The sequence below is a fragment of the Pelobates fuscus genome, chromosome 2, assembly GCF_036172605.1.
Source record: "Pelobates fuscus isolate aPelFus1 chromosome 2, aPelFus1.pri, whole genome shotgun sequence".
In the NCBI taxonomy this organism is placed as follows: Eukaryota; Metazoa; Chordata; class Amphibia; order Anura; family Pelobatidae; genus Pelobates; species Pelobates fuscus.
In genome coordinates, this window is record NC_086318.1 from 313,539,949 (window position 1) to 313,612,037 (window position 72,089).

General features: G+C 43.4%; 1 long non-coding RNA gene across 1 annotated transcript; it reads left to right on the forward strand.

Annotated features, from left to right (window-relative positions):
- The first annotated feature begins 16,041 nt into the window (after positions 1 to 16,041).
- On the forward strand, positions 16,042 to 37,990 carry LOC134587253 (uncharacterized). The gene is made up of 5 exons (XR_010086621.1): positions 16,042 to 16,295; positions 30,945 to 31,046; positions 34,000 to 34,132; positions 36,330 to 36,529; positions 37,730 to 37,990. It is a non-coding gene; the product is annotated as an uncharacterized LOC134587253 (long non-coding RNA).
- Positions 37,991 to 72,089: the final 34,099 nt, after the last annotated feature.

Here is a 72,089-nt window from a genome sequence, read left to right on the forward strand (position 1 = left end):
AGCAAAGGAGTTTTGGCAATACTCTCTGGATCGCAATATATCAGTACAAGCAGAATACATTCCAGGTTTGTCCAATACAGTAGCGGACTGGAATTCCAGACATCTGAGAGACACCAGCGATTGGTGGCTGGACTGCGAATGTTTTCTACAACTACAAACTCTCTGGGGCCCGATGCATATTGACCTCTTCGCATCTCGATTTAATTCCCAACTCCAAGTGTTCTGGACCCAGACGCCCTAGCATCGGATGCCTTCCTCCAACCATGACTGAACAGACGGCTTTGTGCCTTTTCTCCTTTCTCCCTACTGGCTTGGACATTATTACACCTTAGACGTTCTCGGACATCTTTGGTTCTTAAAGCCCCATTCTGGACTGTACATCCTTGGTTCCCTTCACTCATGGAGATGTTCATAGATCTTTCCAGACTACTTCCTGGATCCACGGACCTGTTACTGGATCCTGACAGGAACCCGCATCCCACAACAGTCTTGACTGTTTTACGAGTGGGTTATTAGTTTGTCTCATGACTTGGTTACCTGCTATATGCTTAACTTAAACATGAATTATATTATTCAGTTTAGTCACCACTATTGTAACATGGGTGATATTCTATTGGAGCATATTTTACCCTTTGTTCTCTCTGTTCATTACAGCTTGAAACTTTACGTTGGCTCTCATCAGGACCGATTTCTTTCACGGTTACAACAGATGTGTTCACAAGGATTCGTTCCCACGGAAGATGTCGCCTCGCAGACAACGACTGTTCGCCTGCCTGGGTGGATTTACTTATTTCGTTTTAGTTCTGTTTCGTTAATTATTGGCTTCGGCATCACCAAGAAAGAGGAGTGGCTTAGGGTCACATGGGAGTATATGGAATGTGGACTGCTCTCATTGGCTAAGATGTTATGGTTAACCCTCTGAGGGTATTCGTTTAGTTTTTTTCTATGAATATCTTAATATCCTTTCTTTGCTGCTGAGGAATAAAGAAAGAGATAAAGCAATAATAATATTTGCCTCCGTGTCCTTAATAAAATCATGACTTTACGTTATATAAATAGTAAAATCTGGTAATTATATGTGACTAGTGTATGCATGTGCTTCTATGTGACAGAGAGTCTGCGTGTGCTGTTACTATCATGACTGTGTGATTATGTTTCTGTGTATGTGATTGCGCACGACCATGTTTGTATGTATGTATGCAATGCATGTCACTGCGTATGTTTGTGTGGGCACAAAAAAGGGTAAGACGTAAGAAGGTTTAGAAGATGCACGAGAAGTTAGGTCAGTTAAGAAACACTTGAGGGTGAAAGGATTAAAGCAGGGATTAGGAGAAACACACGAGAAGGGTCAGGAGATATCTGACATTTTCAAATGTGGACACTATGGGGCCTCTAACATGATATATTTTGAGCTCTCTTGAGGTGCAACTTTTTTTATCCATTTTTTTCGCAAAGTTTGTGGAATTTATCATTTTTACATACATATTGCATTTTTGCTGCATATTTTTGTACATGTGTGCTACTGTAATAAACTTCACTAAATTGTACTCGGGTACATCTCCCGAGTGCAATGATACCCTGTATGTATACCTATGCAAAGTATATGCAAAGATACAGGGCCAAGAGTTACCTGTAGATTTTATGAAAGACATGAAGGCTCATATTATGCTACACTCTTTCTTTATTTCTCTCAGCAGCAAAGAAAGAAATTATTAAAACAGTATAATAAGACATATAACAATCACATGCAGGGCTGGTTTAACATAGGGGCTGATGACTGCGGCTTCAGGCCAATGCCCATGGAATAGGCCCATTGTTTAAAAAAAACAAACCAAAAAAAAAAAAAAAAGATATGGCACTTTTTTTTTTTACTACTTTTCACATGCTCTTGCTTAAGTATGGAAACTTAAGAGGGATGTAGGGGAACACAACTTGTGTGGACTGGCTGACAATGAAATTAGTTAAGGTAAAGCTGACTTTGCACACTATGCAAATGCTCTTGCTGCTTCTAGCATTGTGACATGTTACATTTCTTCTACACTCACTATATACACCTTTCCTCTTTCCCAGACTGTATAACAGGAGCTTCTGCCTGCTAGTAAGAAGGTAAGGAGGGGAGTGGACAAGTGAGTGCTAGGGGACAGTCCTTAGAAAGCGTGGAGCGAGCACATCATTAGATGCATCCATGCCAAGCTCAGGGTGCCGTCTGCACAGTATACCCTTTGTTGGCCAGTCTGCATAATTGGCAGGCAGCCTGTCATGCATTTACACCAGGCTGACTTTCAAATTCTTCAGGCAGATATGCCCCTTTTTCGTTCTGGTTACGTGATTGGCATCAGTGGCCCACCCTTTTACCCTGCCCACTGATATTCTGCTTCACCTGACCTGCTGTTAGGGGTTATGGATTTACTTGAAAGATGAAAGTGAGAGATTACCATAGGGTATATGTTTTTTTTTTTTAATTCTTTATTTTTGTTGTGCATGTTGTTACATAGCATCGACATACGCCACAACAGCGTGTTCATAGATATATTCAAGTTATACAGTGGCGTGATGAGTTGCACATTTTTATATAGTTATAACAAAAACAAGCTTGGCAACGCAATAAAGTCATTAGAACAAGGTGAAATAATCAACGCTTAACAGTGCTAGGTTAGGTACATTAGTTATGCTGACATAATAGTAATATGGTATTATGATTAATACTATAAAGGTAACAGGCGTGTGTGATATGTGGCTGCTTGCGCTGTACTTGTGTAGGCTGTTGTGTCGTGAGAAGCAAATAACAGTGCAGTATTGTGTAAAAACAAAACAAGTGCACACTCTTACAGCTAGGTGTAATCAGGCTCTACACTTAAGTGGAGGATTCCCTTAACCTTCACAAATGATTACATGCAAAGGACAAATATAAGTGGAGCACTGAAATACCTGTACAAACGATAATAAGATATATGTTGATGGGACCGTATTTACAATGTCCTGTAAGTAATAAACAACCAAATCATAGTGCAGACATATGTAATAAAAATGAAAAATAGCACAGAAATTATATGAATTTCCAACTCACAAATATAGAGCCAAAAGTATTGTGCCTACAATGTGTGGTGACTTCGCTACACAAGCTAAGCGTAGATACAGCCTCTTTTTTTTTTATTTTTTATCGTAAGTAACCAAACATAATATTATGCTTTGCCGTTAATTAGCTGGGCAAATAACCTTCAAGAGCATTGTGCAGTGTGTCCTGCGTTACCATGGGGTTATAGTCCACATGGGGCCTGTGTTATATTTATGAGAATTCATATCAGTCCAGGCTAAGATTACCCCTGTGAGGCAGCATTGTAGGCTTTTCAGCCTATACCCAGTGATGGTAAGTCCTGTGCTTTGTGTCTGCTGGGCTCGTCTTTCCTGCCACAGGGCCCGGAGTCTCCGCCTTGGGGTTCTGCTCTGGTAGTTTCCCCCACGTGGTGCAGTCGCGCGGTCCCTTGCGGTTTAGGGAGGTGCGTGTCGAGTTGCGTTTATCGCAGGGGTTTCGGTCAGGTTGGGTATGTGTGGGCGTCGCTTGGTTCATAGCTCCAATGTTTCTTGTGTGCTGGTGGGTTCATGTGCACGAGGGGTTTGGTGCCCCATCCCGCCTCAAGGCCCGGCAGTATCTGTTATGCCGGACGGCCATCTTGGAGGCTCGGGTTATCTGCATATAGTAGCTGCGCCTCGCTGCAGGACGTATCCATGAGGCCACCGTTAATTCAGCTTGGCGGTGAGTTACTCCCCGGCTGTGTAAAGCCTCCCTGAGGCCTGCGCAGAGCCAATCAAAGGTTTCCAGTGAGGACCTGTGTGTCTTGAGGCTGGTGCTCCGCATTTCAGGAATAGGCTGGGTGGCCATTTTGGACAGGCTGTGTGGGTTTGTTGCCCTGCTGTGCAACGCCTCCATCTTGCTTGTTTTTCCAGCAGCTCTGTTTGCCCTGTGGGGACCGGGATGTCCCCCACCAGTCCAGGGGGGCGGGGCGTGCGCTGGGGTGAGATCGCTTGTGGGCTTTTGCACCGAGGGGAGCGCCCGTCTCCCCTCCGCTTCAGCTCCAGTAGGCCGCATTTAGATCTCCGCGGTCCCGGTTCTGATAGGTCCCGGGGTGGTGTTGTTAGGTTCAGTGGGGCTCCCTCGACTCGGTGATGCACACTTGGGTGATTATTAGCTTGACCGCCGTTTTTTTCACCCCGTTGTCTGCCTTCCCGGCCGGAGCTCGTGTCGGTTGCGGCTCTACTGCAGGCTTTTTGCAGTAAACACTCTGTTTTTTTTTTTTTTTAAATAAAGTTTTTATTGATCTAAAGTAAAGCATCAGATGCAACATTCACGGACATGCAGGTCCAAATCAGCACCATTCATTGGTCACGCTGGACCGCCATAATAAACTTGTCAGGACGCGCAGGTCCATTGTGATCTATTAAAGTATTTATAGTGTAATGCTACACTGTTTAATACAACAATTCCATCCACTCATGTTTCAAGAGCACTGGGAAGAGATTAGCTTAGATAACTCGAGAGCACCTCCCTCCATCCCCCCGCCAGTCTGTCTTGGCCAGAGAGGAGCATTTCTCCATAACCACCTTGGACACGCCTTAAGGAAGTCCAAGAATCGCACTGCAGTCGTCTTCTATACCATCTCAAACAAGGTGTAGTATATGTTTTCTTATAACTGCAGCCTGTGAGTTTCCCTCCAGCACCACCTCCACCAGATATATGACGCTTGGGAGGTATAACTGTTTTAGTGTTTTCTGTCGATACTATTCTGTAATTAGGCCCATGATAATTGTCAGCACCAGGCCCAATGGGCTCTTAATCTGGCTCTGATCCCATGTCATAGTAACAAGGTAAGCCAATCAGTAACTCTTCTGTGGTATAACGGGCAGAGCCAAACCAACTACTTCCTCTTTCTTTGCTGCTCCCTCAGTTAAGTAGAACCTGGGTCCTATGGTTCTTATATTGTGGGATCTATTTTTATATATTTGGTTTATATTCCTAAATTCCAACTCCCTCCTCGATCCTCTTCAATCTGGCTTCCGCCCCCTCCATTCTACTGAGACTGCTCTTATTAAAGTTACAAATGACCTAATCACAGCTAAATCCAAAGGCCACTACCCCGTACTTATTCTTCTTGACCTCTCTTGCCACCTCTGACACTGTCCTCCTTCTCCAAACACTCCAATCCATCGGTCTGTGTGACACTCTCCTCTCATGATTCTCCTCTTATCTCTCCCAACGTTCGTTTCGTGCCTCCTCCTCTCGTCCTGTCTTGGTTGGAGTCCCCCAAGGATCAGTTCTTGGTCCCCTTCTGTTCTCTTTTTCTACTCTTGGCAATCTCATTAACTCCTTTGGATTCCGCTACCATTTGTATTATGATGGCACTCAGATATATGTCTCCTCCCATGATCTCTCCCCCCACGGTCCTACAACGTGTCACTGCTTGCCTTTCTTCAATCTCTGTTTGGATGTCCTCTTGCTTTCTGAAACTGAATCTATCTAAAACTGAGCTTCTTATTTTTCGTCCTCATAATGCTGATCCTCCTCCTTTGCTTTCCCTACAAGTTGATGGTACTTGCATCAGTCCATCCTTGCAAGCTCATTGTCTTGGTGTTATCTTTGATCCTGGCCTCACCTTTGCGCCTCATACCCAGTATGTTGCTAAAACCTATCGATTCCAAGTTAAAAACATCGCCAGCATCAACCCCTTTCTCACGCAAGATACTGCCAAGGAGCTTGTTCATGCTCTGGTAATCTCTTGCATGGATTACTGTAATTCTCTCCTCGTTGGTCTCCCCAGAAGCCAAACAGCCCAGCTATAAGCTGCAAAGAATGTTGCCGCCAGGCTGATTGTCCCTCCCATGCCTCACCCCTCTGTCGATCCTTACACTGACTTCCTGTATCCTATAGGTGTCAATTCAAAATAATAACCCTTACCTATAAAGCTTTAAACAACTCTAGCCCCTGTTACATTTCTTCACTGATTCATTGCTGTGCCCCTTCTCGGTCCCTCCATTCTGGCAGTGACCTTCTCCTGTTCGCTGCTCGCATTCTTACTGCTAATTTGCGCTTGCAGAGCTTCTTGCAGGCTGCTCCCTTCCTTTGGTACAGCCTGCCTAACCCCTTCAGTCTCTGCCCCAGTCTACAATTGTTTAAGAAGTCTCTCAAAACACATCTGTTCAGAAATGCTTATGGTCTCTCAGAGTAACTTATCTATACTTATCCATATTTGTCTCTTGCTCTCATCTCCAGTTCTGCTACTTTTCCACCTTGTTTGATGGCTGTCACCCTTGCTGCCCTGTTGTGTATTTGTACCCCACCTACTCTAGACTGTAAACTAATTTGAACAGGGCCCTCATCTACCTATTGTTCCTGTGTAATTGTCTCATTTATTGTAAATCCCCCCCTCTTTTATAATATTGTAAAGTGCTGCGGAATTAGTTGTTGCTATATAAATACCGATAATAATATCTTTGATATAATTATATTACTGTGTTATCTAGTGTTATCTATTATTAATATTGATTTTGTTTAGTTTATCTACCCTTATTTGGTGTATTTGTGCCTGTTTACCCACTGTTACTGCTACTGTTCTAGGGGCAGTCCCAGGGTCTATCTGAAGTTGGGGCTCTTTGTTGCTCTGTTTATTTTCTTTTCCTTTGCATTCTTTGCACTGTCAGGCCTTCCTGACCGGTATTAAGCAGTTTTTCCAGGCCTTCCCCACTCCCTCCCTCCATTTAAGAGGTTTGTTCAATTTGTTTGTTTGTTTGGAGCGCACGCATTTGCGCACAGCTCCTTGACATCCATTCGCCATACGAATGTGCACGACTAGCACATTCGCCTCTACTGCTCATGTGTATCTTCATGAATGCGCTATGTTCGGTAGAAAAAATGGGCCAAACGATTTTTGCATGATACAAATTATTTTTTCCACCAAGCGCATGTTCGTTTCTTTACTGTGGAGCGGTCCATTTTTGGCTGGCCCTTCCACAGACTGCACTTCACTCTCTGTGAGTGTTTAGTTGTACTGGCATTCAGACTGCTCCTTGTCTCTGCTACTCTGTGAGTTTTTTCCAAATCCTTTAATTTATTCCATTTACCCCCTTTGCTTTTATTGCTCCTTGTGGGTTATTCAGCCCTGGGAAGTTTTTAGATTGCTCATTTACACTTTAATAAAATTAGTGGCCTGTGTTTTACTGTAACGTGATCTGCAATGCAGTCTAATAGGGACCTTCCTACTCCTACTGGATCACAGGCTGCCCTTAGATTCCTGAGGGTATCTCCCCTATGGCCTCTGCAGATGAGGCAGATTACACTATCTCAGAAGAGATGCAATCTATTTTGGACACTTTTATGTCCATGTTATGTCGATGTCTTTATCCAAGACGTTTTCACAGGGTTTATTGCAAGCCCAAATGTCGGTTCCTCTGACCTTTCAGACGTTCGCGATACCCCCTGCCTCTCAGCCTTTCCGACCATGCTGTAAAGCACTGGCTAAGACAAAGCATACCTCCAAAATTCCTAAGATGGGCAGTTTTAAACGTGTTACAGATGGCGTGCAAGTGAATCTACCGCACAAAAGAACCACTGGCTGGGCAAGTTGGAACTCAGTGATCAGGAGGAGTATGATCAGGAGTCTGTTCTGGTCCCGTTTGATGACCTGTCTGACCTGGAGTCAGATTATGCAGTAGGTGAAGGTGAAGTCCCCTCTCTATTTCTGCCGCTGATGGGGCTTCAGGCACTGAGATGAGTCGCCCATTTATCAGCTGAGGCAGGAGAAATTATCCTGATGACCTACGTCATCCAAGGTTGGAAAAGCAGACCTGGTGGGTCAGAGAGAGTAGGGCGCCCCCTAGTGAATATCTATACATATGTACAAGGAATAAAATATAACTTTTAATAGTTAATGCATAAAAATGCTTGAGATAAGGACCCAGAAACAGAAATAAAATAAAAGTGAAAACACCATACACAAAATAATGAAAACAAAAATAACGAAATAATAATAACTAGATGGGAGGATATAAATAAATGTGAGAGCGTGCTGGATGGGGATAAAGTAACTTAAGGTAATAACCCAAGAGTTACTGTATGAAAGAACACCCCCCAAAACTGCTGTGTATCTCACAGGTACACTGTAAACTCTTTGTAACTCGTGCTGTGACCCTCCGTATAAACCCCACTAACAGTATCCAATACGGAATCTGATGGGGTAGAGACAATGGCAAACTATAATATGCCTATAAAGAGGGGAATGTAGCAACGAGAAAGTTACATAAGGAGTAAGTGTATCATATAGTTGAGATCTATTCAGGATGATACTAGTGTAGCTACAACCGATACAATGTGGGAGCAATGCCTCTGGGGTTGAGGGAACGATTACGGTGAAGAGAGGGAAACCAACACTCTTCAGACAGTGCTAAAAGGCACTAACCACCGACTAAGCAGTGGTGTCTTTGAAGGACAACCTCTCGTTACCCACCAAACGTCCCCCTACCTAAACCCCTCTTGTATAGAGCTATTACAGGTCTTGGAGATGGCTGCGGGAACAAATCTCGGTGTGCAGCGAGCGCTCACTATCTGGCATGCGGAGCTACAGAGGACCAGGTGTAGACCAGCCAACTTGCTGGACTTGGAGAACAGGTTTGAACTCTTGATTAATACACCCCCTCTGTCCCCTTGTCGCATACCACACCAGCTCAATGCAGCACCTCTGTCCCCTAGTCGCCACCCCTCTGAGTAGAGAAAAAAACTCTGAATCACTTATGAGGACCAATTCCGACTTGCTCAACTTGCTAGCTAGTATTCCATACGAACAGACTCGTAACCTATCCTCCCTATCTGCCTGCCTGACACGTGTTTCGGCGCCAATACATGCGCCTTCTTCTGAGGCTAAACGAAAAATAAATGCCGGGAGCCCCTTAAATATCCCTGAAGGCAAAGTCCCGGCTGTGGGCGTGTTTAACATTTTTGCGCCCAGACTTGCCGGGAACGGACCAACACCGCCCCTTGACTACGTGTCAAGAGCTGATTGGGTAGTGCTGCTGGAATTCGTCAGACCCATTAACCCCTTCAGTGCCCGTTACAAGTTTGTGATGAATCCTATTAAATATATATATAAAGGAGGCTACTCCCGATGATCAGTGCCTGTATTAACAGGTAACAAGATATTAGTCAATATGGGAGTGCGAACCCGGAGGAATACGGGAATCGGGGGCCTGAGGAAAGCCTCCAGTCATACAGGTCCTCTATTAGGAGGAGACTGCTTCAGGTACTGAAGAACCTAAGGGGGTTCTGGTACACAATGGGTTAATAACAGGAATATGGGGTCCCCGTTGATAAAACATAAATAAACAACATAAAACAGTTGAGTGAAACTAGAAAAAGTGGAGTGTAATAGGTCAAAAAATAATAATCCAAGAAGTAAGTGAAGTTTGCAAAGTGAAACTAAATGAAATAAAGTGAAATAAAATAAATGAAATAATGATGAATGAAGTGTAACAAAAATATATACAGTCCCTAAAAAAATTATGTACATGTGTAATGTAATCATTGTATTAAATTAAAAGCCTGGTATGATTATTTCTCAATAAAGGGAGTGAATGTAAATCCCTCATTTAGACCATTGGGGGCCAAGGTTTTAAACCTGTAAATCCAGTAACACTCTCTTTTAAGTAGAGTGTTGTCCAAGTCTCCCCCTCTATGACCTAAAGTCACTCGCTCAATGCCAGCAAACCTAACACCCTTTGGGTCACCAGAGTGTTGGTTCCTGATGTGTCTCGCCACAGGTGTATCCCTCAGGTTTCTCACAGAGTGTATATGTTCCATGATTCGCCTTTTAAATGGACGGATCGTTTTGCCCACATATTTAAGGCCACATTCGCAGATCAAGAGATAAACTATGCCTTTGGTACTGCAATTAAATTTTTTTTGATATTGCAGACCACCTGATCGCATGAGTCCATAAGGTGTTTGGAGTCTTTGCAAATGTAGTTGCATGCAACGCATTTGCCACACTTGTAAGTACCCTGTACAGACAGCCAGTTATGTCCAGAATTCTTGGAGGATAGATGGCTAGGCACTAGTGTCTCTTTTAAATTTCTACCTCTCCGTGCTGTTAGAGATACGTAAGGGGTGACTGTCCCCTTAAAGTGGGGATCCTGTGATATAAGTGGCCAGAACCTGCCTAGTATCTTTTTGGCCTGGTTCCAGCCTGAATCAAAATTAGCGATGCAGCGAATTGGCGTTTGTGTGGCAAGTGTCAATTTGTCGCTGAGGAGTTCCGATCTATCACAATGTAGAGCCCTCTGGTACGCTTGTTTTAGACAGCGGTTGGGGTAGCCCCTCTCTTTAAATCTGTGTCTGAGGAGTTTGGCTTGGATGGTAAATTCCTCCACGTTAGAACAGTTCCTCCTGAGCCGGAGATATTGCCCCACAGGGATGCCTCTCTTCAGTGCGGTAGGGTGATGGCTCTCCCACCTCAACATAGTGTTAGTTGAGGTGGGTTTCCTGAATAGAGTTGTCTCTATGGTTTGTTTTGATGTGGTCGTGAACGTGCAATCAAGAAAGTTCAAGGAGGACCCACCTATCTCCATTGTGAACTTCAGGTTAAGGTCATTGGAATTCAAGGTCTCTACGAAGGACGAGAAGTGATCTCTCGTGCCAGTCCATACCACTAGTACGTCATCTATATAGCGTTTCCACATAAAGATGAACTTAGTGTATTCAATGTTTGAGTTACTGAAGACCACGTGCTCCTCCCACCAACCCAGGTGCAGGTTGGCATACGATGGGGCACAAGATGTCCCCATAGCTGTTCACCTTAAAATGTCTAGCCTCCATTAACCTCCCTGAAAATGCCATTTTATGCAGCCTGGACGTAGAGGCTCTCTATTCATCTATTCCCCACTCCCTGGGCTTAAGACACACCAAGCACTACTTGCAAACACGTGGTCCTAGACATCAGGGCCACACCTCCTTTGTAATAGACCTATTACAGTTTGTCCTGACCCATAATTTTTTCCTGTTCAACGGTCAGTACTACCACCAGGTGCAGGGAACAGCTATGGGGACATCTTGTGCCCCATCGTATGCCAACCTGCACCTGGGTTGGTGGGAGGAGCACGTGGTCTTCAGTAACTCAAACATTGAATACACTAAGTTCATCTTTATGTGGAAACGCTATATAGATGACGTACTAGTGGTATGGACTGGCACGAGAGATCACTTCTCGTCCTTCGTAGAGACCTTGAATTCCAATGACCTTAACCTGAAGTTCACAATGGAGATAGGTGGGTCCTCCTTGAACTTTCTTGATTGCACGTTCACGACCACATCAAAACAAACCATAGAGACGACTCTATTCAGGAAACCCACCTCAACTAACACTATGTTGAGGTGGGAGAGCCATCACCCTACCGCACTGAAGAGAGGCATCCCTGTGGGGCAATATCTCCGGCTCAGGAGGAACTGTTCTAACGTGGAGGAATTTACCATCCAAGCCAAACTCCTCAGACACAGATTTAAAGAGAGGGGCTACCCCAACCGCTGTCTAAAACAAGCGTACCAGAGGGCTCTACATTGTGATAGATCGGAACTCCTCAGCGACAAATTGACACTTGCCACACAAACGCCAATTCGCTGCATCGCTAATTTTGATTCAGGCTGGAACCAGGCCAAAAAGATACTAGGCAGGTTCTGGCCACTTATATCACAGGATCCCCACTTTAAGGGGACAGTCACCCCTTACGTATCTCTAACAGCACGGAGAGGTAGAAATTTAAAAGAGACACTAGTGCCTAGCCATCTATCCTCCAAGAATTCTGGACATAACTGGCTGTCTGTACAGGGTACTTACAAGTGTGGCAAATGCGTTGCATGCAACTACATTTGCAAAGACTCCAAACACCTTATGGACTCATGCGATCAGGTGGTCTGCAATATCAAACAATTTTTTAATTGCAGTACCAAAGGCATAGTTTATCTCTTGATCTGCGAATGTGGCCTTAAATATGTGGGCAAAACGATCCGTCCATTTAAAAGGCGAATCATGGAACATATACACTCTGTGAGAAACCTGAGGGATACACCTGTGGCGAGACACATCAGGAACCAACACTCTGGTGACCCAAAGGGTGTTAGGTTTGCTGGCATTGAGCGAGTGACTTTAGGTCATAGAGGGGGAGACTTGGACAACACTCTACTTAAAAGAGAGTGTTACTGGATTTACAGGTTTAAAACCTTGGCCCCCAATGGTCTAAATGAGGGATTTACATTCACTCCCTTTATTGAGAAATAATCATACCAGGCTTTTAATTTAATACAATGATTACATTACACATGTACATAATTTTTTTAGGGACTGTATATATTTTCGTTACACTTCATTCATCATTATTTCATTTATTTTATTTCACTTTATTTCATTTAGTTTCACTTTGCAAACTTCACTTACTTCTTGGATTATTATTTTTTGACCTATTACACTCCACTTTTTCTAGTTTCACTCAACTGTTTTATGTTGTTTATTTATGTTTTATCAACGGGGACCCCATATTCCTGTTATTAACCCATTGTGTACCAGAACCCCCTTAGGTTCTTCAGTACCTGAAGCAGTCTCCTCCTAATAGAGGACCTGTATGACTGGAGGCTTTCCTCAGGCCCCCGATTCCCGTATTCCTCCGGGTTCGCACTCCCATATTGACTAATATCTTGTTACCTGTTAATACAGGCACTGATCATCGGGAGTAGCCTCCTTTATATATATATTTAATAGGATTCATCACAAACTTGTAACGGGCACTGAAGGGGTTAATGGGTCTGACGAATTCCAGCAGCACTACCCAATCAGCTCTTGACACGTAGTCAAGGGGCGGTGTTGGTCCGTTCCCGGCAAGTCTGGGCGCAAAAATGTTAAACACGCCCACAGCCGGGACTTTGCCTTCAGGGATATTTAAGGGGCTCCCGGCATTTATTTTTCGTTTAGCCTCAGAAGAAGGCGCATGTATTGGCGCCGAAACACGTGTCAGGCAGGCAGATAGGGAGGATAGGTTACGAGTCTGTTCGTATGGAATACTAGCTAGCAAGTTGAGCAGTCGGAATTGGTCCTCATAAGTGATTCAGAGTTTTTTTCTCTACTCAGAGGGGTGGCGACTAGGGGACAGAGGTGCTGCATTGAGCTGGTGTGGTATGCGACAAGGGGACAGAGGGGGTGTATTAATCAAGAGTTCAAACCTGTTCTCCAAGTCCAGCAAGTTGGCTGGTCTACACCTGGTCCTCTGTAGCTCCGCATGCCAGATAGTGAGCGCTCGCTGCACACCGAGATTTGTTCCCGCAGCCATCTCCAAGACCTGTAATATCTCTATACAAGAGGGGTTTAGGTAGGGGGACGTTTGGTGGGTAACGAGAGGTTGTCCTTCAAAGACACCACTGCTTAGTCGGTGGTTAGTGCCTTTTAGCACTGTCTGAAGAGTGTTGGTTTCCCTCTCTTCACCGTAATCGTTCCCTCAACCCCAGAGGCATTGCTCCCACATTGTATCGGTTGTAGCTACACTAGTATCATCCTGAATAGATCTCAACTATATGATACACTTACTCCTTATGTAACTTTCTCGTTGCTACATTCCCCTCTTTATAGGCATATTATAGTTTGCCATTGTCTCTACCCCATCAGATTCCGTATTGGATACTGTTAGTGGGGTTTATACGGAGGGTCACAGCACGAGTTACAAAGAGTTTACAGTGTACCTGTGAGATACACAGCAGTTTTGGGGGGTGTTCTTTCATACAGTAACTCTTGGGTTATTACCTTAAGTTACTTTATCCCCATCCAGCACGCTCTCACATTTATTTATATCCTCCCATCTAGTTATTATTATTTCGTTATTTTTGTTTTCATTATTTTGTGTATGGTGTTTTCACTTTTATTTTATTTCTGTTTCTGGGTCCTTATCTCAAGCATTTTTATGCATTAACTATTAAAAGTTATATTTTATTCCTTGTACATATGTATAGATATTCACTAGGGGGCGCCCTACTCTCTCTGACCCACCAGGTCTGCTTTTCTATTCATACAATTTTGTAAGGGTTATCCCCTAACTTGGTCGCCCCTGGACACATTATAAGTTGCTTCCCAATCTGGGTTTTCAACTTACTTTCTATGTCATCCAAGGTTGGCTGAATAGTCACCTTCTGAACATGTGGCACGTTATATTGGAAGACTTCAGAGCTGAAACATTGGGGTTTTCATTTCTCCTGCTCTTGGTCAGTATATCTTTTTAATGGGTGTTTGCATTTAGCACTTTATTATTATTGTGGTATTGGTATTATAGATTGGGTATGCACTATTTTATTCACTTTCTTTCTGTCATAATTAGTTGATGCATTTTTTCAATGCATGAATAAACATTGTTCATGTGCAAACTTTGGTGTGCCTTGGGATCATTACTAGTTCTATTGTACATACATATCCGGTGTGGGGACGGATTTTTTTCCTTAACCTCCCTGGCGGTATTCCCGAGCGTGACTCGGGGTTAATTTTCGCTGCCAGAAGCGGTAACCCCGAGTCACGCTCGGGGTAGATAAGATTTACTTACCTCCGCCGCGATCCGCTTCGGGAGGACTGCCTCACAGCCCAGGCAGCCCTCCCACGGCAAATCAGGCCCCCGGGGGCCATGTGATCGCTCTCAAAGAGCGATCACATGGCCCTCTATAGCTGGCTGTGGATCTGCCAGCAGGGGGACTGTTTGAAATATCAGACAGTCCCCCTGCTGGTGGGAAGTATAAAAAAAATTAAAAAAGACAAGTGTAAAAATAAATTCAATATATTTTTATATATATATATATATATATATATATATAAGATGTATATATATTATATATATAATAGATGTACATATATATATATTATATATAAATACGTATAATTAAAATAATAAATAAATAAAATAATAAAATAAATAAATAAAATATTGAAACAAAATTTTATATAAATTATATATGCATATGTAATTTCATTCTAACTGTATTTTGTTATTAATATATATATATCGGTAACAAAATACACTTAGAATGACATTCTATATATATCTATATATATATAAAATACAAATAAGCGCAAATATATATATATAGATAAATACATATAATTACATAAAAGATTACATTAGTATACACGTAGAATTTAAATACCTATAAATGCATATATATTAAAATTCTACATGTACATTTAAATTATCTTTTAACGTAATTATGTGATTTGATTAATTAAAATTTGATTGACATGCCTGACATGGGGGCGGAACTGGGCGGGTAATTCAAATGCAAAAAAATGGTACCGCTTTTGGTACAAAATTCCTGACATAATCATACCGCCAGGGAGGTTAAAGAGCACCCAGTACCTTTTGTACCACATTACTTCTCACCCATTTCCACTTGAGCTTTTCTTATAATTATATATTCGATCCTTGGCTGACATCATCAGAAGGAGTGTTATGAGCCAATCACAATGATTTCCATAGGAAAGCATTAGATTGGCTGAGAGTGTCAAGGAGGCAGATCAGGGACAGAGCCAGCACAAGCCAAACACAGCTCTGGCCAGTCAGCATCTCCTCATCGAGATGCATTGAATCAGTGCATCTCTATGAGGAAAGTTCAGTGTCTCCATACACTGTGCAGCACTGCCCCAGGAAGCACCTCTAGTAGCCATCTGAGGAGTTGCAACTAGAGGTGTCCCTAAGCTGTAACTGCATTTTCTCAGAAAAAACTGTGTGTACTGCAAAAAAATTTCATCCCAGCTAACAGAAATGCTCCCCAGTTACCATCAGGGAAACAGTTCCTGCTGGTAAAATGGTACATGATGGAATAATTACATTATGTGTCATTACGTCCTTAAGTTAATAGAAAAATGTGTTGTCCATTGAATATTAAATTATTAGCAAGGAAGCACCATTATAACAATGTGTAATTATTAGACTTTACTATTTTACAGATGTTTATGGTAGTTTCTGGTTAAATCTGTGTGATACATATCCTGAACAATAAAATTTCCCTACTCAGCTTCACAAAATCATTACTGAATTATTCACAAGGGATAAACTACTGAACTCTATTGAACTGAACTGCCTATTAATAATTGTATTTAATTGTTAAATTGGACCAGCTTTCCCTCCACCAGTAGAAACCAGTTCCTCTACGGCAGGTCCTGGACTATCATTGGCGGCATCTTTGTCACTGGATAGAGGTTGATCTTCCACAAATTGCTTGGAAAGGTGGCTATGGAAAGGTATGTGACACATGAAATGCTCACTCAAGTAGTGTATTGAGATTGTTTTTTGAATTCCATTTCCAGAAATAGAAATAAGTGCCTTGTGTAATTTATACTTGGTTAATGTAGTGCTTAATACATGGTTATAGGAGAGTTGTTGGCTTATAGTCCAAAGTGAACCTGTGATTTATGTGTGATTATGGTGACTTGCAACGTTATGCACTAACGTAAGAAACCAAAGTAAATTCAATCTGAATTTAAAATTTAAAGGGACAATGTAGGCACCCAGGCCACTTCTGCCCATTGGAGTGGTCTGGGTGCCAACTCCCACTACTCTTAACCCTGCAAGTGTAATTATTGCAGTTTTTTTATAAACTGCAATAATTACCTTGCAGGGTTAACTCCACTTCTAGTGGCTGTCTAATAGACAGCCACTAGAGGGCACTTCCGTGTGAAAACTGTGCTAGAGCGTTGCTGGACGTCCTCACGCCGTGTGAGGACCTCCAGCGTCGCTGAATTCCCCACAGGAAAGCATTGAGAAGCATTTTCAAGGCTTTCCTATGGAGAGCTGTAATGGGCATGCGCGGCATAGTTTCCCTTTAAGTAAAAAATAGCTGAATTGAAAGTATAGCTGACTTGGAGATTTTTCCCAGTTCAGATATTTTGGCCATACATTTGAAATTCACTTTGTCTCCCTGACAATTTTCCCTTTCCCTTTATATCATTACATTCACATTGCTCCCCTGTGAGATTGATCTTTACGTGAATGTATTTATGTAAAAGTTTAAGGGCAGTACATTAGTGTAAACTTACTAAATAGTTGACATTAACAATGCTAAATTTAGACTAAAATAGATTAGATGACAAGCAGCTCAGCTCTTTGGCCTAAATGATATTATATAATCAACTCCATTTACTGTGTAGTCAATAAACAAAATATTTCATATTACTGGCATTTTCACATGGCATTCAGACTTTATAACTGACCCTATTTTAGGATCCGGTCCCACCATCTTGGAGCACAGAGTTAGCGCATCATCAGAAAGCACAAGGCTAGAAAGATGAAGAGTGCATCGGAGTTCCAGCAATAGCCAGTTTAGCTCTTTTAACATGTCACAATCAGAGCTGGTGCAAGGATTTTTTCCGCCCTAGTCAAAATAAAACTTTGCCGCCCCCTCCCCCCCATGTGACATCACAATGCCCCACCCATATGATCTGCCATATGAACTAACACCAGTGCTTCACACAGTGCGTGTTTACATTAAAAAGCCTGCAGGGACAGGCTATAGACACAGGAACCACTTCATTAAGATGCAGTGGTTCTGGGGACTATAGTGTCCCTTTAATGTGAGGTAAATTAGAGATTAGTGCCACTAATAATATACTAGATTGCCTACTGACAACCAGATGAGGATGGTGATGGGCTCTGGCTGCAGGTTGGCTCCACTGGTCTGGTGTAGAACAGGATCTCTGGAGGCTGTTTGTAACTGTGGTCACAAAATTCAATGTTCTGGGAGAACGGAAGCAGCTCAATTTTTTAGGGCCCCTTACACAGCTCAAGGTCTGGGCCCCAGGGCCTGACGGTGAGTATGCCCATAAGGCCCACCCATGTGTCCACCTATATGTTCCACCCATGAGTTTGCTCACAGGTAGTGGAGTGTGTAGGGGATGTGTTATATGTTATTTTAGAGGATCTAATGTGTGTACTTATGGAATGTAGTGTATAGGGATACCAGTTTGTGTAGGTGATGCAGTGTGTTTGTGTATAAGGGATGTATTGTGTGTTTCTGGTTGTGTGTAAGGGATGCATTGTGTGAATCTGTGTTTGTATGCATAAGGGATGCAAGGTGTGTGTCTGTAAGTGTGTGCATTGAGTGTGTGCAAGAAATGCATTGTGTTTCTGTGTGTATGTAAGAAAAGCAGTGTGTGTGTTTGCATGTGTGTGTAAGGGATGCATTGTGTGTTTCTGTGTATGTGTGCCAAGGATGCATTGTCTTTGTATGTAAGGGATGCATTGTGTGTGTGTGTGTGTGTGTTATGGATGTATTGTGTGTTTCTCTGTGTGTAAGGGAAGCATGTTGTGTCTCTGTGTGTGTAGGGATGCATTGTGTGTTTCTGTGTATGTATAGGGATGCATTGTGTGTGTGTGCGCGTAGTGTGAAAGAGCTCCCTGTCCTATAGAGCTCTCCCTTTTGTCCCTTAGAAACATAGAAACATAAAAAAAACATAGAATGTGACGGCAGATAAGAACCATTCGGCCCATCTAGTCTGCCCAGTTTTCTAAATACTTACATTAGTCCCTGGCCTTATATTATAGTTAGGATAGCCTTATGCCTATCCCACGCATGCTTCAGCTGGAAGGCTATTCCATGCATCCACTACCCTCTCAGTAAAGTAATACTTCCTGATATTATTTTTAAACCTTTGTCCCTCGAATTTAAGACTATGTCCTCTTGTTGTCGTAGTTTTTCTTCTTTTAAAAATAGTCTCCTCCTTAGAGCTCTCTCCTGCCCCTTAGTGGTCTCTCCTCACCCCCCACCCTCCCCTAGCGGTCTCTTCTTTTACTCCACCTCCCCTCTCTTCTTCTTACTCCCCCGCTTCTTCTTACTCCCCCCTCCCCTCTTCTTCTTACTCCCCCTCCCCCTCTTCTTCTTACTCCCCCTCCCCCTCTTCTTCTTACTCCTCCTCCCCCTTCTTCTTACTCCCCCCTCCCCCTGTTTTCTTCTTACTACCCCTTCCCCCTCTTCTTCTTACTCCCCTCCTCTTCTTCTTACTCCCCCTCTGTTTTCTTCTTACTCCCCCTCACCCCCTTCTTCTTACTCCACCCCCTCCCCTAGTTCTTCTTACCCCCCCCCCCCTGTGTTCTCCTCACCTCCCCTTCCCTGTAGCGTGGCCGAGCTCCTCTCCGGTCCACGGTACAGGAGTTTCTGTTTCCTGTACCCGGCCGGACTGATAGGAAGTGCACACTGAGTGTACACTTCATATCAGTCCGGCTGGGTCGCGGACCGGAGAGGAGCTCGGCCATGCTACAGGGAAGGGGAGGTGAGGAGAGAGGCAGTGCGGCAGCCGCCTGAGCGCTCTCCCTAGGTGGCTGCCTAGTTTGCCTTATAGGAAGCGCCGGCTCTGGTCACAATGGTTTATCATATCTGGCCACAGAATGAAATGGCTAACACCCAGGACTTGGCGTCTGGGATTATCAAGTTTTGGCACTGAGTTGATGCACTCATGCTGTATTTAATTTTGTGCAAAGTCTTAAACTCCAGGAAGTTGCTAGTAATTCTGAAATAAAAAATACAAAAATGGGCAACATTTTCCAAATTCGTCTCCAACTTACTTTTTATTAAACGTCCTTATGTCAGGTTTGGGTCACATTCAGATATTAATAGAATATTGATTTTCATGAGTGTGTTCAGACCTTAGTAGGTTTAGTGTTCTTAAATATTGGCCTTCACATTCCCTGTTCTATATTTTGCCATAAAAGCAAAAACACAATGGCAGGCTTGTTTTATCAGTTGGTTCCTTTTGTTTCATTTTTATAGCGCTACAATATTGGAAATTCTTATTTTAGTGTATGTAAAAATAGAGACAAAATCTATTATTAATCCTTCTTGTAGCTCTTCGTGTAAGTGTCTGTGTTGTGGTACGGTTCCCAATGTCGTTTACTTTCACTCAAAGCCATTTATGCCTTGTATTAGAAAATCTGCATGAAGGAGATCTCAAGGCCTATCTGAACAAAATTATGTGAATGGAACGAGGTACTACAATGTAAGACTTAATGAGGGGGTTTAAAAAGAGGGAGGAGAAGAGGAGGAAGAAATATTGGTCCGAGCATAGAGAAGGTTTAAACTGACACAATAGTCATTAGAACAACTACAGCTTATTGTATTTGTTCTGGTGAGTAGAACCATTCCCTTCAGGCTTTTTGCAGTAAATACTGTATTTTCAGAGAAAATGCAGTGTTTAAATTACAGCCTAGGGATAACTCCGCTGACCACTCCTCAGATGCTGCCAGAGGTGCTTCCTGGGTCAGTGTTGTACAGTGTGACTGCCATTCAGTGTCTCTACCCTCTGCATGGATTGGCTCAGAGAATCACTTCTTATGATGTCAGCCAAGCACGCAAATCAGGGGCAACAGCTGAACACTTGAATAAAGATGAGATTTGGGTGGCTGGGCAGGGGGATAGATAGTGCTAGATGGTTATTTTAACACCATATGATCAGGAATACATATTTGTGTTCCTGACCCTATAGTGTTCCTTTAACAGTAAAGAAATATGACAATGGTGTTAACAAAGCGCATGTGAAAGATAGGGTTTTGGAAGAAATTGGTTGGCATAAGAAGGTGACAAATGTTCTGTATTTCAGATTTATGGTGACTATAACATCCAGCTTTCACATTTACTCATAAAATATAATTTAGGCTTATCAATTGGATGGACAAATGTCCTGACTGATAATAAATATATAAAAAAAAATATTGTTATTAAAAGAACAGGAGTGCAATAATCTTGGGAGGGACTGAAACACTTGAAACACCAAGACAACTATAAGCCCCACCTTTCTAAGGACTGAAATTTTTTGACAGGTTGGCTTCTTACCTGAGGTTTGCCAGGCCTAGCTCCCTGTCACCACTACCAACGTTGGACAGCTGGACGTTCCTAAGCAGGAAGTTCAAATGGCTGTCCCTGAGCTAAGCCCTGCAATGCATGTTCACTGGCTGATGTTCTCAGCCAATGAAAAGCATAGCACTTTCAGCTCCTCAGTGCTGGTAGTGGAGAGTAGTGCCCAAGGGACCACAGGTAATAATTCACACCATTCAAAAAAATAGGTTGACTGCCTACAATAAGGGGTCCCCAGGGCACTCCTGGCACCATAACAACTGTATCAAGCAGGTGCAGTTATTGTGCTTGAGGTTGAAAAGTGATAGTTCTTAAAAAAAGAATGTCTTAAACAGCTGACCACCAACATGCTTATGATAGCTGTGGCGGAACCAACCTCGCCACTGGGAACTGGAGAAGTCTGGTTGCTAGCCTCCTGCCCTGCGACTATGGCCCTGGGGTGTACTAACCCTGTAAGAAGTGTATTTGGGCACAATGTATGTTTGTATGCTGTTCCTGGCCCTTTAAATACTTGGGAGCAGTGTTACAACTTTTAAACTGGCACTTCGAATGCAGCCGAAGTCGTCGAAGTGCCGAAGTCGTCGAAGTGGCCGCCATTCGACAAACGAACACTGTGGCAAACCTAGCCACTTCTGGACTGTAGTTATTAAAGGTTGTCTGTAGGCTGAATATGTACGGTGTATTTTAACCTGTGTATGTACCGTATTGTGGCCGTTCGCATGCTGGCAGCCGTACGCTGCCAGCATACAAATCCCTTTCGTTTGACGAAACCCGGCTATCCAGGCCGTTCGCCATACGAATGAGGGCTCCCCAGGTAGACCACCCACTCACCAGTCGTGTGGCACCAATTAACCGATTGCAACAATGTTGCAATCGGTAATTAAGGGCTCTCCTAGGTGGCCGTCGTTCGGCTACCGACCATGCGGCGGTCGGCCATCTTGGATCCTTTGTCTCTGCAGCGGTGTTCGGTCGTCGAGAGCCTGGAACTGAAAACGGCTACTCAATGATCCGAACACCGCTGGACTTCCAGAGCGTTCGGGAGTTCCGCGTTCGGCACATTCTGTGCCCCATAGATGTTCGGTACTTTTAAACCGAACTCAATGTTTTAATGTATTTTGTGCGGCGTTCGGTTAGTTTAGCTGGGATCAGAGCGGTATTCTCACTAAATGTGCCCGCCGACCCCAGCTATCTACCGAACGGTCATTTGTCTAAAAGCGAGTAAAAATTTATAAAATATGGATTTCTGTATAAATTGTCGGTTTTGCTCCAAAAGGGGATAATCCACTTAATCGTCCATTTTAGTGGGAGTATCCCTCTCGTGTAGCAATGCCTGTTGGGATAATTACAATGCCTGATGGGAGAAATCCCCTGTAACAGCTGTAAGGAAACCCCTTGCAAGGGGAACTGCATAAATATGGAAGTCTGTGAATAAAGCAAGTTAGTTGACTCCCAAACTGTGTTTCGTCCGGTTATTGGGAGGATGGGGAATATTGCCGTGCTTTCTGTTCTGACTGTGGATTTCCTGAGGATACCAACGGATATCGTGGAGTAATATACTGCATTCCGTTACAATTGGTGGCAAGCGACGGGATCCGAACCTTACAGCCGAAAGCAGAATTCGTGTAACTGGAACTACCGAACAAGGAAAGCAAGGGCAATTCGTATGGAGATTGATTATACCATACTGAAACGACAGACTTTAAAAGAACTACTGGAAGCCAGAGGGAAAGTAGCCAGCAGCAAAACCAAAGCGATACTAATTGCCGAGCTGATGGAGGGAGACCAAGCCCGCAGCGCTACACCCCCAGTAGTTATGGAAGAAACGCTCTATGAAAGAGAGATGAGGACCAGGCTAGCATTTTTGCCGCAGCCTATATCGGAGGCCACGTTGAATATGGTAATGGCAAATGTGCAGGAATATGTTATGGCACACAGCCCACAACACACCTTGACTCGAACCGAGTCCAACCCAGGGTCTCTTTACAACCCGGTAAAGCCCAAGATCCCGTATCAGGCCTTCAGAGCCTTTTGCGAGGAAAAGGACGAGATCGATGGGTACTTGCAGGACTTTGAAAGACTGTGTGACCTACATGAGTTAGAACGGTCAGTATGGGTGCAACTGCTAGCAAGCAAACTAGCAGGTCGGGCAGCCGAAGCTTACCGTGCTGTGCCCAGTGAGGACTGCAAAGATTACGAAAAAGTAAAGCGCGCCATCTTGGAGAGGTATGCCATTACCCCAGAGGCATACCGGCGCAAGTTCAGACACTTACGCAAACCAGAGAGGGATTCACACGCAGAGTGGGCACATAAACTGGATCAAGCCTCCCAAGGGTGGATACAGGCCAGCAACGCCACCACCATGGAGGAATTGCGTCAGATGATGTTGCTGGAGCAATTTTTTAATGGATTATCCCCGGAGACTCAAGAATGGGTACGGGACAGGAAACCCCTCACCCTAACTGAAGCAGCTAGATTGGCCGATCAACACTTTGATGCACGGAGGCACCAGGGACCTATAGCCAAAAGCTACTCCCGACCCACAGGACTACCTAGCGCTACACCACCTCTAGCGCCCACAGCCGCCCCGTTCCGTCCCTCGCAAGGACATGTACCGCCACCTTCCAGGTACAACGGGCGGGCCAACATCCAGTGCCATTCCTGTAAACAATGGGGGCATATGGCCCGAGAATGCACCCAGAATCGTGGCAGGCCCACCTGGAATCAGGGGCGTCCAAACCCCGTACCCAGGGCGGCTGCTCACCATTACCAGAGGGAACCAGCCACTCAGGAGTTGTGGAGTGTTCATACAGAGGAACCCCTGGGTATCTTACACGAGGTAATGTCGGTCCGAGCCACCGATAACCGGCAGCATCACCGGCAGCTGGTAACGCTTGAGGGGAACGAGGTTCAGGGACTGCGGGATTCGGGAGCTACCTTAACCCTGATAGCACCCCATTTGGTATCGGAGGGCACGCATACTGGCGGATCTGTGGCCGTCCGGGTAGCCGGGGGAGCTGTATACCGACTACCCACGGCGAAAGTACATTTGAACTGGGGTGCGGGAGAGGGGACAGTAGAAGTGGGACTAATGCAGAACTTACCCGCAGATGTTGTGCTAGGGAATGATTTGGGGCAGATGACCTCTGCCTTTGTTCCGCAGGCTCCCTACCAGGAAGCCCATCCAGTAACCACACGGCAGCAGGCTCGCACCACGGCTACACCGATGCACTCTGAGGCTCAGGTAAGAGACCACGACCCCCACCCGACTCCCATGTCCTGGGATACCCCGACTACCTTTGTCACTGAAGTACAGACCGATCCCACTTTACAAGTCTATAGGGACCGGGCACAAGCTGACCAGACAGGGCTAGAGGGGGAGCATTACACGTGGGAGAAAGGGTTATTGTACCGTGTCACGGCCAAGGATATGGGGGGATCTGTCACCTTGACTAACAAACAGTTAGTGGTACCGCAGAAGTATAGGCAGGAGCTGCTTAGAATTGCTCATGATATCCCCTTGTCAGGACACCTAGGGATGACCCGCACCAGATACCGCCTGACGCATGCGTTTTTCTGGCCCAGAATCTCCCAGGATGTGCGACAGTATTGCACCTCCTGCGACGTTTGCCAGCGAGTAGGTAAACGAGGGGATCGCCACAAGGCCAAGTTATGCCCCCTACCCATTATTGCCGAACCCTTCAGCAGGGTAGCGGTAGACATAGTAGGGCCCCTGCCAAAACCCAGTCCCTCTGGCAAAAAGTATATTTTAACTGTGGTGGACTACGCCACCAGGTACCCCGAAGCCGTGGCTCTCACTAACATTCATGCTGAGACCGTAGCTGAAGCATTAATGAAAGTGTTTTCCAGGGTAGGGTTCCCCCAAGAAATCATATCCGACCGGGGCACCCAATTTACTGCCGAAGTCACCCAGCATATGTGGAAGGTATGTGGCATTAAGCCAATAGTCAATTCCGCCTACCACCCCCAGTCCAATGGACTATGTGAGAGATTCAATGGGACGCTGAAGCAGATGCTTCGGACGTTCGGGGAAACCCACAAAGACTGGGAGAGGTTCCTGCCTCACCTGCTCTTTGCGTATAGAGAGGTTCCCCAAGAATCGACCGGATTCTCCCCATTCGAACTATTGTTCGGGAGAAGGGTACGGGGACCCTTAAACTTGATTAGGGAACACTGGGAGGGGGAAAGTACGGCTAGCGAAACCCCTATCGTATCATATGTACTGGAGTTCAGAGACCGTCTGGAGGCGCTAACTCAGGCTGTGCACACCAACCTCCAGGCGGCGCAGCAACGTCAGCGACGCTGGTACGATAGAGGAGCCAGGGACCGCAGCTTTCAAGTGGGACAGAAGGTTTTGATTTTAAAACCTGTCCGCACGGACAAGCTGCAGGCCATCTGGCAAGGCCCATACCAGGTAGTAGAGCAGCGATGCGACACTACCTATGTGATCGGCCCCTGCTCAGGGGTAGGGAAGAGACGCATGCTCCATGTAAACATGCTCAAACCCTACCATGAGAGGATAGAGGATGTGACGGCAATCTGTGCCTCTGCCTTAGAAGATCAGGAGAACTTGCCCCTACCTGATCTACTAGAACCGGAAGAACCGATAGAGCCCTCCCGGGGAGTTCAGCTGGGGGAGCGGCTAAGCCCTCTCGAGCGTACCCAGGTACAGGCGCTGATCGTAGCTAAAGGGGCTACCTTCTCCAATTTACCTGGGTACACTCCGCTAGCCACCCACCGAGTCGAAACTCCGGGACAGCTACCTATGCGACAGGCTCCATATAGGGTCCCGGAATCAGTCCGGACCCATATGAAGGCCGAGTTGGATGAAATGTTGCAGCTAGGGGTTATCGAACCCTCAGATAGCCCCTGGGCATCACCGGTAGTCCTGGTGCCTAAAAAGAACGGCACTACCCGATTCTGCGTTGACTACCGGAGGCTGAATGACAAGACAGTGTCTGATGCCTACCCGATGCCTCGGATAGACGAGCTGCTAGATAAGATGGCACGGGGTCAGTATCTCACTACCATTGACTTGTGTAAGGGATACTGGCAAATTCCTCTAGCCGATGATGCCATCCCCAAGTCGGCGTTTGTCACTCCGTTTGGCCTGTACCAGTTTAAGGTCATGCCCTTCGGAATGAAAAACGCTCCGGCTACCTTTCAGCGGATGGTAGATCGGCTACTGGACGGCTTCCAGGAGTATGCCTGTGCCTATTTGGATGATATAGCCATCTTCAGCCAGACCTGGGAAGATCACCTACACCATATAGGGGCGATCTTAGACCGTATTGGTGAAGCCGGGTTAACTTTAAAACCTAGTAAGTGCCACATAGGTATGGCCGAGGTGCAGTATCTGGGCCACCGAGTAGGGTGTGGGCAGCAGAGACCCGAGCCAGCCAAAATTGAGGCCGTAGCTAAGTGGCCTACCCCAAGGACTAAGACTCAAGTGCTCGCTTTCCAAGGGACTGCCGGGTATTATAGAAAATTTGTCCCCGACTACAGCACCCTGGCCAAACCCCTGACGGACCTGACCAAAAAGAACCTTCCCCGACTGGTTGTCTGGGCCCCAGAGTGTGAGCAGGCATTCCAACAACTCAAGACAGCTCTGACTAATGCTCCTGTGTTAACTGCTCCTGATCCAACTAAAAGATTTCTTGTCCACACAGACGCTTCAATGTTTGGATTGGGGGCAGTGCTGAGCCAAGTGGGAGCCGATGGCGGAGAGCATCCCGTAGCCTACTTAAGCCGAAAGTTGTTGCCCCGTGAAGTGAGCTACGCCGCCATTGAGAAAGAATGCCTGGCCGTGGTGTGGGCCCTTAAAAAGTTACAGCCGTATTTGTATGGACAACCTTTTTCACTACTCACAGATCACAACCCGTTGGTGTGGCTGAACCGTGTGTCTGGGGACAATGCCAGGCTGCTGCGCTGGAGTTTGGCGCTGCAGCCCTTTGACTTTACCATCCATTACCGCCCAGGAAAGCAAAACGGTAACGCCGACGGGTTATCCAGACAGACTGAACTCGAGAAGTGATCTGTGAGTACTCTCCCGGACATCCCCAAGCCGATCCGTTGGGATCAGACTGTGTATGCCGGCTTGGTTCTGGGGGAGCATTGTGGCAAACCTAGCCACTTCTGGACTGTAGTTATTAAAGGTTGTCTGTAGGCTGAATATGTACTGTGTATTTTAACCTGTGTATGTACCGTATTGTGGCCGTTCGCATGCTGGCAGCCGTACGCTGCCAGCATACAAATCCCTTTCGTTTGACGAAACCCGGCTATCCAGGCCGTTCGCCATACGAATGAGGGCTCCCCAGGTAGACCACCCACTCACCAGTCGTGTGGCACCAATTAACCGATTGCAACAATGTTGCAATCGGTAATTAAGGGCTCTCCTAGGTGGCCGTCGTTCGGCTACCGACCATGCGGCGGTCGGCCATCTTGGATCCTTTGTCTCTGCAGCGGTGTTCGGTCGTCGAGAGCCTGGAACTGAAAACGGCTACTCAATGATCCGAACACCGCTGGACTTCCAGAGCGTTCGGGAGTTCCGCGTTCGGCACATTCTGTGCCCCATAGATGTTCGGTACTTTTAAACCGAACTCAATGTTTTAATGTATTTTGTGCGGCGTTCGGCTAGTTTAGCTGGGATCAGAGCGGTATTCTCACTAAATGTGCCCGCCGACCCAGCTATCTACCGAACGGTCATTCGTCTAAAAGCGAGTAAAAATGTATAAAATATGGATTTCTGTATAAATTGTCGGTTTTGCTCCACGAGGGGATAATCCACTTAATCGTCCATTTTAGTGGGAGTATCCCTCTCGTGTAGCAATGCCTGTTGGGATAATTACAATGCCTGATGGGAGAAATCCCCTGTAACAGCTGTAAGGAAACCCCTTGCAAGGGGAACTGCATAAATATGGAAGTCTGTGAATAAAGCAAGTTAGTTGACTCCCAAACTGTGTTTCGTCCGGTTATTGGGAGGATGGGGAATATTGCCGTGCTTTCTGTTCTGACTGTGGATTTCCTGAGGATACCAACGGATATCGTGGAGTAATATACTGCATTCCGTTACAAACACGTGGCGGCGGCCATTTTAACTTAGTCGAACGCGGTCAGCGGTGTGTGCAGTAAAATCTATGGAACTGTTTGCGGCTACACAATTGGACGAACACCGCTGATGCGGACCTTCTTCGACACCGCTGCTGGAGACTAAGTCCCGTTCGAAGATTCGAACGCCCGTTCGAATGGGACTTAGTCGTTTTCTCGGTGTAAAAAAGACCGACCGCACAGCCCAAATCCCTGGAACTGTTTTTGGGCATGAAAATGTGCCTGCAGTCGGTCAAAAGTGACTTTCACTTATCTCCCGAACGGCTGGACGGATTCAAATGATTTTTGGGTATGTTTGTATTTGGAATGTGCTGATTAATAATATGTAACTGTTATTAATATTGGATGAATGGTTTTAGAGTTATGAAAGTTGGGTAAAACGTATGTTTAAATTGTACGGATAATTGGGTTACCTCTCAGGCTAAGGGGAGGGAATCTGTGGGATGTAACCATTGTGTGATTGGGTAATGTATAATTATATGTGGGCTTCTCCCTTGCAGGGGAGAGTTGCATAAAAGCAGAGTGTGTGTCATTAAACCTGAGTTCTACTTTACCCTCAATTTGGAGTGCCGTCTCTTATTGGGGGAATCTGATACAAGGGATTGCTATGCTTGTCATATTCCCTTGCTAAATCACTGCTAAGCTCTTGTTCTGCTTGTTCCTGGTCTACGGTGGTTATGGTGTCTGCTGCAGTGCTTGGAGTCCTCAGGAAGCGCTAGGAGCATCCTTCAACGGAGGTCCCAGTCGGGGTGCTAGGCGATCCATTACAATAGCATTGTGTTGTAGGCACAGGTGCATTGCATAGTTAAACAATGTAGAATCAAACAATAACACTCACAATGGCTGCTAGTTAATTTTCTATGGCCTGAATTTTTTTCTCTTTCCATATGTTTTTATAAAATTTTTCACATTAAAATAATTGTACATATTGATAGTAACAAGTAGTACAATAAGTGTAGAATGTAACAATTACAATAATAATAATACAATTAAAAACAAAAACTAACAAAGAAAAAAAACAGGGGTATAATAATAGTTTACATCCATGTGGTTACTAATCTATATTTTAAAAAAAAAGCAGGGGGGGGGGGTACAAGTATGTCATATATGTTTTGTATAATTATGTTTTTAAATTATATTATACATGGTAATTATAAGAAAATTAAATATTTTGTTTTGTCAGGTGGGAAACATGGTCAAAGTTTGTACACATACATACTGACATACACACACATACATACATACTGACTGACATACATACACAGACAGACAGACACACACAGCTCATTTTTTTAGCCACCCTCCTGTTCCTTATATTTTTGTTGCAGTAGGGTGGCTGGGGATAATGGGAGTCGGCAAACTCCTCCAGTCTGCTTCCTCCTTCCTGCACGGAGTAAGCTGGGAGGAAGTGACCGACCATCACTTCCTCCCAGCACAATTTGCGTCTGCCATTTTTAAAGGGGCCCGATCTGGATATTATATGGAGCACAGACCGGGTCCCTGAAGATATAGGGCTCCATCCCCCAAGAAACCCATTTTAAGACCAAATATTTTTCTAATATTCTATTGAAGGATTACCCCACTCAGTTCCACTCAAATTCTCATATCAAATCAAGGGGTGTATCATTTTTTTTTCACAAAAGCGTACCCTGTCACACTGAAGAAGTTTCTGTGGACAATAAAGGTAGGTTTATAAATTGGAGAGGTACGCTAACTAGTGTGGAATATACTTTGGCAAACATTTACTTCCCTAACTCTGGGCAACTTCAGTTTTCGAAAACAATTGTTAGTAGAGTTTCTAAAGATGCTAAGGGCAGACTGATTATAGGAGGAGATCAGTGGTGTATCCTGGTTTTGTGCTGCCCTAGGCAGGACAAAACTCAGGCGCCCCCCTCCCACCCACGCCACCCTCACCCAACCCTCCCCCCCCACCCGCGCCACCCCCACCGAACCCTTCCCCCGTCCCGCCTTCTAAATACACACACACACACATTCACTGACAAATACGCATACACTAGGTAACAGAAACACACTCACTAGCAGACACACACACAGTCTAACAGACACACACACAGTCTAACAGACACACACACAGTCTAACAGACACACACTTACAGACACACACACTGACATACACACACACTAACACACACACACACAGACCCACACACATACACTAACAGACATACACACACTAACAGACATACACACACACAAACTAACAGACACACACACAGACCCACTAACAGACATACACACACTTACAGACATACACTTACAGACATACACACACACACACACACTAACAGACATACACACACACACTAACAGACATACACAGACATACAAACACACTCAATCACTCACATATTTAATACATTTTTTTTTTTTAATTTAACCCCCCCAGCCTCCTTACCTTTGGGAAAGCTGGGGGGGGATATCTGTCTCCCTGGTGGTCCAGTGGCTGCTGGGAAGTGCGGGTAGGTGGGCGGCCGGCGAGGGAGCACTTCCTCTGAGCGGTCTGCTCAGCTCCCTCGCGCGCCGCAGAGTGATGCTGGGAGGCGGAGCCGGAATATGACGTCATATTCCGGCTCCCAGCCTCACTCTGCGGCGCGCTCCCTCGCCGGCCGCCCACCTACCCGCACTTCCCAGCAGCCCGCCGGCCGCCCAGCATGCCTTGTTAGCCGCAAGGCTCACAAGGCATTTGCCCTGGGCATTTGGGGGCGGCTTTTTTTGCCGCCCCCTGAAAAATGCCGCCCAAGGCAAATGCCTTGTTTGCCTCGCGGCAAATACACCCCTGGAGGAGATACCAATTTTGTTCTAGACTGTGAAAAGGACATTGTCAGAAAAACTGAACGCATTGTTAAAAATTACAATAGTGAAAGATCGGCTAATCAGTGCTCCAAATTTCTTTTTTCACAAGGATTATTAGATTGTTGGCGCATATTACATGAAGGAGAGAAAGACTATACCTATCACTCGACCATGTATAATATGTACTCTCGGATTGACAGGTTCTTGGCAGGTGAGAGCACAATTCCGTGCATTATAAGGTCCGATATTTTGGACGCTAATTGGTCTGATCATGCCCCCATAGTGTTATATTTGGAGTAGTCCTTCCAGTCGAATCCATGCAGGCCATGGATCTCATTGACCATTTAGTCACAGAGCTTGAAAATAAGACACTTGCTGAAAAGAGCTTAATAACTATTTCAGGGAAAATTAAAATCCAAATTTACTTGTTACTTCATTATGGAATGCTCATAAAGCTGTCTTGAGGATATTTGAAGAAAATTTGATCGAAAAAGAATTGTATAACTTAAATCTGGCAAACAAATAAGGCCTGAATTTTCACCCAGATTTAAGTAAAATATCTGAATTAGATTTAAAAAATAAATAAATAATTCTGCAGTTTAAAAAACAGGTTAGGTACAAATTAGGCTTATTGGAAATGGCTATTTACTACCTAGAATACATTTTTACTACTGAATGAGTTATTGTAATGGGATTTCTCCAGGTCGGCTAAATTAGGACTTTCTGATATAAGAAAACATGCTCATTTTATGTAACTGATAAGTCCATACATTCTTGTTTATTAGTTTTTTTGCTGTTGAGATGTAGTGTGGACTGCACTTTCTCTGTCGATTTGACATGTGCATTGGTAACTACACCTTCTTTAAGCACGATTTAGGGTTTGCTCTTGCTACTGTGTCTTCTGTCTTTAGTTAAATTCTTACCCTTCACATCCACCTTTTAGCATTGTTCCTCTTTCATTGGCTAATTTTTACCCTCCCTGTTTTTAAAGGATTAGGGTTTTAAAGGTACCTGCCATGCCCAAACCACATTTTCTGTTTTAAAAGAGTATAAAATGTGGGGCGGGGCCGGACCGCCAATGGGATCAGACATGTCCTGTCTGAGCTCCCGCTTCGGGGACGGAAAATCGGAGCAAACTGGGGGCGAAACCATGCTAGCAACCGGTAAAGGAGACTAATCTGAGCCCCAGACCCAGGGGTACGAGGAGATACCCCACAAGATCCTGTCCGGCACCCACAGTAACCCGACGAAGGCCCGAGGTGTGCTGGAGCTTGAGCCGGGAAGAGACGGCCGCTCTCCTGGGTCTCCGGTTGGTGCCCGGCCCCTCCCCCCCCCTCTGGACCGGGGGGGTCATCCCGGTCCACACAAGCAACTGCTCTTACGCCAAGCTGGGTGGCAAACTATCGCCCTGCTGGGGAACACTCACCGGCAGCACCCTCCCAAGATGGCCGCCGCACGCCAGCCACATGTGCGAACTACCCACAGGACGGAACTCGCACACAGAGAAAACCATCCAGTGCAATCTGACCACCACAGCAACCTGCTTCAGGGATGTGTCGGCTCATTACACTGGGCTAAACAAGGTGCTGCTTGCAGCATATATATCTGGTGGAAAAACTCCTCTGTGTCTGCGGAAAGCACCATCACGCTCCTGAGGCCCACCCTTCCCCTCTTAGAGGCATCCACAGTAATTCCAGCGGCTACAAGTGGAGACAGAGGCTCCTGTTACAATGGGGACCGAAGCTATAGGCCGAGGCCCACCATGAGTTGCAAGAACTGCAGAATCATGAGACCACGGAGGGGACCCCCACTACCCACACAGGACTTACCTGAATGCCACACAGCAACCCGACGTCACCGAGTACACCACTAAGCCCCATGCTGGGATGTCTATGGAAGGTCTGTACACGGCCCCTGCGAGACAGAGGTTGACTCCAGGGCTCTATCGGGAAATGCTATTTGACAGGACTCCCAAGCAGTACATCTGGACAACGAAACAGCTTATGTGTCAATTCTAATCTCTAATTTTATGTTTTTTACTCATGGCTTGCTTGGGGGGGCCTCTGGGTGGTCTAAGCTTGTGAATTATATACCGGTAAAGTTTGTCATACTTAAAATTTGTTCGCCTAGCATATAACCTAAGCCTTGCAGCCTACTATAACTTACCTAAGCTATTTGTATGTCTGCTATCTAACAAAACAGGAAACGTCTAACCTAAGTTTTTTTTTATGTACATAGTTCTCCGCCTAGCACCTAGGTTTCGTGCGTTATATTTAACCCTGCACCCACGAATACTGCTAGAGCAATATAAGACCTAACGTCAATGCCATGTACTCTCAAAATACTTTTCTGTTCTCACGCTGACCATGCTAAATATTTGCTTAGAATTCCTTGTCAAGTGTAATAGTTTTCAAGCGTCTGTGTTATCAAATTTTACTGCTACAAAAACAAAATGTGCTGATTTATTAACTGCCCTGTATTGTTAAACAATGTATACTGATTCTCTTGCTACCGCTGTTGGGGCAGAGCAAGCGCGTATGTAATCTTCAAGCACAACAAAAATAAAGAATTAAAAAAAAAAAAAAAAAAAGAGTATAAAATGTAATCTATATATTATGCTAACAGTTTTGCTAGCAAATGCACAGGTTGAGAGAAAACTATTTAAAAATAGTATTTACCCTCACTTGTCAATCAATTATTCGGTATAGACTCTATGCCATGGAATTGATGACCGGAAGAGCAGAAAAGTCCTCCCACAGGTGGCCCTTCTGTTGCTAGTGCTGGCTAGAGAGTTTTTTTACTGGCATTGAAGACAGAGTGTCAGTGTCATGGAGGATGAATGGGGAAGCCATCCCAAATAGCGCAAATCAGTGAAGACCACAGTAGGAGCAAGGGCGGACTGCAGGTGAGTGGTTACAGAAGTATAACTGTGAAAGGAGATTGCGGCAGGGGAGTAGAGTTTCAGGTAAGTGGTGACAAGTTCCCTTTAACTGGATTGATAAACACTCAGCTAGCAGTTGCAACATATTATTTCAATTTGACCTAGCAGCTGAAAACATCAACTGTGTTCTTTAACTCTATTTTCTTACTTTTGGTACTTTAGTATCAGTAAGTCATGTTAATGATGTTTCCTATATAATATAACACTCAGAATCTCTTTACAGAGACATAAAGCCATGGAACATCATGCTGGATGACATGGGCCACATCAAGATTGGAAACTTCAGGTTGGCGTTGGAGATGTACAGAAAGAACACAAGAGCATATGCTGGCACCAAAGGTTATATGGCTCCAGAGGTAGGAATAGACCAAGGTTGATACACTGATTCGATTTGAGGCTACATGACATGAATATATTACACCTCACCAAGAGAAATAATCACTCTGTAAGTAAACATAGCTAGTATAGATATGAAGATAATTAAACACCCTAGAACAAATATTAGAGATTGTTTATGAAATTCCATTCAGATTTATGTTTAGAGTAATGCTCACTAATGATCTTTCTTAAATAAACTCACAAAGATGTTGCACATGTGCTTCAGATAAAAATGTTAATAACAGAACGTTATAGAATAGTGCATTAATATTAATATTATTAGTATCAATCATCATTCTGCTATCAAGAAAGAAAACTCTGGTGTAGGTTAAATTGACTGAAATAGAAATCTTATCAGAAAATAGAATTACAGCCAAAGCCAAGGGGGGAAACAACAAAAATATGGAATTGGCATCCTGATAAATTATTAATTGTGAACTGTGTGAATAAACCATTTGCTTATTAAATTATGGCCTTGACTTAATCTTTTTGGGTAGGTTTTTGAAAATGTATTTAATATATATTGGATATATTTTTTATATTTGATATATTTTTTGATAGTTTAACATTTTATAAATATAATTGGAAAAGTTGAACAAATATTAAATCCTTCGAAAAGGGGGGCGGGGCCGGACCGCTATGCTGAACGGTCGCACACCAGAGCAGCTCCTGCAATCTCTACAAACTATAGCCCAAAAACACCAAACCAGTACTTATCTGACGACTGGCAGCTGTGACCCAGTGCAAGAAGACACCCTGGTTCCGAGAAGAGGCTTGCTGCACAGTTCTAGTCCCTTGGAGGGGTGCTCGCCGTCACCCAAGACGGAGAGCGCTCGGGCGCTGAGTGGGACAGACGCCCGCCGCCCTGCTATCCTGCCTACCAGCGGTTTACCAGAAGCACAAAGTTAGGTGGATATGGCCCCGTTCCCCCCCCTCCCCTCTGGGCTGGCGTGGGTTATCCCGTTCCCCACCCTTTGGCCCTTATGAGTGCGAGCCCACCAGCATTCTATGCCGCGGTAGTGTCGAACTAGAGCACAGAGGACGCATCCAAGATGGCGGAGACCGCGTGCCGAGCCATTTCTGCTAGAGGGAAGACTGAAGCTCCCCCTTCACTTGACTCTCCACCAGCGGAATGCCGGCGCAAACTAAACAGGAATTGGCGGTTACCTGCTGCGACCACACACAGAGCCCGAGGTCTGGTCCTGGGATGAGCGAAAATATGGCGGAGCAGCCAAAGGCAAACCACGCCAACGCAAGAGCAGAGGTCGGCAAATGCACATCACCGCCCAAGCACGCTCCAACATACAACCCTCAGCAGAGGCATTGCTCCAACGTTCTAGTCTTACCTGCCGTACCTCCCAGACCGACGCGTGGTGGGCGAGAAACCTGGGCTAACTGCCTGCGGCTGCGGAGATAAAACTGGGGATTAGCACGTCTACTACGATCCGTATTCTGCACGGGACGAATAACTGGAGGAGACGCAAGGGGGTCTACTACTCTGACACTCACCTGGCATGAAGTCACTGAGGCGGCTTTCGGGCTGTCGTCCCTCCTTGATTCCTCATTGGGATGGGTCTCAGGATGCATGGACACTGACGGTCATCTTGCTGGTGCGGGGGCCGCCGGGGGGTAAAAAAGCTTACAGCATAGTCTCAACTATCAGATGAGCTCACATAATGTTGCTATCAAGCTACCTAATAACCAAGCTAAGTGAAATGTTGGTCTACTCAGAAATAATAATTTACTCACCCAATAAGCGTCTGTTACACTGTTATATAACATAACCAGTGGATGAGCCTGAATAGCCTCTTACATGCACGCTATGATTTGCACCACACTACTGTCTACTCTCATAAAATATACAAAAATGTGCACAGTTTATCCATGCCATATGATTGTTTATACATGCTTATGAAAACCCTGGCATTAGCTGTTGTGGCATTGCTGGCGTTAATGTATCTTGTTTAACCCATGCATGACAAAATAAAGAATTATAAATCATTTGAAAAGCTTTCCAGAAACATTAAATGAAGGCCTCATTCCTCAGTTTTATCAATGCTCATTTGTTACTCTGTCTTAGAAAGTCACATTGCTACAAATAATTTTAAAATAGTGATTATATTATTATATTGTTCAGTAATACTTTCTTTTCTCTTTGTAAACTCTAGAGTCTAGACCAATCATATCTGAAATTCTTTCAGCAGATGGGAAGAAATACAAGGATGCTGTAGATTGGTCGAACTATGGTTTCATCCTATGTTAGAGGATAAAGAAAACACTTCAGAAAGATCCAACTGCTGCCCAAGCTACGCTTCATGACACCGCAAACCAACCTGAGTGTCAGAGAAATCATGTCAAAATCTCATGTCAAAAAGGTGTGTATGATCTGGCAGTCTAGATTGAAGCATTACTTTAGGCAACCTGACCCTTCAGTGATTTAATGTGATCATTGATTGTGTATGTGCAGTGTTCCTCTTAATAGTGCTGCACATACAGAGATACTGCACTTTGTTTTCGGAGGTGTAACAAGTCATCATTCAGGCACACCTCTGGGACGTCCATCCCACTGCAGTGAGGAGGAATGACGTCCGTGAAGATGGATCAGGCTGCGAGCAGAACTTGGTCTCAGCATGTGATGGCAGTTGAGTTGTTGTTTGTTCAGCAAAAAGGAGATCATTCTATGGAAAAGTTACTTTTTGCTTATCTGAAAATGGGAATTTTATATAGAGTAAATTAGTAACCCATAATGTCCATAAGTAACAAGATAGTAATTCAGTGAGAAGATGTATTGTATTGGATTCATAGTTTTTAGGGTAAGGCAAATATTGTTATGCTAATATGTTGTTGTTTGCATGTTCAGGCAGACTTTAGACAGTGCAATTATTCTGTTTATTGAAAACTGAGTCATTTATAGGATAGAATAAAGCATAGAGTAACGCTGAAAAAATACATTCCATTAAGAAAATGGTATTGCATTTGGTATGTATTGACCAACAGACTTTCACATTCATTTTGGGCTTATGGAAATGTAGAAATGTTTGTCCTTATTTGCATATTCTAAAAAGAATTTCGGCATACAATATTTAAAAAAATGTTTTGGGTGTATCCAGTCATTCAGAGAACTGGAAAAAACATTGAATGATTCCCCCGTCCTATATCTACTGGGCTGCAGGATTAGAAGCAAATAGTTAAAACAGTGACTTGGCAAATGGTCTCCCTTCTGCGTTCCAGTGAGAAATCAGGGGCATATAAAAATGTCTCCCTGAGCCACTCATACGCAGTGGATGAGTGGGTTAAAAAATCAGAGCAGGTGGACTTGCTCCCCTCCCATTCCCTACCTCACTTGCCCACATATACATTTCACCTATGTGTCATGGATGAAGAATAAAGGGTCACACTAAGCACTATAACAACTTTAAAGTATTGTTCAGTTTAGAGGACCCTGAAGTCACTCTCAGAGAGTAGCTTATAACTGAAGTGATTTGTAAAAATTGCTGCAGGTATAAGACAAGCCTCCAAAAAATCTAGACCAATCTATTGACCAAGTTTGACTGATCTCTCTCTCCTCCCCATAGAGACAACCAAGCTGGGCAGCCAATCACTGCACATAACCCGATTCACAAAACATGCTTTGTGATGTGGATTAGTGGAACTGAGGCTGACGACTAAACTGATGATCTCATGATTACATAAAGGTTGCTATACAGGACTTTATGGGATATAGTCAGGCCTCAGGGACCAGAATGAGAGGCTATAGATCGATTAACTTCTTCCTGGTTAAAGAGTGATTTGCCTCCTGCCAGTTCCACATGATGCAAGGTGTCTGAGCCTAAAGCTTTGGCAGTTTCTCTGCTCTGAGGAAATCTGAGTACAGGCGTCCGGTTTCCCAGCCTGTGTTCTAATGCCCTCACAAAGCGCTGCACTGGAATGTCTGTGGCTGCACCAGCAGCCCACCGGACCACCAGGGAATGTATTTATGCCTCCATTCCTGCCTTGGCGGTAAGCAGGAAGGGGACAAATGTTATTTAAAAAAAAAAGACATTAGATTGTGGGGAGACTGTAACACAGCCTTCCCCATACTGTCACCCCCACACACACACACTTAGTCCCCAATTAAATAAAATCCCTACTCATTCAAACACCCTGCCACAATCACTCACCCCCCAACCTAGCCACACTCACCCTGTTACACTCACTCCCTTTACTATCACACTCACCCCCCAACCTTATCACACTCACCACTCCTCTTATCCTGCCACACTAACACTGTAACATTCAACACCCTGCCATACTCACCCCTTAACCATATCACATTAATGCACCTCCCAACTCTCATAGTCACCCTCACCTTTTTACACTCACCCCCTCATACTCTCACACTTACCACTCACCCCCTCAGTTGCCACACTTACACCCTTCACCGTGTCACACTTATCTCCCCCTCACCCTATCACAGTCACCCCCTAAAGATAGTCATTATCATATACAGTCACCTCCCACACATGAAACACAGCCTGAACATAAACACAAGTGGAGCAAGAAGGTTTTTGTATGGTATACTGCCAGGGGTGGCCATCCCTTAGTAGTGTAATAGGTCAGCCCTTCATATACTTTTTTTTCACCATCAGTGCAGGCCCAATTCCAAGAATTAAAAAACAATTAAGCACAAAAACCATATATATTTTGTGATGTTTATTAGATTGCAATGGTGCAATTCCACTTGTCCGTCAGAGAGGCAGGTGGTTGATCTTCCTGGTTAAGAAGATCAATCTTGATCAAATTGATTGTGTGGGGTACATACACTACAGCATTCATTAGATTGTGCTCTCTCCTACCAGGTGACTGACTGTGTATGTAAGTCTATGCAGATCAGTTGAACTGCTGTTGTAACTGCTTAAGGGGTTTAAGCTACTTATCCCATAAACATCTGATGGACAGGAGTTTATGGGATAAAAAAAAAGCCTACTTCCAGTTACTATTGTTATTATTATTATCTTATCAGGGTGGAATTTGTCTGTAGCGAGAGGTAGGCCCACCAACAGGGAATATAAAAGTAGAGTAACTTTTTGAATTTTGTTAATCTGAATGTGCATAATGCATGTGCGTATATAGCATTATATGCAGATGTGTGAACACACCCATAACACAATGTTGTATGAGAGTTTGTGTACTGCTGATCCTGACAGAGGAATGAATGCTGTGTGATTCAGTTAGTGAAAAAATATGTGAGAGGTGTCTGAATGTCCAATAACCCTGTTTTGATGCCTTGGCGTGGCATTACTGCTCAAATGGTCATCCTGTGCTAGTCAACCATTTGTCTGACTGAAATGTATTGTTTCTGTGTGAGAGGGAAAATTGGTTTCCATGATTTGGTTTCCATGATTTGTATTTTGTTTTAATTGTGTGTGTGCATGCATACGTTAAACTGATCAGTAGGATGGGATCAATGCATGTGCTTTCCCCTTTTCATTTAGATCTCTCATAGAGAATTTTCATTCGGATAGAATAGACCAAGGGTAGACAACCATCGACACTCCAGATGTTGTTGTACTACAGCCAAGATGCATCAGCGAAGATGTAGCCTACAACATCTTGATTGCAAAAGGTTACCTGTCTCTGCAATAGACCATTCGTGAGACAATCCTTGTTTTCTTTCCTTTTCTTCCTTTAATACATCTTCTTGTCTTTTTCTTCTCCATAATTGTTTCTTTGCTTTGTACTTTTTTTGGCGACTGTTCCCTTGATACCGTTTTCCCATCACATTCTTAGGAAAAGCTACTGTACAATATAGTTAATCGTGAATCACTTATTGCAGTAGAAGAAAAGGCCGGAATGTGACTACTGATGAAAGTGTAGATCTGCAAAAATCAGTGACCCGATTCAAGCTTGAAGAATGACACACTTCTAATTGATTTTAGGATCGATTTTATTGGAGCCTGGGGTCTTTTCTATCTATTCTAGATTCCACATGTTTATTATAGTTATAAAGTAAATATTACAATAAACCTTTTCTACAACGTATAATATGTTTATATGCTACTAAATCTTCCTTCAATTTGTTACATTTGTATTGGATTGTACTCCATGCACTGTACTTGTCTTGAATGTCCTGAATTTACTTCCTGATGCTTTCTATTTGGTTTCACAAATTGTTTCCTATGTAAGTTTGAATAACACACTGAAATGGTTATTCACTTAAGTGTCAGGAATTCAACATTAAATTCAAATGCTAGATCCAATCCTGGTATGCTTTTCAGTTTTCAGTCACCTTTTAGTGATTAATATTGTCAATGTATAGTAAAAAAGTATCAAAATACTTATTAAGAGTTTTTCACTTTAAATGTCCTCGGGCTGCACCCTTAAGACAACATTAACCCAAAAAAATTTGTCTTAAAGGTGTAGCCTTACTTTTTTTTACTATTTCTTTTATATTGGTTCAGATTGAGATCTGGAGGATTTTGAAGCTAAAGCAACACCTTTGTCATGCTCCTCAAACCATTCTTAAATATTTTTTGCAGTTTGGCAGGGTGCATTATCCTTCTGAAAGAGGCCCTGCTATCAGGGAATACCATTGCCCTGAAGGGATTTACTGCAACAATCTCTAGGTAGGTAGGTGGTACGTGTCAAAGTAACATCCACATGAATGCCAGGAACATTGCCCAGTGCATAACACTGCCTGCCTCTTCCAACAGTGTTTCCTGCTGCCATTGCTCAATTCTGGTGCTCATGTCCCCGTTGAAGGTGCTTTTGGTGATGGCCAGGGGTGTTGTGACATCTTTCTATCACGACCAGCATTCTATCATGGTCAGCAAGGTTTCCGCAATTTGAGCTACAGCTCTTCTGTGTGATTATACCAGGTGGGCTAGCCTTCGTTTCCACGTGCATCAATGAGCCTTGCATGCCCATGACCCTGACAACTGCTGTCCTTCCTTGCGCTACTTTTGGTAGGTAGTAACCACTGTATATAGGGAACAACCCACAAGACTTAACGTTTTGGAAATGCTCTGACCCAGCTGCCTAGCCATCACTATTTGACCCATCTCAAAGTCACTTTGCTTGACCATTTTTCCTGCTTCCAACACATGAAATTCAAAAACAAACTGTTTACTTTTCATGGGAAAAAGAAAGTACCCTCTCTGTGAATTATGTGGTTTTGCTAAGTAGCAGACAGGTGCTACTAATCAAATGCCCTTGATTAATTGATCATCTGCAATTGTGACAACCTCTGTAAATCTGACATTTTAGTAGTTTGCTGGTCTGGAGCATTCGGGTGTGTTAACACAATGCCAAGGAGGAAAGACATCGGCAATGATCTTAGAGAAGCAATTGTTGCTGCCCATCAAACTGTGAAGGGTTATATGGCCATTTCCAACCAATTTAAAGTCCATCATTCTACAGTGTGAATGATTATTCAAAAGTGGAAAACATTGAAGACAGCTACCAATCTTCCCATGAGTGGATGTCCCAGCAAATGCACCCCAAAGTCAGACTGTGAATGCTCAAAAAATCCAAGAGTTACATCTCTCAAAATATTGACACTTTGGGCCCAATTTGGACATTTCCACTTAGGGGTGTAATCACATGGCTGTGTGTTGAGTTATTTTGAGGGGACAGCAAATTTACATTGTTATACAGGCTGTACACTTACTACTTTACATTGTAGCAGAGTGTCATTTCTTCAGTGTTGTCACATGAAAATATATAAAATTAAAAGATATAATACAATATTTACAAAAATGTGAGGAGTGTACTTACTTTTGTGAGATACTGTATAATTATATATATATATATATATATAAAAAAAATAAAAATCAATACATTGAAAAATAAAAAAATAAAAGCAAAATTTTAAAAAATTATATACATGTTTATTTCATTCTAACTGTATTTTGATATTCATATACATATATATTGAAATCAAAATACATCTAGAATGACTTTATAAATACATATATGTATCTATCTATATATATATATATATATATATAGACATATATATATATAGATACATATATATATATATATATCTATACCTGTGTATATATATAAATAATAAAAAAATACATATATATATATATATATATATATATATATATATACATATATTTTACTATATACACATAAATTTAAATTCTCCATATATATTTATATATTTTACATAATTAAGTAATTTCATTAATTACAATATGAGGGACCTGCCTGAATTTGGTTTGCAAGCCCTATATTTAACCTTTTAACTTTCCAAGACACCATAAAACTGTACATGGAGTGGTACTGATTTACTCGGGAGACTTTGCTGAACATAAATATTAGTGTTTCAAGACATTAAAACATATCACAACAATGATATCTGTGAAAGTGCAATTTTCTGCATTTTTCACACACAAACTGCACTTTAACTGACTATATAATTGTTGTGATACGTTTTACTGTTTTAAAACACTAATATTTGTGTTCAGCAAAGTCTCCCGAGTATAACCGTACCCCTTATGTACAGGTTTTATGGTGTTTTGGAAAGTTACAGAGTCTAATATAAGGCTTGCATTTCCATTTTTTCACATAAAAATTTGCCAGATTCGTTTTGCCTGTCATTGATTTAAATATTGTGGCCGATCAGTGTATGCGAAGCAGACAGACCGCTCAGCTAAAAGTGTTTCACCCACTTGTGCCCCCACCATACATCTCCATCTCAGTTTGTTTCCTTTATTCCCCTTTCCTAATGCTGTCTGCTAAAATACATAAGTGTTGTGACGGTATTCACCATCACTGGGGATGGAAGACAGACACTATGTGTGGGTCCCCAGATTTCTTTTGTGTTTTGGTCACCCTGTGCCCAGTATTAGTGCAGGATATGTTGAATGTATTGCTTGTCTGTGCCTCTCCCTGTCCCCCTTTTTCCTGTCCCATTGTTTCCCCCAGCAGGGGGTTGTCCCAGGGACACTGCCAGACCAGTTTAAACTAGCTGCTTTGTCCCTCCTCAATCTCCCATCAGCCCTTGCTATTTTCTGACCCCACCCTTCCTTATACGATAGTACTCTATGCACCCAATTGTATGTAAATGAGGCTGTTGGGGGCTTAAAATAGGTGTGCTATGTCTAGTAAAGTCTGGTGTTTGGGAAAAGGAATATAATCTGCTAATGGAAAGTGTGTCCAGGGCTATAAACACAGTAACCTTGTCCAGGGTGGACAAGGGCCTCAGTGATCCCAGTCAAGCCTCGACGACTGGGTCTGAAGTTCTTTAGGGTCCCTCATAGCAACGAGGAAGCAGACTTGGCAGATATGAGTGGCACTGTGCACTGGCAGAGGTTGGCAGAGTACACGCTGTAGGCCTGACACACCCGCTTGAAGACAACTAACTGCTATTCAATCTATAACAGTGAAAAAGTTTTTGGGTTTTTAAATGCACGCTATTGTGACACCAGATATGAGTGGCAATGTGCACTGGCATAGATTGGCAGAGTACACGCTGTAGGCCTGACACACGCTTGAAGACAACTAACTGCTATTCAATCTATAACAGTGAAAAAAGTTTTGGGGTTTTTAAATGCACGCTATTGTGACACCAGACCAGATATGAGTGGCACTGGGCACTGGCAGAGGTTGGCAGAGTACACGCTGTAGTCCTGACACACCCGCTTGAAGACAACTAACTGCTATTCAATCTATAACAGTGAAAAAGTTTTTTGGTTTTAAATGCACGCTATTGTGACACCAGATATGAGTGGCAATGTGCACTGGCAGAGGTTGGCAGAGTACACGCTGTAGGCCTGACACACCCGCTTGAAGACAACTAACTGCTATTCAATCTATTACAGTGAAAAAAAAGTTTTTGTGTTTTTAAATGCACGCTATTGTGACACCAGATATGAGTGGCACTGTGCACTGGCAGAGGTTGGCAGAGTACACGCTGTTGGCCTGACACACAGACGCTTGCAGACAACTAACTGCTATTCAATCTATTACAGTGAAAAAAGTTTTTTGGTTTTAAATGCACGCTATTGTGACACCAGATATGAGTGGCAATGTGCACTGGCAGAGGTTGGCAGAGTACACGCTGTACACACCCGCTTGAAGACAACTAACTGCTATTCAATCTATAACAGTGAAAAAAAATTTTGGTTTTTAAATGCACGCTATTGTGACACCAGATATGAGTGGCACTGTGCACTGGCAGAAGCTGGCAGAGTACACGCTGTTGGCCTGACACACAGACGCTTGCAGACAACTAACTGCTATTCAATCTATTACAGTGAAAAAAAAGTTTTTGGGTTTTTAAATGCATGCTATTGTGACACCAGATATGAGTGGCACTGTGCACTGGCAGAGGTTGGCAGAGTACACGCTGTAGGCCTGACACACCCGCTTGAAGACAACTAACTGCTATTCAATCTATAACAGTGAAAACATTTTTGGGGTTTTTAAATGCATGCTATTGTGACACCAGATATGAGTGGCACTGTGAACTGGCAGAGGCTGGCAGAGTACACGCTGTTGGCCTGACACACAGACGCTTGCAGACAACTAACTGCTATTCAATCTATAACAGTGAAAAAAAAATTGTTTTTAAATGCACGCTATTGTGACACCAGATATGAGTGGCACTGTGCACTGGCAGAGGTTGGCAGAGTAGACGCTGTAGGCCTGACACACACGCTTGAAGACAACTAACTGCTATTCAATCTATAACAGTGAAAAAACATTTTTTGTTTTTAAATGCACGCTATTGTGACACCAGATATGAGTGGCACTGTGCACTGGCAGAGGTTGGCAGAGTACACGCTGTAGGCCTGACACACAGACGCTTGCAGACAACTAACTGCTATTCAATCTATTACAGTGAAAAAAGTTTTTTGGTTTTAAATGCACGCTATTGTGACACCAGATATGAGTGGCAATGTGCACTGGCAGAGGTTGGCAGAGTACACGCTGTAGGCCTGACACACCCGCTTGAAGACAACTAACTGCTATTCAATCTATAACAGTGAAAAAAAATTTTGGTTTTTAAATGCACGCTATTGTGACACCAGATATGAGTGGCACTGTGCACTGGCAGAAGCTGGCAGAGTACACGCTGTTGGCCTGACACACAGACGCTTGCAGACAACTAACTGCTATTCAATCTATTACAGTGAAAAAAAAGTTTTTGGGTTTTTAAATGCATGCTATTGTGACACCAGATATGAGTGGCACTGTGCACTGGCAGAGGTTGGCAGAGTACACGCTGTTGGCCTGACACACAGACGCTTGCAGACAACTAACTGCTATTCAATCTATAACAGTGAAAACAATTTTTTTTTAAATGCACGCTATTGTGACACCAGATATGAGTGGCACTGTGCACTGGCAGAGGTTGGCAGAGTACACGCTGTAGGCCTGACACACCCGCTTGAAGACAACTAACTGCTATTCAATCTATAACAGTGAAAACATTTTTGGGGTTTTTAAATGCATGCTATTGTGACACCAGATATGAGTGGCACTGTGAACTGGCAGAGGCTGGCAGAGTACACGCTGTTGGCCTGACACACAGACGCTTGCAGACAACTAACTGCTATTCAATCTATTACAGTGAAAAAAAAGTTTTGGGGTTTTTAAATGCACGCTATTGTGACACCAGAAATGAGTGGCACTGTGCACTGGCAGAGGTTGGCAGAGTACACGCTGTTGGCCTGACACACAGACGCTTGCAGACAACTAACTGCTATTCACTCTATAACAGTGAAAAAATAAATTTTATTTTTCAAATACTTAGAGGGTATGGGATACAGAACAAAGAAAAGGGGGGCGGTGGGGGGTATGGGAGGGTACGTACCAAGGCAGCAAATTGTATTAACAGTGCATATATATACATACAATGTGTTGATAGTTTGCATTACATTACATTGTCATTCACAATATTCTGTACCGTATGTACAAAATTGCTTATACACAAAACTCAATGGTCCACATGTAGCAGTTGTAAATGGGCACTCATACAGCTCTTTTCGTATTTGGGGAATATTACCAATCTAGGAACAAATATCATGTAATAGTTTGTGATAACATATGTTGGCATATCAGTCACCCAACTTTATCGAGTAATGTTGTTCCGGTGTGGCCCTCCCTCTTCCACTCAGTTAGTGGAGGTAATGCTGCTGTGTGCTGTGGAGGTTATATGAGTGAACTCCTAGGGGTTGTCCTTCTCCAAGAGGGCAACCCAGGGTTTCCACATTAGTTCTAACCGATGTCTCTTCGTATATGAGTCTGCAGTAAGCAGTTCATACTTGTAGAATAATTTTACCCTCTCTATTAGTTCCCTTCTAGAGGGACATACATTACTCTTCCAGCTCTGTGCTATTAGGTGGCGTGCTGCTAAGAGCACGATAGAGGCTAGTTTTTTGTCTGCTCGATCCCAGTGTGCCGGGTAGAGGAGCAAGAGTGCTACCTCTGGTGTAATGAGTGTTTCGTGTTGTAGGATTTTGTTTAGTATTAGCTGTACCTTGGACCAGAGCGGCCGAATATCTATACATTCCCACCAAATATGCATCATAGTGCCTATGTTGCTCGAGCATCTCCAACACATGGGGTTTGTGTTAGGGTATATTTGATTCAGTCTGTGGGGGGTAAGGTACCATCTGTAGATCACTTTCTTGTGTGCCTCTACATGGGAGAAGCATGAGGTAATACCTTTCAGGGCGTTGGTAGCTTTGAGCCAAGCATCTTCCGTTAGGTTAGAGATACCTTCTTTTTCCCACTGGCGTGTGAAGTGAAAGGAGTGGAGGGTATGGTAATCTAGGATAGATTTGTAACAAATCGAAAGAGATTTAGGCTTTAACGGTGCGTTTCGGCACCTGGATATAATGGCAACAGTACTGTTTACACGTTGGGGGGGCATTGAGTGATGCCATGAGACTTGGGAGGTTATTACACTTTTTAATTGGAGATATTGAAATATCAGGGAGTTCGGTAGATGCAAACGTTTCTTTAAGTCGGGGAATGTTTCGATAGAGTAGGATGTGCATAGGTCCTTGATATGTTTAACCCCATATTTGGCCCAGGTTTTCAGTGACAACCAAGGAGTCAGTAGGGTCAATGCCTCAATAGGAGCCTCTGCACAGTATTTTCCCTTTTCTGATACTGTTGACAATAGTTTGTCCCAATATTTTAACATTAATGCTGAGGTTGGGTATAGTGAGAGTTTTGGGGGACGGTGTACTTTAGGGGACCACATGATATGTAATAGTGAGTGTGGTTTGGACTTGTCGTGTTCCATGTCTGCCCATTGGAACGTGTGTTTATTAGCATGGATACGAATGGCCGATTCTAATATCGCAGCTTCATAGTATGCGGATATTTTAGGCGTACCCAACCCTCCTTCAGGCGATGTTTGTTGGAGTAAGGACATAGGTAGACGTGGTTTTTTCTTATCCCATATGTAACGGGATAGTGTAGATTGAATATTTCTAAGCATTTGTGGTGGTACTTGGATTGGTAGCATCCGAAAAATATAGAGGATTTTTGGCAATAAGATCATTTTAATTACATTAATGCGCCCCAACCAAGATAGGTGGATGTGTTTCCATGATTGGAAGAAGGAGGTGCATGTGTGTGATAAAGGTCCATAGTTGAGTGATAGGGTGGTGTGCGGATGTAACGCAAGCTTTACACCAAGATAAGTGACGTATTTCTGTCTCCAGTCAAATTGATATGTCCTCTTTAATTTGTCAACTGTTGGTGCTTGGACATGAATGGGTAGGGCTTGCGTTTTGCTTTGGTTTAATTTATAATATGATATTTTGCCATAGTCTCGTAGGAGATGTGTAAGGTGTGGTAGAGAAGTGTCTGGGTTACTAATGGTAACTAAAATGTCGTCAGCAAACATTGCAAGTTTGAACTGTGATTGCCCTATCTGTATTCCTGATACAAGTGGGTCGTTTCTAATTTTTTGTGCTAGGGGTTCTAGCGCTAGGATAAAGAGGAGGGGGGATAACGGGCAGCCTTGCCTGGTACCGTTCGAGAGGCTGAATGGCAGTGAGGTAAAACCTGAGTTGGATACTTGAGCTGTTGGTTCCTTATAGAGAGCCATAATACCTCGGGTCAGTTCTCGTGGGAAACCGAATTTATGTAAAACTGAAATCATGTATTTCCAATTGAGACGGTCAAATGCCTTTTCGGCATCTAAAGCTAACAAGAGGCTTTCTGTGTGTGTTGCATCAATATGGGATAGTATGTTAAGAATTTTCCTGGTATTGTCTGTGCCTTGCCGTCCTTTAATAAAGCCTGACTGGTCATTATGGATTATGCGGGTGAGGATGGGGTTGATTCTATTTGCTAAAAGTTTGGCATAAATCTTTGTGTCGCAATTTAATAACGATATGGGCCTGAAGTTGGAGCATTGGGTTGGGGGTTTCCCAGGTTTGGGTAGAGTTGAGATGAAAGCTTGCAGCATAGCGGTAGGCAAAGCACCATCCTGAAAGCAGCGGTTAAACAATTTTGTTAGGTAGGGTACTAGGAGGTCTTGGAACGTATAATAGTATAAGTTTGTAAACCCGTCCGGACCAGGTGATTTATGTTTTGGTAGTTGTCTAATAACGTCTTTTATTTCCTGGGGCGTAAAGGGTCGTATTAGGGACTGACAGTCTTCTGGGGTGAGGGTCGGCAGGTTGATATCTTTCAGATATGTATCTATGTCGTTTTGCGTAGGGGAGTGGCAGTCCGGCTCTTTTGCTAGGTTATATAGGCCGCTATAGTAGCGGCTAAATTCTTCCACAATTGCTTGTGGATCCGTGATATTTTCGCCCTGATTTGCAGTGAGATATGCAATCTTGGACGATAGTGTTTTAGTTTTGAGTTGTACTGCCAACGTCTTCCCTGCTCTGTTTCCGTCTTTAAAGAATTTGTGTTTCAGTTTCGACATTAAGTAGGTTGTTTTTTCCAGCTCCATGTCTTTCAGTTGTGACTGTAGTTCATGAATCTGTTGTGTGACGGTATGTAATGGCGCTATTTTGTTAATGCGAGTGAGGTTAGCTAGTGTCTTGTGTAGATCGATATATGCCTGTGTCCGAAGCCTCTTATTGTGGCTAGCATGTTTGATGAATTGGCCCCGTAGGACTGCCTTGTGGGCTTGCCAAATAGTTTCTATACTGATTTCTCCAGTGTCATTTAAACTAAAGTAAGTGTCTATTTCTTTGGTGATTTGTGTCACCAGTTTATGGTCGGTCAGGAGGGTATCATTCAGACGCCAGGTGCGGTTCCCACTAGTAGGGTGTTGCGTTGCAAATTTCAGTATGATAGGGGCATGATCTGTCCAGGTGATGGTGCCTATGTCCGCTGTAGCTATTTGTGGTGCGAGTGTGGGGGGAATGAGGAATCGGTCAATTTTGGAGTACGAGCTGTGAACTAAGGAGTGAAATGTATAGTCTCTAAGTAGAGGGTGTAGAATTCTCCAAATATCAATAAACCCGTGTGTTTGTAGAGTATTTTCCAGAAGGGAAATGGAGCGTGTCCTTTGTTTAGTGGTATTGCCTGAAATCTTGGAGGAGGAGGTCGTGTCTAGGTTTTGATCTAGGATGAAGTTTGTGTCGCCTCCAATTATGACATTTCCGAATTTATGGGCGTTTGCTAACGACAAAATTTGGTCTAGGAAAATGTGATGGTTGTCAGGCGGGCCATACATGTTAACCAGTGTGTATTGAACATTATTTATTATGCATTGCAATAGGAGATAACGACCTTTTCTATCGCTTATTTTCTTTATCAACTGAAATGCTATGTCCCTGCTGAGCAAAATAGAAACACCTCTTTTTTTTTTCTTGTACGTACAGTGGTATCCTATTGGGAAATATCTGGAGGAGAATTTAGGGGATTTATAAGTTTGGAAGTGAGTCTCTTGGTAAAATGCTATGTGCGTTTTCTGTTTCTGTGCCTCCAACAGTGCCATACGGCGTTTGTGAGATGAGTTAAGCCCTTTGGCATTTATTGAGAGTAGGTTAAGTGTCATTTAGAATCGAATGGTGGGGTGATAGATTAATGCGACTGTCTGTGATAAGATAAGCTGGCTGGTGTACGTTAGTGTTATACACAGATACAGGTGTAAAGCGATATACAATTGCCTTGGCGAGGGTAGGGGAGTCGGGGGGGAAGAATAACAAAGGGGAATTTAACCAACTATGTACATAAGAAGGGTCCATAGTGTAGGACCCGGTTTTCGAGATATTCATGGGCACTGAAGCCCTCACGTGGGGGTTGAGAAAACCCGCTAGCCAGGGTGAGAGAGAGGATGCCCCTAATAGGCCGAGAGGTTACCCTCGTCCCCCATCTTGGTTAAGTGTTCGTAATTTAGAGAGCAATTCGTTCATTTCCCCTAGGGGAGTAAGACATTACAATAATGTTTGTGATGGCCGGCTACTCATAGGAGGCCCCACTTGTGGGAATTCCCATGCCCAGGCGGCCATCTTGGTAGTACATGGGAAACTTCTGTTGCCCCCTCGGTAGGTAGTTTTATGGCCTGGTACATGAAATAATAAATTGTCTTGGTATGCAGTCGTTCATGAGTAAGCTAATGGCTTGGGGGTCAAATATACACCATGTGTAAAAAAGCGTAAAAGTGAGGAGTAAAAAGGAACGCATAACATAAACAACCCAAAAAACAGTCTCCCAGAGTATTGTAACTGGTAGGTCCGTTAGGACCCTAGAAATGCAGCCGGAGCGGTGGGTGCCCGGTGCCTTTGGGACAGTGTTGTCACCAGTTTGAGGCACGCCACAACCCCTATATATTTACACATAAAACTCCTCTGAAATTCTGGGGTGTAATGGAGAACCAGGTGCGGAGTCGCCATGCGCTACTGGCGGCTCCACAACTCCAACACCACACATCCCAGCGCCCCAGCGTAGAAGGGTCATATATAACAGGGGGAGGCATCAGTGTTAACATTAGAGTAGATAAAACATAGAAATTAGATGAAGTAAAGATAAGGATATGCAGTAGGATATGCACCAGAAAGTAAGGCAAGTAACAAGGTACTTATCCACCGAGCCTGACTTTCTCGTTTCGTGGCTCTTTGCCGCCAAGATCGGCTTACACTGTCCCAGATTGCAAATGTGGCAAAAGTCATTTGATTTTCGTGCTTGTGGCCCAGTCGTGAGTGATTTTCATCGGCGAGGTTGTCACTGTGGTAGCGTGTTGTGGGGTAGATGATGGTGGCGTGGGTTCCCCATTTTCAGTCATCGGTATGTTCCATTCAGCCAGAGCTCGTTTCCCCTCTTCTAAGTTGGTAATGTGTCTCTCAACGCCATTCCGTTTGACGATAATTCTTGCAGGGAAACCCCATTTGTAAGGAATACTTGCCGTTCTTAATGCGCTGGTTACGGGAGCAAAGCTCCTCCGAGCATTCAACGTATGTGCAGATAGATCCGTGTATAACTGGATTTTGCTGTATTCCTCAGGGAGTGTGGGTCTTTTCCTGGCCGCCGCCATTATAATTTCTTTGGTAGTGTAATAATGTACACGGGTTATAGTGTCTCTCGGGACGGACTGAGGGAGATGTTTGGGTCGGGGTAGCCTATGCGTTCTGTCCAGCAGCAGTGCGGTGATCGGCAGGTCTGGCGCCAAGAGGTGAAAGATGCGGCATACATAATTGCCCAGTTCGCTGGGGCCTACACTGTCTGGAATACCTCGGATGCGTACGTTGTTCCGCCTGTCTCTGTCTTCATGGTCGGCTATTTTAGCATATATAGAAGTCAATTTAGCTTCCATGGTATCATATGCGGTTACCACGTTATTATGTGCGGTTATGATCTCTTCCGTCTTGGTTTCGATATAGTCCATTCTCTCCCCCAGCGCCCTGACATCATCTCTAATTTCTTTTGCGATTAGAGTGAAATCCGCCCTCAAGGATGTCTGGAGGCTATCCAACATTCTCTGTATAGCGGATTCTGTGGCTGGTATCTCCCGGTGGGATATAGATGTGACATCGCTCCGTCCTGAGCTCGAGGCCGGGGAGTTAGGCCTGTCTGCGCCATCTTGTGTTCGGCGTGGCGGCGAGGCCCTGGTCGCACTTTGCAGCGATGGTGTCTCTCTGGGTTTAGTTTTTTTGGTCACACGTTGTGCCATAATGTCTAGGCTAGGCAAGGCAGGTTCTGTTGGGTCTTTTTCTCAATAAACGCTAGTGTAATTGCTGTATTGCGGGTATTTCTCACGGAGCCGATCGCTCACACGTCCATTCCCTTGAACGGTCCGGCCAAAATAAATTGTTTTTAAATGCACGCTATTGTGACACCAGATATGAGTGGCACTGTGCACTGGCAGAGGTTGGCAGAGTAGACACTGTAGGCCTGACACACACGCTTGAAGACAACTAACTGCTATTCAATCTATAACAGTGAAAAAACATTTTTGGTTTTTAAATGCACGCTATTGTGACACCAGATATGAGTGGCACTGTGCACTGGCAGAGGCTGGCAGAGTACACGCTGTTGGCCTGACACACAGACGCTTGCAGACAACTAACTGCTATTCAATCTATAACAGTGAAAACAAAAAAAATAGTTTTTAAATGCACGCTATTGTGACACCAGATATGAGTGGCACTGTGCACTGGCAGAGGTTGGCAGAGTAGACGCTGTAGGCCTGACACACACGCTTGAAGACAACTAACTGCTATTACATCTATTACAGTGAAAAAACATTTTTTGTTTTTAAATGCACGCTATTGTGACACCAGATATGAGTGGCACTGTGCACTGGCAGAGGTTGGCAGAGTACACGCTGTAGGCCTGACACACAGACGCTTGCAGACAACTAACTGCTATTCAATCTATTACAGTGAAAAAAAAATTTTTGTTTTTAAATGCAAGTTATTGTGACACCAGATATGAGTGGTGGCACTGGGCAAGTGGGCACAGTATCCACTGTGAGCCTGACACAGAAGCTGGCAGGCAGGCAACTGCAATTAGATTACACAGGAAAAAAAAGCAGACTGATGTTCTAGCCCTAAAAAGGGCTTTCTGGGGTGCTGTCCTTACAGCAGAGATCAGATGAGTCCTTCAGGACTGTAGTGGATACTGAATACACTAGCCTAGCTATCCATTTCCCTATCAAATGAGCAGCAGCTACACTTTCCCTCCTCTATCTAAGAATGCAGCTTCAGAATGAATCTAAAATGGATGCTGTACAGGAGGTGGGAGGGTCTGGAAGGGAGGGTCTGCTGCTGATTGGCTGGAATGTGTCTGCTGACTGTGAGGCACAGGGTCAAAGTTTACTCAATGATGACGAATAGGGGGCGGATCGAACCGCCGTGGCGAACCTGAACATGCTATGTTCGCCGGGAACTATTCGCCAGCGAACAGTTCGGTACATCACTAGTGAGGAAGTCATATAGGACATGCAGATCTGGCATAAAGATGTGGAGAGTTTCTGTTAATTAATCATTACATACAAGGGTTCTCAGTGGTTGGGCTGATCTAAATTATGCCATACCTAGCATACATATATTGAACAGATTATGAGGAACAAATTTAATTATGTCCCCCAAGCAGGGGTGGTAGGCATTAAAATGTTTTAGTCAAACCACTTCAAAACAATTTGACACAATTTAGATCAGCTGCACTTCAGCCTCTTTAAATTCTAGCCAGCACCATAAGTCATAACAGCTACTGAATGTCACCTTTAACAATTTTGGTTTTTGGTGAAGGATGGCTTCAAATGGACAAATCACCCTAAGTGCCTAATAAACAGTCAGATTTTTCTTTGGATCGAGAAGCTATTACCCCACGTTTTCAAAATTATACCCTTGAATATTATGTTTTTGCAAGTATGCATCAAGTTGCTGTTTAAGCATCTGTACAGACTCTGATAAAGCCACTGTTCTTACTGTAAAACCTTTCCTTTGCCCAAGACTAAATCTACTTTCTTTCAGTCTAAACGTGTGACCTTGTGTCCTATGTATAGTTTTGTTTGTGAATTTACAGACAATAGTTTGTATTGGCCCCGGATATTTTTGTATAATGCTATATTCCCCTCTGATTTCGCCATTTTCCTAAACTAAAGAAGTTTAAATTTGTTAAGCTTTCTTTATTACTAAAATGTTCTTTTCCTTTTATTAATGTTGTCGTCCACCTCTGCACATTTTTTAGTGCCATAATATTCTTCTTTAGAACAGGTGCTCAAAATGGCACAGTGTATTCAAGATGTGATCTTACCAGTGATTTATAAGGAGGTAAAATTATATTCTTATCCCGAGAATGAATGCCCCTTTTTTATATATGACAATACCTTACTGGCCTTAGCCACTGCTCATTGACATTGCACAATGTTGCCTAGTTTGTTGTCTATAACAATTTTCAAATCCTGTGTTGCTATCTCTAATTCACTACCATTTAGGGCAGTGTTCCCCAACCCCCGGGCCGCGGACCGGTAACGGTCCGTGGATCAAACGGTACCGGGCCGCCCAGGGGTGTGGGGTGTGCGAGCCTGCCGGCTAATGCAGGGCTGGCATTGCCCAAGTGCCAGCCCTGCAATGTGCCTGCGGACCGGAGGGGAGATCAGAGATCTCCCTCCCCGGTCTGCAGGCACATTGCTGGCAGCCGGCAGGGGAGTGAGAGAGGACCCGGAAGCTCTTACCTGCAGCTCCTCCGGGTCCTCCTCTCGCGAGATTTGGAGCGTTGCCGCGGTAACCACGGCAACGCTCCAAATCTCGCGAGAGTGAACTGGGCTAGAGTTCACCTCACCACCACCGGACCACCAGGGATTCCCCACCGGACCACCAGGGACTAAGAAATGTCCCCCCTCCTCCCAGTAAAGGTAAGAAGGGAGGGGGGACATGAATATATTAATTTTAATTAAATAAATTTTAAAAAAGCCTCCTTACCCCCCATACACACACTGCCCCATACACACACTGCCCCCACACACACACTACAGACACTGCCCCACAAACACTGCCCCATACACACTACAAACACTGCCCCATGCACACACTACACACATTGCCCCACAAACACTGCCCCATACACACTACAAACACTGCCCCATGCACACACTACACACATTGCCCCACAAACACTGCCCCCATGCACACATTACACACACTGCCCCATACACACACTACACACATTGCCCCACAAACACTGCCCCATACACACTACACACATTGCCCCACAAACACTGCCCCCATGCACACACTACACACACTGCCCCACAAACACTGCCCCATACACACACTACACACATTGCCCCATACACACACTACACACACTGCCCCACAAACACTGTCCCCATACACACACTGCCCCGCAAACACTGCCCCATACACACACTACACACATTGCCCCATACACACACTACAAACACTGCCCCATACACAGACTGCACACACTGCCCCACAAACACTGCCCCATAAACACACTACACACACTGCCCCATACACACACTGCCCCATACACCCACTGCCCCATACACACACTACACACACTGCCCCATACACACACTACACACACTGCCCCCATACACACACTGCACACACTGCCCCACAAACATTTCCCCCATACACACACTACACACACTGCCCCACAAACACTGCCCCCCACACACACACTGCAACTCTCACACACACTGCCACCCTCACATACACACTGCACCGCTCACACACACATACACACAATTTTGAGTCTATGTCTTTATGTGACTGTGTTTGTGATTTTCTGACTATGTATGTGTCTGCGTGTTTTTTTTAATATATGTGACTGTTTGGTTTTTTTTTGTCTTATTAAATCAAAACAAGCGGGCCACGGAAAAATTATCAAATGTTTACCGGTCCGCGGCGATAAAAAGGTTGGGGAGCACTGATTTAGGGTATATGTTGCTTGTGCATTCTTTACCCCGAAGTGCATAACTTTGCCTTTTTCTACATTAATTTTCATATGCCATTTGAGTGCCCAGTCCCCCAATCTATAAAAATCCCTCTGCAGCAAAGTAATAGCTTGCTCACATTGTATTACTTTACTTAGTTATGTGTCATCTACAAACACTGAAACATGACTTTCAATGCTTATTTCAAGATCAAAATTATAAATATGTTATAGAAGACACCACTTTTGTCCAGCTTAAACTTTACCATTAAAGTCAACTCTCCATACTCCATTTGAAATCAATGTTGTACCTAAGAACAATAATTTTCATCTATACCAATTTCTTTTAGTTTGAACACCAACCTAATGTGTAAAACCGCCTTGGCAAAATCCACGTAGATCACATCCACTGCAACACCCTGATCGATGCTTCTACTTACTTCTTCGTATAATGAAATTAAGTTAGTTTGACATGACCTAAGTTTCATAAAACCATGCTGATTTTGCTGATATCAATGTTTTCTCAATGAATTTCTGAATATTATCCCTTAATAACCTTAATCACAGGTTTATCATTTCCAGACAAGGATTTTAAACTTGTTTTGAATATAGGAACCATGTCTGCCATACTCCAATCCTCTGGTACAATTCCTAAAAGGAAAGAATATTGAAAGATTAAAAACAGAAGTTCCTTAAGTACTAGTGGGTGAACACCCTCAGGCCTTGGAGCTTTGTTCATATTTGTTTCTTTGTTTCTTTAGTTACTGCAGCATCTTGTCTTGAGTCCTCCAATCACAATTTTCAAGCAATCATTCGCATATCTCTAGCCATAGGTGAAATAGTTATTTAAAATGTCTGCCTTTTCCTGGTCTAACCGCCATCCTGATTTTCAGTGTACCTACACTTTCAATTTTTTTTTGAATTCATGTACTTAAAAAATACTTGGGGGGCAGAGCTTAACTGCTGAACTGAATGGATTCTTGTACATTAATGCAAAGAAAAATAGTCAGGAAAATAATGGCATACCGCAATCACATTTTTTTTTCTCAGTTCTGCAATAAGGACAACTAGAAATACGTGGAGTAGTGCTTAGTCCAAAGGGCAGGGCTCAAAACTGGAAATACCTTCCTTCAACAGCAAATCTCAGAAACTTTGGATGTTGCGCTGCAATCTGTACATGGAAGTAGGCATCTTGTAAAACAATGGACATCATCCATTGGCCTGGAAAAATTACTTTCAGAATACACTGCAGAGATTCCATCTTTATTTTTTTACTTTTAAGAACTTGTTTAGTATGTGAACATGCAAGATCGGTCTCCATCCTTCAGAGGCCTTTTTGATCAGGAACTGGTAGGAGTAAAACCTGAAGGCTCTTTCTTCCCCTGGGACTACTACAATAACATGCTCTGCTTGTAGAGATGTAATGAACATTTTTAGTTTGTCTCTCTTCCCTTTGTCTTGTGGCCATCTAATCTGGAAACTGTGATTTGGAGGGGAGCTGTTAAATTCCAGAAAAATATCTTATTGACATGATGTTTAAGACCCATCTGTCCTGAACTGATTTCTCCCAAACTTTTTGGAACAGGAGCGTGCCCCTATTCCTCCAGGTATTGAGAACAGCCAATCATAAGGTTCTGGAACTCTTTGCAGGAGCACTACCTCTGGACTTGTTACCTATTAAAGAATGACCTTCTGTATCTTCTATACCTGAAAGGCAGTCTTGTGGTAAAAAGACTTTTCTTCCCTCCACAGCTCTCTTGATGCATTCATCCAGATGCTTATTGCAAAGCATCTCACATTGAAAAGGCAAAGAATAAAGACTATCCTTAGATGGTGCATCTGCAGTACATGACCTGAGCCAGAGAGCCCTTCTAGCTGAAACAGACAAGGCAATATTCCTGGCAAATGCTTTCACCATGTTAACAGGTACTTCAGAAGTAAAGTCTGCATCTAGTTTAATGTCCTGAAGTCTGTCAATAATAGAAGCCCTGCTCTTGCCATCTTTTATATCATCTTTTTTTTTTTTTTTTTTTTTTTGAGTTTTAAAAAAAAAATTTATTATTCATTTTTGCACTTTACAATACATGAACATATGAGTCAAAACAGTTCAGAACATATTATATCACACAGTATTCTGGGGTAAAATGACAGTTGTGTACCGCTGAACATTTAAGGAATGTCTAACCTTTTAAACAACACTAGTACAATATCGATAGCGACAGGTTTACATTCAGTGGGGTATCAATAGCGTTACTCTAAAGGATGACTTCTGCACGGGAGGGCCTTCGTCGAACTCGCCCATGGTTAGCTCTGTGGGTTAAGTATTGTGAAGAGGGGATAATGCTGAGTCTTTGATATAAGAATCCCAGGGTGCCCAAGTGTACGTAAATACATCATATGTGCCTGCTATGGAGTGCGAGAGTTCCACCATCTGCCTGATGGAGTCCACCTTGGTGATCCATTCCCTAATAGATGGGGGTCTGGTTTGCTTCCATTTGAGAGGAATTAGGGCATTAGCTGCTGTAAGCAGGTGGTTAAGCAGGAGGCGTGTTGATTTCGGTAGAACGGTGGGATACAGCATGAAAAGGAGGACCTCGGGAGACTGCGGTACCACATATTTTGTTATAAGTTGCATTATGGTGGTTAGTTTGCTCCAGTATGTTTGAATTATGGGGCAGAACCACCAGATATGGCCCGGAGTCCCTATGTCTGTTTTGCATCTCCAACAGAGGTTGGAAGCGTTCGGGAAGAAATTGCGTAACCTGGTTGGAGTAAAGTGCCATCTAGAGATGCGCTTGTAATTACTCTCTTGGGCAATAGTGTTAGTAGTGGACTTAAAGGTGTTTATATCATCTTTAATACCTTCTACTCACAATTTACGAGCAAGGACACAAATTATGGCTACTGCTGGATGGAAATCAGTGCCTGCTGCTACATAGGCTTTGACCATATTTACATGCATTCTACAATCCAAAGAGCCTCTGAGGGAACCAGCATTATCAACCGGCAAGATAGTGCACTTAGCCAATCTTATAGCTGCGTCCACTTTAGGGAAAGAATATCAAGCAGCAGCATCTAAAGGGATATAGATGGGAAATCATTTCTTGAGAAGAGAGCTTCTTGTCTGTTTCTTTTCTTTTGTCTAGGATGAGATCTTTAATGGTCTCATGGTCCAGAAAAGTACCTGCTGGAGAAAGGTTCATCTTTCACTAACTACTTCATGTTAAGAGAGCTGCGTACTTTGGAGATGAGATGATCCACACTAGCTAGATCCAGGGAATCAGAAGGTAGCTGTGCCTCTTCCTCGGAAGAAAGGGCCTCCTGATACGATTCAGCTTCCATCGCGGTATCTGACGAATCATCTATAGACCACTAAGGATCTTAATACTTTGTCCTTCTGCATGTCTTACTGGCCTCCTTAATCCCTAAGAAACAGCCTACTTGATGTAATCCATGATATCAGTTGTTGTGTGGAGAGCCCTGCTGCTGCTCTCAGGTAGGCTGCGCAGAGAGCTCTTTTGTTGCACACTTCACATAGAGCCCTCCTACGAGTTTCCTAGTGTCCTCATTGAGCTGTAATGGTAGGGAATTGTGAAAGTCAAGTTGTCTTTTGTTTAACATAAAAAGCCTACACAAAAGAGAAAAACTAAAGAAAATATGGCTAACTTATGACTCTTAGATTATGATGTTTGCTTAGAATCTAAATCCATAATGGCAATCCTGGAAAATAAAAGAAGTTGTATAAAAGATCAGCCACAAAAGAATAGCAAGATTGTGCAGAGAAAATAAAGGTATATACCTTTAAACACCTATAGCATTAAAACTTACCAAAAAGCTACAAGACCAAACTTGCAAAAAATGCCACAAATTAGACATGAATAATTGGAAACCAATAAAATTCAGCTGAGGCATAATCCCAGCTGATCCTTTCTTTTCTGGAGCAAAGAAAGAATCCATCTACAGAACCACAGGGACACTATATCCAAACAGGAAGTAAAGTTATATGCACAGGTAGGAGGGGGTATATTTCAGGGCATATGCATACTTGCTACCCCTAGAGTCAAAGCATGTTACCCCTTGTCACTAACAGGGTTATCTTCAGGGGTACTCCTTTGCACAGAGTCGTGACCTGAAGCTTCCTCAATGAGAGAGGCTGAACTCCCTTAGGGCACTGGGTAAAAAAAAAACCCAGGTAAGCAAAAAAAAAGAAATTGGCCTTCAAAATGTCTGTCCTATAGGGGATAGGACAGGAATAAAAAGACTGAGGGCTTGGGGGGAGCTTGAGCAGTATACCTTTCTTTTAATTAGGTTCTTGTCTAATTGGGGGTGGAAGGAGCTATCCATTGTTATGCTGCTATGAAAGCCTATTTTAAAGCTTAACTCAAATTACACAATGCTGCTCCAACCTACCTATCATCACTAATACACAAATATGTCCCGTCTAGGCCTCTACGCTCTGCTGAAGACCTACGTCTAACCTCTGTTCGTACTCCTACCTCTGATGCTCGCATTAAAAACCTCTCTAGGGCTGCACCATTCCTATAGAACTCCATTCCCCTCTCTGTTAGACTTTCACCCAGTCTTCCCTCCTTCAAAAAAATCTTTGAAAACTTACTCTTTCAGGAAAGCATATGAATTAAACTGTCAACTGCTTTCCTTCCCCGCACCCTGATTCCTCTCCTGCAACTGTCATCAAAACAAAACACCAAGCCCTCAGTAAATACTATCCTATCAACCTACTTTTCTACCCTATCAACACCTTTTCTGACATTTTACCCCACTCCCTCTAGCATGTAAGCTCATTAATCAGGGCTCTCAACCCCTATCATATACATACAGTGGGTGGAATGTTGTGGTTCAAGATTAGATACAGTGATATTGAGGTCGATGAAGTAACTGTGGAGATATAAACGTACAGATACCTAGTGCAATATTGTACTGTAAAATAAAACTTCAACATACAGTGTATAGCTCAGTACTCACAAGGAGGGAGCCAATTGGAAATGGCTCAGTCCTGACGCCTGTGGGATAATTAGAAGGGATCCCACTCCCTTCCAAAGTGCAGGTGCTTTTCTTTGTCTTTAAAAAGGAATGTCCACACCAATGTGAGATTGGGGACTAAGTCCTTTTATTGGTAAGATAAAAGTGGATATGCAGCACAGCAAAGTGCAAATAAAATAAAAGCAAAACAAAAACAAAATTGATAAAATCACTAAAATAGTGCTGTAGTAAATAAGTCCACTGTGGGGTAAAAGAAATTACTTGCAAAACGCGTTTCGCCCAAGTCCTGGGCTTCCTCAGTTGCTACAGGTGTCTTTCAGATTTTCTGTTTATGTACCCACTTCCTATGTTTGTGTGTGTCCAACTCATCTGGTTACAAATACGTGTCTGTTAGCCCACCCATTGTACAGCGTTGCGAAATATGTTGGCGCTTTATAAATAATAACAATAATAATTATAATATTTACAAATGTAATACAGAGTTTGGCCACAAGATGTCGCCAAATTATTAATTTTTATACAGTAAAATGCAATAAAAATGTATTCAATACGAAAACAAATATCGAAGCAGATAGCCCTACATTCATATTTTTAGATAGAAAATATTCTCCTCAGAATTTTCTTTCATAACTAAAATAAATTCAAAAAAATAATAACTAAATATAAATAAATAAGCAGATTGCCGATTGGCCAAGTTGCTTTAGTGACAGGGACTTGCAATTGGAGTGGGGCCTGTCATTAGGACATTTTTGAGTGTTAGACAGGGCAGGCAGGATCCGAGGGGCCTGTTTAATGTTTATTAACACTAAAGTAAGGCAGGCACCTCTTCAAACATAGCCCAGAGCACCTGCCTTGCAAAGGCTTCTCATTGAGCTGTAATACAGCTCAATGAGAAATCTGTGACTGGACAGCCACATAAAATACAGATTGTTAGTTATAGGTTGATGCTACTTTATAGTATTAACTGTATTTTCTTACACAAGCTGCTCAGTATGCCCCTATGGCATTTCCTGCTAGGTTCAGTAATAAATCGTACTCCAGAGGAGATAAGTTTTCCTATACACAAATCACTTCAATTCATCCCACATATCACACAAGAGATCCCCAGGGAAATTAAGAGTGAGGAGGAGTGAAGTGCTGTCATCAACCAGCCACTGAGGACAAAAGTCTGAGAAATGTCTACATGAAGCTGTTGGTCCATCATTCGCCTCACTGGTTATTATCCCTTTTATTAGACAGGCAGTGGCACAAGCAGGGCCAGATTAAGAGCCCAGTGGGCCTGGTGCTGACAATTATGATGGGCCTATGTACAGAATCTTATCGACCAAAAACACAAACAACGATACCTCCCAAGCATCATGTATCTGATGGAGATGGTGTTGGAGGGAAACTCAAAGGATGCAGCTATACGAAAACACATACTCTATGCTAATCTCTCTCTAATTTATGCTTTCAGCCTTCAAGTAAATCCATATCCCCTAACAGCAGTGTCCAGTGAAGCAGGAAGTCAATGTGCAGGGTAAAAGAGTGTGCCACTGGCGCAAATCACGCGACCAGACCTGCCAAAAGGGGGTGAACCAGCCCAAAAAGGGGCATGCTTGTCCAAAGAATTGGAAGGCCAGCCTGGCATGAATGCATGTCAGGCTGCCTGCCAATCATGCAGGCTATCCAACTAAGGACATACTATGCAGACTTGACATAAATGCATCAAATGATGTGCCTACTCCATGCTTTCTAAGGTCTGTCCCCTAGCACTCACATGTCCACTTGTCTCTTTATCATCTTACTAGCAGGCAGACGTTCCTGGTATGTAGTCTGGGACAGAAAAATGTGTATGTAGTGAGTGTAGAAGAAAGGGGACATGCCACAGTGTTAGAGAGACCAAAGTCTGCATTATCTAAACTAATTTTATTGTCAGCCAGTCCACACAGGTTTTATTCCCATGCATCCCTCTTAAGCTTCCAAATTTAAAGCAACACTATAGTCACCAGAACAACTACAGCTTATTGTATTTGTTCTGGTAAATAGAATCATTCCCTCCAGGTTTTTTGCAGTAAACACTGTACTCGGATATCCACTCATTAGATGGCTGCTAGAGGTGCCTCCTGGGGCAGTACTGCCTAGTGTGCAGCACGGCCATTCAGTGTCTCCACCCTCTGCATGCAGAACTTTCCTCATAGAGATGCATTGAATCAATTTATCTTCATGATGAGATGCTGATTGGCCAGGGCTATGTTTGACTTGTGCTGGCTCTGCCCCTGATCTCCCTAGTTGACAGTCTCAGCCAATCCTATGGGGTAGCATTGTAATTTACTCAGACCACCACTTCTGATGATATCATCAGACAGAGTCAGTTCAGAGGCAGATAGGGACAGAGTCGGCAGCTACAGACTTGAATACAAGTAAGAGTTTACTATATTTAGGGCGGCAAGAGGGGGCCATGGGGGCTAAATAGTGGTTTTAACATAATAAGGTTAGAAATACATGATTGTGTTCCTGACCCTATAGTGTTCCTTTAAGCAAGAGTATGTGAAGAGTAGTTAGGAATGCCATATTTCTTGGGGGAAAAAAAACCCAGCCTTATACATTTGTATAATTAATTAGTTATGCATGACATCACATGATGTAAATCATAAGGAGTGACATAAGAGAAAATTCTGTAAATTCACCAACAAACTACTCACAGTTTGATTCTGCTGTATAGATGGACTGCTCCCACTGGGGTCTCCCTGTCTCCCAGTCTCGCAAGTCACCCAGTCTCTCAGTGTCCCTATGTATCACAGTGTCAGTGTCCCCATGTTGCCCAGTCCCCTAGTCTCCCAGTGTCTCTGTGTTCCCATTTCTCCCAGTGTCCCCATGTCTCACTGTGTCCCCATGTCACTGAGAGACCCGGGGACACTGAGACACTTGGGGACACTGGGAGACATGGGGCACTGAGACACTTGGGGACACAGGGAGACATGGGGAAACTGGGAGCCATGGGGACACTGAGAGACTAGGGGACACTGAGAGACTAGGGGACACTGAGAGACTAGGGGACACTGTGTCCCTAGTGTCTCCCAATGTCCCTATGTCTCAGTGTCCCCATGTGTCTGTGTCCCCAGTGTCTGTGTCCCCAGTGTCTCAGTGTCCCTAGTGTCTCAGTGTCCCTAGTGTCTCAGTGTCCCCCCTGTTTTCCAGTGTCCCCAAGTGTCTCAGTGTTGCCAGGTGTCCCAGTATCCCCTAGTGTCTGTGTCCCCATGTGTCCCTGAGTGTCTGTGTCCCCTAGTGTCTGTGTCCCCATGTATCCTATAGTTTCTAATTGTCCCCTAGTGTCTAAGTGTCCCCATGTCTCCCTGCTGCCTTTCCCCCGTCCTTTACTTACCTGAGCTGTAGAGCTGTTGTGTGGACTCTCTGTGCTGTGTATCTGCTCCCCCACGGATCAGTGAGTAGAGAGAGGCAGGGAGTGATATGCTGTTACTTCCTATCCATGCCTCTCTCCACACACCATGACCCCTACTGGTCGGTGCTGGTATTGCAGAGTAATTTCCGTTTATACTGAGAAAAATACCTGCATTTGTATTGCCGGTATTACTGCAATACTGGCACTGGCCAGGCAGCCTCAAATACCAGCTGTGGATACCAGTCAGGTAAAATACCAGTCAGGTGGAAAAACCTTAGAGTAGTGTGTGAAAAAAAAAAAGTTTAAAAAAAGTAATTTTTTTTTTTTTTAAATGGGCCTATTCCATGGGCCTGGGCCTGGAGCTGCAGCTCCATCAGCCCCTATGTTAATCCGGCCCTGGGCACAAGGTCTCAAAGAAGTAACACAAACTCATAAGATACCTAGAGCTAGCCACACTGATTAGCCTGGAAATCCTTAGAGGAAAAATTTGTTCAGGAGGATACATCTGCAGCAGAGGACTAAGATCAGGCAGCAGAGGAATTAGATAACAAACACTTTGGCACCTTTATCTCTGCAGTACTAAAAATTGAAGATGCCATTTCAAAGGGATTCATCCTCCAATACACACTTTGGGAATCCAAAGATGTATCTCCCCTCTACACAAAATTAAAAAGGAAGTAATCTCTGAAGAATGGAATAATGTAGAGAAAAGGGTCAAGCAGAGCTGGATTTCTAAGCTGCACCTCTTAAGAAAGAGGTCTCCTCAACATGGTTAGTCAACTGTAAAGCAGACTCAGTGGCCAAAAGAACAATTTTACTGGTAAAAAATGTGGGAATCTAAAAATATACTATGGAGAAATGTATACAGGTGTCATGATCTTGTGCAGGTCAGGTAAGAGACTTATGACAGGGTTAACGTTTGACTGTTTATTGGAATCTTTAGACATATTTACACACAATAAGTATATTTAGCAAAAGAGGGAAGTAAGTAAAGAAGTGAGAACAGAAAGAGAGTTAGGTAAATGTTATCAGGAAAACCTATAACGAAATCATAAAGCAGGTTGATAACTTTATTCAGGTTGGTTTGAAGCAGATAACAAAGCAGGTTGGTAATAATGCAGGATTGTAGAGCAGTTCAGGTTGGAATTATGTAGGTTTGTAACAGAAGTTGGTAACGTAGATCATGTAGGAAGTTAATAAGCTTGGTAGAGTATATCAGGTTGGTTTTACAGCAGGATGTTAACAAAGTAGGAAATATTACAGGAGCCCGGAACAGAAGTCTTTCTGGATGACCATCAACTTCAATGTAAAGGCAATGTAGTAAGTAGGGTGTAGCCTTTTGTGGGATAGTAATTAGTCCAGGCAGGTGGGAATGTATCAAGGTAAGTTCTGAGGTAGTGGTTAGGGAGACAACTAGTGGTGGAGATCTGAAACTTATTGTAATAAATTAAATGAAAATAAACATAAACTTAGTTATCAGGAGAGGATAGGTTAATCTCTGCATACCTAAGCTTACTGCAGCATTGCCCAGCATCAGCGCTGACATGACTTAATACTATGAAATAGTGGGTAATCGTAATGGAAAATTACATTAGAGAATGAGTATCCAGATCCAATCTTTCAATCCATATCCAAGTCAGAGGTGAAATGCCAACCAAGACTGACATTCCTTTCCAGACTCGAGGCAGCATAGACAAGGAAAGGAAACTTACATGTGCCAATCCTGAAGAAACAACCAGTCATCCAGTCACGGAGGCAGATCTAGCAGTAACTCTTCCAAACAAAATAAGTTATGATGGACACTTGACCCAACCTGCAAAAGTAGATGCCAGACTTCTACTGTTTTTGGGACCCAAACATTTAACCTCCTCGGTGATGAAGAACATTCAGAAGGCTATCTCATAAGTCTCAAATCAGTCCCTCCAAGTTGTTATTTTTCTGATCATATCTTCTGGCAGACAAATAAAAACTAGAGGCACAGGAAGGCTCCATTTCCTCTCTTCTACATCATCAAGTGATAATTCCAATTCCAGAGTAAAACAATTCAAGGGGTTCTTCTCCAGACATTTCCCAGCACTGAAGTCTCTGTATGTACACAATTTCAGCAAGCTCATATGAGCTAAAAAAAAAAATCAAGATGGAATCAACTCTCTCAAAAATGTGGATGTTTTTAGTGGACCTCAGAGATGCCTATTTCCATATCCTCATTTTCCCAGATCAGCAGAAATATCTGAGGTTTGCCATAGGTCCAGCACACAACCAATTTAGGGCAATGTCATTTAGACTCAAAACAGCACCACAAGTATTCACAAAGATTTATTATTGCTAGAATTTATCATGATCAAGGGAATAATAATTTACCACTACCTGTGGTCATCTTGATATTGGGTAAGAGCAAAGAACTTCTGGAGAGCCACCATTTGAGACCTTGAACATACTTCAATCATAAAGATGGATTATCAATCCAGGAAATGTCCAGTTCCTTCCTATACAAAGGATAATCTTTTAGGAGCAACGCAAAATAGTGCTGCCATGGCACATTACCGGGAAAGGAAAATATCCTTAAGTTTGAATATATTTTCTTGTATTTCAAAGATGATCTTAAAATAATTTCAAAGAATGTATATTGACACAGGAAGGCTGAAGAGAGAAAAAGGAAAGAGGGGATAGAAGGACAGAAACCTTTATATAATAAATAGTATAATTGTTGTTACAAATATGTCCATCACATTTTACCCAAGAAAAACCATGCTCAGAAATTATAGCATTACATGATATGATATTGGCGGGTGAAACCCAGGTTCGAATCTTGGTCAGACCAGTAAATGTCCTTAGACAAGACACCTAACGATTTATCTTTCTGCTTACTTCAAATTCTCATAGATTGTAAGCTCTTCTGAGCAGGGCCCTCTTAACTGCCAAATATCTCCTTTCCCAAATTTCTCATTTTGAGCAAATTGGGCCTGTGGCAAATGGTTACCTTGTAAGCCAAGGCGCTTGGTGCACCAAACCCAGTGCACCCACATTGGCTCACTCTGGAATTCACTTTAAACTTCCAACAATTTACACTTTAGTAAATATAAAAGTGTCATTTTATTAAACATGAACATTGTGATGGTAGTCACCATCACTGGGAGCAGAAGGACAATTTACAAAGGTTCCTAAATTGTACCTATGTCTAAGTCACCCTGTACTCATTATAGGTGCAGGGTGTTTATAATGTGTTAGTATATTGTTAATTGTTTTGTGTTTTCTCCTGTCCTGCTGATGCTTGTTACTAACTAGTGGTTTTGGAGCTATGGCTATGGAGCCTGTAAAGTGCCCTCTGTCAACAGCAATATGCACTACCTGAATAGCAAGGCTGGTTAATTTGCATATTCAGGTAGATTTGCATATTTCTAATTCTACAGACAGGCAAGATATTTTGTGTTGGTTATTGACTTCCCCACTCCTTTGTAGACATGTTATTATAATTCCCTGTATGTTTTCTGATATGTTTTCAGATATGTTTTAATTATTTGTATTTTTATTGAATTGTCACCATAAGTTTTATGTAAGTAGCATTTAGGCCAGTCCCAAGAAAAAGTTTTGTTATGTTAGTTCCATTTGAAACAGTGTCCTGGAATCCCAGCCACAGAGTTGTTGTACCTGTACGCTGGCTGCATATGAGAGCCGCTAGTGCCTTTGTAAAGGCAATAGAAATCACATTGCAGGCAAAAGATGATACCTGCCTGGAAGAAGAGCTACAGTGGAATAGGCAGAGGGGACAATACCTGCCTGAAAGGAGAGCTGCAGTGGAATAGGCAGAGGGGACAATACCTGCCTGGAAGGAGAGCTGCAGCGGAATAGGAAGAGGGGACGATACCTGCCTGGAAAAAGAGCTGCAGCCTGGTTGAGTGGAAAAGCTCCAGAAGGACCCCAGTCAAGCCATGGTGACTGGGGCAGAAGAGCGGCAGTTTTCCCCGGTTCCAGCTATGAAGTGATCCTGGGCTGAGGTACCCAGCCGGGGTACAGGAAGCTCCGCTACAAACTTTTTCACAGAATACTCAAAAAAAAACCAAATCTGACAAGAACATGCTGGCTACAAACTGAGCTAGCAGATGCCTGATGTCCGGGATGCCTGATGAGGATTACCCACTACATGTAAAGAGGTGCTACAGGGTTTCAGAATAATACCCAGAATATTTATAAGTATATTTGAATCTGATAATATTAATTAATTCAAACCTGGCCACCTGGTCAATAGCACATATTTTCCCCTGATTTAAAGAAACAGGAGGTGCTTTGGCATATGTATTGGCAGAGTACTGCAGGAGTGAGGCAGTAGCCAGGAACTGTGCAGTGCATTTGGTAGATCAGCATTGAAGGGATGCATGCTTTGGCTTGTGGCCTATAATCACAATATTCCCCTTGCCCCCAAACCTAAGTGCTAGTCTTCTTCCTTTGATCAAAGTCATTTTTCTACACTATCAACAGCACATTGAACTCAAATATGTAAACTCAGAAAAAAAAAAAAGAGGAATGCCAGAACATAAATAAAGTGAGTTGCTGTTGATAATTAATTCATCTTTCAGAAATTAATTTAGTCTGATAAAAGCTATAAAATAAGATTGGACTCAATAAAAAAAACTTCCTATCATGAACCTTGGCAGGTGATTCCACAAGCAGGTGATTGAAAATCAATTAGCAAAGCTATGATGTTTTCAGGGTTCTATGTAAACTTCTTGGTTTTCTGATCTCATCAATCCCAGTACCGTATATACTCGAGTATAAGCCAAGTTTTTTAGCACATTTTTTGTGCTAAAAAACCCCAACTCGACTTATACTCGAGTCAATAGTCTGTATTATGGCAATTTGCATTGCCATAATACAGACTGGGGGAGAGGGGTGCTGGCAGAGCTGTAACTTACCTGTCCTGCAGCTCCTGTCAGCTCCCTCCTCCTCCGCGCCGTCCGTTCAGCACCTCTGTCAGCTCCAAGTGTAAATCTCGCGAGAGCCGCGGGGTCATAGTGCGGCTCTCGCGAGACTTACACTGGGAGCTGACAGAGGGAGCTGCACGGACGGTGCGGAGGAGGAGGGAGCTGACAGGAGCTGCAGGACAGGTAAGTTACAGCTCTGCCAGCACCCCCTTCCCCCCACTGAACTGCCAATGCCACTGGACCACCAGGGAAGGAGAGCCCCCCTACCTGCCATGTATCAAGCAAGGAGGGGGGGACGAAAAAAAAAAAAATAGTAATAATAATAAAAATTAATAATTAAGTAATAAATAATAATACAAAAATAATAATAATTAAATTAAATAAATAAAAATAATAATAATAATAAAAAAAAATTAAAATAATTAAAAAAAATTGCCCACCCCCCACCAAGGTTCTGCAACACACACACACACACACCACTCATACACACACTGCATTCATACACACACACTGCACTCATACACACACACTGCATTCATACACACACTGCACTCATACACACACTGCACTCATACCCACACGCTGCACTCATACACTCACACTGCATTCATACACTCACACTGCATTCATACACACACACTGCACTCATACACACACTGCACTCATACACACACTGCATTCATACACACGCTGCACTCATACACACACACTGCATTCATACACTCACACTGCATTCATACACACACACTGCATTCATACACACACACTGCATTCATTATACACACACACTGTAAATAAATATTCAATTAATATATTTTTTTTAGGATCTAATTTTATTTAGAAATTTACCAGTAGCTGCTGCATTTCTCACCCTAGTCTTATACTCGAGTCAATACGTTTTCCCAGTTTTTTTGGGTAAAATTAGGGGCCTCGGCTTATATTCGGGTCGGCTTATACTCGAGTATATACGGTACCACTAATTTGCTGTGGTGATATAGACTGAAGAGATCTGATTCTACCCACAGCTAACACTAATCTGTTAATTATATTCAAATAAAGTCTAGCATTAAAAACACCATAGTGTTATGAATACAAACATGTATTCCTGACACTATAGTGCTACTGTGGCTGTTTAGGTGACTTGCCACACTCCAATCACTATAAAAAAGTGATTTTACTCACCTTTTCTCCCACGGCGCACCAGTCTCCCTGCCTCAATCTTGATGATCTCAGCCAATCCAATATGGGAGGCTATGCATTAAATCAATGCATCTCAATGGAGAACGTTCGGCATCTGCATGCAAAGTGTGGAGATGCTGAACACCAGGAGATAAGAAGCACCTCTAGTGGTTGTCTGAGTGATGCCTAAGCACCAATGTAAACACTGCCTTTTCCCTGAAAAGGCAACGTTTGCATTGAAAAACCTGCAGGGATAGGCTATGTACACGAGAGCCACTGCATTAAGTGATCCTTTAAAGGAACACTATAGGGTTCGGAATACAAATCTGTATTCCTAATGCCATAGTGTTCCTTTCCAAACTTCTAGGTCATGCAATAAATAAAAGTTTCCAGCGCCAAGGCTTCCTCAGCTCTTCTCTGCCATGCCTCCTCCTTGATGGTCCAATCCAATGCTCTTCATAGAGGAGCTTTGGGGACCTAATGCACATTCAAAATTCCCAATTGGAAAGCATTGTCACTGCTTTTCTATGGAGCTTCAGCGTCACAGGGTTTTACTCTCTACCGGATCTCTACTGTGGAAGCACATCTAATGGCTGGTTGTCTTACTGACAACCACTAAAAGTGGACATAACCCTACAATGTAAACATTGCAGTTTCTCAAAGTACAATGTTTACATTTCAGGGTTAAGGGGACAGGGACACTGCACCCAGACCACTTAATTGAGAAAGTAGTCTGGGTCCTTATAGTGTACCCTTTTTTGTTTGTCAGATCCTTGTTTGATTGGCTTTTTGTTTGTCCTGGTTGTTACCCCATCTGTGTATCCTGAAGGCCTAAGTCAAGTAGCTTGCACCCTAAACCCGAAAGGCCTAATCCCTGTATCCTCAAAAACCAGAGTACAGAGCCCTGAACACTGTATCTGGGGGAACAGAATCTAGAAGCCTTGTCTCTGTATCCTGATTACCTGAATCCAGAGGCCTGCACCAGTACATGCCTCCAAACCATCCTAATTTTGGAAGGACAGTCCCTATTCTTGGCTCTTGTCCCCACCTTAGTTCCCTGCTGTATTGCTTTTGGGGTCACCAGGGAATTGTCCCCAAACATGGAAATAGTGCTCCCTACATGTCTTGGCCTTAGTGGGCTGGTGTGAGTGGTTAACTTATGTGGACCTGCCCCCCTTTCCAGGTGAATCTGCCCCTTTTAGGGAAGAGCTAGTGATCTAGTCGCAGCACTTGCCCCTTTACCGTACTCCCACCGGTATCCCAATTCTCAGGATGCCAGACTGGGAGGTATACCTAAGTCCAGAGGCCTGCATGTTGCCTTGTATCCATAGCTAGCTTTGTTTGCTGATTTTTCCTGTTTTGTTGTGCATTTTGTTATATGCATTGTTCTCTAATGGTTAATATATGTTTTTTTACTTTGACCTCATTGTGTTGTGTCATCACTTCCCTGCATGTGGGTTCCAACTTAATTTCCATTGCTGATGCATGGTAAACACCCCTTCCCGACCAAGCCCTGACAAATTGCACAAGAGCTACACACATACAAATACATAACTATACAAATTTACTGCAGATTTATTCTAAACTAGACATGTGCAATTAGTTTCGGTCTGAATATGAATTCGGACG